Genomic DNA, 72089 nt, shown 5'->3' with positions numbered 1-72089 from the left:
TGTCTAATTAATGAAAATATGTATCATCTCCATTCATGGATGAGTTTGGGTAGAAGGAAATCAAACAGGCTAGCTCGGTCAGGTTCACTCGATGAGCGTCGGGCGCACTCTTCGGGTTTGGGGAGTGAAAAACTTGGTATCACAGCCTAAGATTTTAAAGAGTCCTAGGATGTATCGGAGTCGTGTCTAGTAGAGTCCTTATTATCGGTGTGTTGTTGACCACATCTATAATTAGTATGCTACATGGGCATCTAAGAATAATACCCTTCTTTCATGTTCTTGATCGTGCGATAAAGTTGGTTGTAAGATTTTCCTTCTTTAACTCCTGAGGTGCTCTAATTTTCAGTACATGGCACCTAAGAAGAAGGAAATAATTGGCCAAAGAGTCAATGTCACCCCAGGAGTGACAGTTGATCCTATAATTGATGATGTGGGTGAGCACCCGAGGAGTGAGAATATTCCTCTTGTTGCTACAATGCCTGACTCTACTACAACTGATCAGACCGCACTTATCCCTACACCTACTGAGGGTGCAACTGTCCCTCCAACTAATATACCAGTTCCACCTCCAGTTCCAGTTTCCAATTCTGGTGTTTCTGATGTTAATCTTAGGGGAGCTATACAGATGTAGGATCAGATAGTGGCATCCTAGGCTCAGAGATCAAATGTTGTACCCACTTCTTCCAGTCAACCAGGGGATTCTACTAGTTCCAGGGTGAACAGGTTTCTCCAGTTGGATCCTCTAGTGTTCACGGGTACTAACCCAGAAAAAGATCCCCAGGACGCCATTGATGAGATGCATAAGACTCTCCGAGTTATGCGTGCAACTGAGACAGAGGCAGTGGAATTGGCCTCCTACCGCCTGAAAGAGGTGGCATATTCTTAGTTTGAATTATGGGAGGAGTCCCGTGAAGAAGGGAACCCTCCGGCGAGCTGGGGTGAGTTTGTCGATGCCTACATTGATCATTTATTGCTTGCTGAGACTAAAGAAACTTGTGCTTATGAGTTTGAGAACTTGAGGCAAGGTAGACTGAGTATGTGGGATTGCCATATGAGATTCGCGTACTTGTCTAAGTATGCTATTTACATGCAGCCCACTATGGAGGCTAGAGTGCGCCAATTTGTATAGAGCCTTAGTCCCTTGGTAATTAATGAGGCCACTACATCATCCTTGAATTCTGATATGAACTATGGAAATATGGTGGCATTCGCTCAAGCCAAAGAGACTTGCAAATTAAAGAACAGAATGGAGCGAGAGGGTATTAATAAGGCTCGGTCTACGGGCAACTTTGGTGGTTCTTCTGGTGGTAGCAGGTCATCCTTCAGTGGAGGGTCGTCAGGGCTATCACATTCATTTGCTTATTCTTCTTCTAGTGCACCACCATTAGGGCCCAGTCAGCAGCAGCAGTGGAGCCATTTTAGTCCCTGACTCAGGGGCTCACATCAGCAGGGTCTTCATAGTGGTAGATTCCAGCTGTAGAGGAGGCCCCCATGCCCCTAGGTATGGAAAGATACACCTAGGAATATGCTACATGGAATTAACTATATGCTACGGATGCGGATTGAGGGGTCACATTCAGAGGGATTGTCGTTCGTCCCGCCAGGGTGCGGGCAGGGGCATGGCACAACCAGCCAGTTCTACTACTACAACATCCGCAACACCTCTTCCAGCTCGAGGCACTCCAACACCCATAGGGCGTCGTGTAGCTAGGGGTGGAGCATAGAGTTCAGGAGAATGCAACCGTTTCTATGCTATGAGGGGTCTCCAGAATTCAGAGGCTTCTCCAGATGTTATCACAGGTATATTGACTATCCAATCTAATGATGTATATGCTCTTATTGATCCTCGATTCCACTTTGTCCTATGTCACACCTTATATTGCTATGGAATTTGGGATAGAACCAGAACAACTTTATGAGTCGTTCTCTGTATCTACTTCAGTTGGTGAGTTTATTCTGGCCATGCGGGTTTATATGGATTGTGTTCTCACTTAGCATGGTCGGGACACCGTGGTCAGTCTTGTTGAATTGAGAATGGTCGATTTTGATGTGATAATGGGGATGGATTTGCTATATTCTTGTTTTTCCAAGTTAGGTTTGAGTTTCCAAACGAGTCAGTTATTGAGTGGAAGGGTGATGATGTAGTGCCAAAGGGTAGGTTTATTTCTTACCTTAAGGCCATGAAAATGATCAACAAGGGGTGTATTTACCATCTGGTTCGAGTTACGGACACCGATGCTGAGGCACCTACACTTGAGTCCGTGCCTGTTGTGAACGAATTTCGGGGAGTCTTTCCGGATGAACTCCATGGGATCCCACTAGACATGGAGATTGATTTTGTGATTGATGTGATGCCAAACACGCATCCTATATCTATTCTGCCATACAGAATTGCACCGGCAGAATTGAAAGAGCTAAAAGAACAATTAAGAGATTTGTTAGAAAAGGGTTTTATCCGGCCAAGTGTGTCACCTTGGGACGCACCAATCCTTTTTGTAAGAAAGAAAGATGGGTCACTGAGAATGTGTATTGACTATCGGCAGCTTAATAAGGTAACAGTCAAGAATAAGTACCCACTGCCAAGGATAGATGACTTATTTGACCAATTGCAAGGTGCTAGGTACTTCTCCAAGATTGATTTAAGATCCGGGTATCACCAATTGAAGATCCGGGAGCGGAATATTCCGAAAACAGCTTTTGGAACCCGATATAGGCACTTTGAATATTTGGTGATGTCTTTTGGGTTAACAAATGCCCCAGCAGCCTTCATGGATGTTATGAATCGAGTTTTTAAGCCATTGCTCGACTCTTTTGTGATAGTGTTTATTGAAGATATTCTTATATATTCACGAAGTCGAGAAAACCATGTCGATCATCTCAGGGTAGTTCTGCAAACCCTACATCAGTACCAGTTATATGCAAAGACTTCAAAGTGTGAATTTTGGCTTGAATCGGTTATATTCTTGGGTCATGTAGTCTCTAGCTAGGGAATTAAGGTTGATCCTTAGAAAATTGCAGCTGTGACGAATTGGCCGAGGCCTACAGCTCCAACAGAGATTTGCAGTTTCTTAGGCTTAACAGGATATTACAAAAAGTTTGTGGAGGGATTGTTTTACTCTCGCCTCTCCATTGACTAAATTGACGCATAAGGTAATTAAGTTCCACTGGTCAGATTCTTGTGAAAAGAGTTTCCAAGAATTGAAAGCAAGATTGACTACTGCACCGGTGTTGACTCTACCAGAGGGTATAGATGGATTTGTGGTATATTGTAATGCTTCAAGAATTGGGCTTTAATGTGTATTAATGAAACATGGCAAGGTTATAGCTTATGCTTCTAGGCAACTAAAGAATCATGAAAAGAACTATCCAACACATGATTTAGAACTTGCGGCAGTGGTATTTGCATTGAAAATTTGGCATCATTATTTATATGGGGGTCCATATGGATATATTCGCGGACTATAAGAGCTTTCAATATATTTTCAAACAGAAGGAATTGAATCTGAGGCAGAGAAGATGGCTTGAATTACTCAAGGATTATGACATTGATATTTTATACTATCCGAGGAAGGCTAATATTGTGGCGGATGCTCTTAGCCAAAAATATATGGGTAGCTTAGTACACTTGGAGGCATATCAAAGGCCATTAGGCAAAGAAGTTCACCGATTGGCTAAGAAGTCCACCGATTGGCTAGTTTGGGAGTTCGTCTTGAGGACTCTAGTGAAGGAGGGGTAATTGTACAAAATAGGGCTGAATCATCACTTGTTATGGAAGTCAAAGAGAAACAATACAAGCTCACACTTCTAGGTATTATGTACACCCAGGTTCTACAAAAATGTATCATGATCTTAAGGAAGTCTATTGGTGGAATGATATGAAGAGGAATGTGGCAGACTTTGTGGCAAGATGTCCGAATTGTCAGCAATTGAAGGCCGAACACCAAAGGCCCGGTGGGTTGGCACAGAACATAGAAATTCCAATGTGGAAATGCGAAATGACTAATATGGACTTTATGATAGGATTACCGTGCACTATGCGCAAGTTTGACTTAATTTGGGTGATTGTGGATCGACTCATGAAATCAAAACACTTTTTGCCGGTTAAGTCTACCGACACAGCGGAGCAGTATGCTCGGTTGTATATCAAAAACATAGTCAGGTTGCATGGCACCCCAGTTTCCATCATTTCTGATCGAGGAGCACAATTCAGTGCTAATATTTGGAAGAACTTTCAGCAAGGTTTGGGTACTGAGGTAAATCTTAGTACAGCCTTACACCCGCAGACTGACGGGCAGGCAGAGCAGACTATTCAAACGCTTGAGGATATGTTGCGTCCTTGTGTGCTAGACTTCAAAGGTAGCTAGGATGATCATTTACCACTTATAGAATTTACATACAACAATAGCTATCATGCTACCATTCAGATGGCACCGTTCGAGGCTTTATATGGTAGGAGATGTAGATCTCCCATTGAGTGGTTTGAAATTGGGGAAGCAAAGTTGATAGGGCCAGACCTCGTGCATCAGGCTATGAAAAAAATTAAAATCATTAAGGAGCGGTTGAAGACTGCTCAGAGTCATCAGAAATCCTATTTGGATGTTTGTCGTAGGGATTTGGAGTTCAAAGAAGATGATTGGGTATTCTTGAAAGTTGCCCCCATGAAGGGTGTAATGCGATTTGGTAAGAAAGGGAAATTGAGTTCGAGGTATGTCGGACCGTATAAAATCATTCTGAAGATCAGTGAGGTGGCGTACAAGCTTGAGCTACCACTTGAGATGTCATTAGTACACCCGGTGTTTTATGTGTCTATGTTGAAGTTGTATAACCGACGCTCATTGTTCCGGTTGAGACTATTGAGGTAAATGATAAATTGACTTACAAAGAGATTCCGGTTTCTCTTATTCATCGACAAGTCTGAAAATTGAGAAATAAAGAAATTGCCTTCGTGAAAGTGTTGTGGCGAAACCAACAGGTTGAAGAGGCTACTTGGAAGTCCGAGGAAGAAATGAAGAAAAAGTATCCTTATTTGTTTGAATGACCATGTATTTATAAAGTTGTGATCTAGGAAAATTATAAGACTTACGTTTTTTGTGAATTTTGTATCATTTGAACAACTGGCGTTAAGGATGTTCCTTTCTAGAAATATATTGCTTATGACGACACAGTTGGTGTTGTTTTGTATTATGTTACATTGTTGGAATATGTATATGTTGTTAGGATGTGTTTATGGTCTCTCTGACAAGTGGATAGGCCTAATTACAAGGGAAACTATGGCGAAATATTTGGAAATTTAGGGAGTTAGTCAAATTTGGGGCTGCTAGTGTGTTGTATAAAAACAACTGAGTTGCATAAGATGCTAATGACGGATATTTACCCTCATTCGAGGACGAATGATCCTAAGCGGGGGAGAATATAACACCCTGAAAAATTTCAAAGTGCTTAAGTGTAAAGCTCGGTAAAATTTGCAAAGAAAATAATGTTTCATGGTTCCGGGCTAGGCTTACATGTTTGAGGATTGTAGAGGAAAGTAAAGGAATTTCTTTGACGGAAAAGCGCGTTTCTGCAGTCCATCATGCGACCGCAGAAACACTCTGCGGACCGCATAATGGTCGCAGAGTGAGGCAGTTAATTGGGCCAGTTGGAAGCAATTATGCGGTTGACTATGCGACTTCATAACTGTTATGCGATGCACTATGTGACCGCAGAACAGTTATGCGGACCGCATAGTGGCCGCAGACACAGACAGATTATTTGGTCGTTTTGGACACCAACTATGCGATCGATATGCGGTATGAATAACCATTATGAGGTCACATCTGAGACCGCAGAACCTGTTCTGGAGCTTCATTTTTGGGTTTTTAAAACCCGATCCTACTTCATTAAATACATGTTTTGGGTCATTTTTAAGCTATAATCTGATAATTTAGAGTGAAAGAGAGTACCCTAGAGTGAGAAGGTGTTCTTCAATAATTGTTCTTCAATTCTTGCTCAAGTTTTAGAAGATTAAGAAGGATAACTCACTAGGTCTTCATCCTAGAGGTAAGATTCTACACCCTAACCCTCAAATTCGAATTTTATCTAGTGATGGATAATTAACAAGATAAATTTTGGGTATGAGAGTTGTTTATTTTACATGCATGTGTTATCAAAGGGTGTAGGAAGATTGTTGAGCTAGGAATGGTAAAGATTAGGTTGTGGGATGATGGAATCCTCCATAAAAGGACGTTGAAACCTTAATGCACACCTAGTATTTGATAAAATGCTCAAATGAGCTAGAACCATAATGATCTTCCTAATTTCGATTCAATTTGTTATATTTCTACAATAGATTGAAGTAGCTAAATATTTGGGAACATTTAGAGAGTAAGGTAGCTCAGGTGAGGTATGTTGGCTAAACTCTTCTCTTAAAATTGGATCCCATGATATTCATGTGAATTATGTAAGTCCCGAGTGGTTCATATAAAATTGGCTATTCCGAGTAAGATTGGGATGAAAGATATATGTTCAACAAGTATCCCAAATGCTTTATTCATGCCATGTTATCGATTGAGGATGTGTTAAAATTTGGGTTGTGTTTTATTAATGTTTCGACTTCAAGTCAAGTTCAAATGAAGGCTATTATGTCACATTTTGTGAAGAATCTCTATGTGCCTTAGACTCTTAATTGCTAACATGTGTGCTATATGCCTTGATTTGAATTGTTTTTTTTGTTGATGATGTTTATGTTAGAAAGTAAAAAGTTGAGCATGAAATATTTAATATGGCCAGCGTGCCAATAATGATCTTATAAATTATGGTCATTAGTGCCAATGAAGTGAAAAGATGTGAACGTAATATGAAATGTGATGATTGATACAAAAAGGTTGATGTCTCGAATAAGACAACCTAGCCGGTCGGGTCGCGATCGAACACCATATCGCACACGTGGTGGTGATTGTGCTAGAAATTGTAATTGAAATTGTGATTGGGGTCGATGGACCTAAAGGATAGCCTAGCCTATCGGGTCATGATCGGACTCCGTGTTAAAAATGGTGGTAATGATACTGAAAGCAATTGTGGTTGATGTCTCTAATGAGATAGCCTAGATGATTTGGTCTTGATCGGACTCCGTGCTGAGAGTACGGTGGTGATGATTTTGTGAATAATGGTATTATGGACAATGGTATATCGATACTAAAAATCTCCCAATGTGAGATATGGAAATTAATTGAAACATTATCTTGATCCTAAATTGAGGTTTGATGTTGATTAAAGCTTCCATTAACATTATGATAATGTTGTTTGTATTATTTGTCATTCTATTGAGAGAGTGTTTAGTTATATATACTAGTGCTATTCGATAGTACTATGGGCCCTTTTGCCAGGGGTGCTGCATCTTTAAATGGATGCAGGTTGTTCTACAACAGGAGATATTGATCAGAGATAGCAATACACCTTCTTCCCAGCTGACTTGGTGAGCTCCACTTCATCCCGGGGTCATGTATCTTTTGTACTTTGTGTATTCTGTTTGAGGTATAGCCGGGGCCTTGTTGCCGGTATTATCATTGTACTCTTCTTTAACTATATAGGTTCCTTAGACATAGTGTGGGTTGCGTATTGGTTCTGAGAAAGTCAAAATATATATTATGTTGTGGTTGTATTACTTGTCCATTTGAGACTTTAAAAATGATGAACTATTGGAAATGAATTGGTGTTGTAGATGGGAATACCTTTTTGTCTAATTAATGAAAATATATATTATCTCCATTCATGGATGAGTTTAGGTAGAAGGAAATCAAACAGGCTTGCTCAATCGGGTTCACTCGGTTGAGTGCCGGTCGCCCTCCTCGGTTTTGGGGCGTGACAACGCAGTTCACCTCGCACTTATGGAGGGTTGTACAACATGAGTTAGGCACGCGATTTGAGTTGAGTACCGCATTTCATCCACAGACAGGCAAACAGTCATAGCGCACTATTCAGATATTGGAAGATATGTTTTGCGCTTGTGTTATAGACTTTGGAGGTTCTTGGAATCAGTTCTTGCCACTTGCGGAGTTTGCCTATAATCACAGCTACTAGTCAAGCGTTCTGATGGCTCCATATAAAGCATTATACGGGAGACAGTGTCATTCACCAGGTTTGAACCGGGAGAGGCTCAGTTATTGGGTACCAATTTGGTACAGGATGCCTTGGATAAGGTCAAGATTATTCATGATAGACATCGCACAGCTCAGTCTAGGCAAAAGTGTTTTGCCGACCGTAAAGTTTGTGACGTTGCATTCATGGCAGGAGAAAGAGTATTGCTATGGGTTTCACCTATGAAAGGTGTAATGAGATTCGGAAAGAATGGAAAGTTGAGCCCTAGGTATATTGGACCCTTTGAAATTTTTGAAAGGGTGGGTGAAGTAGCCTATAGACTTACACTACCACCTAGTTTATCAGTAGTTCATTGGGTGTTACATGTGTCTATGCTTCGGAAATATCATGGTGATCCGTCCCATGTATTAGATTTTAGCTCAGTCTAGTTGGACAAGGATTTGACTTTTGCGTAGGAATCGGTAGCTATTCTTGCCCAGCATGTCTGACAGTTGAGGTCTAAGAGTTATCCATCAGTTCGAGTACAATGGAGAGGTCAGCCGGTAGAAGCATCAACCTGGGAGTCTAAGTTAGACATGCGGAATAGATATCCACACCTTTTCACCAGCCCAGGAGGATCAACGTTTGTCTTAGAGGTGGAGAATGTGATGACCTGAAAGGTCATCTTTAAATTTAACATTCATTTCTATGATATGAGACCTCGAATAGCACCATTCAGCTTTCTTTGACTTACGTGCGGTAGTCCCTAAATTGTTCGTGAAAGTTTTTATGTGATCAATGGATTAAAATGTGAAATAGAACTTTAAAACTCAACTGAGATGACTTTGGTCAAACATTTGAGCAAACGGACTCGGATCCGTGTTTTGACAGTCCTGGTAGGTCCGTATAGTTATTTGGGACTTGGGCGTATGCCCAGAATAGGATTCGGAAGTCCCTGGCTCAAATTATTTCCATTTAACATAAACTAGAAATCTAAAGGCTAAAAAATTTCAAAGTTTGACCGCGGATTTGACCTTTTCAATTTTGGACTCGGGTTAAGATTTCGAGAGTTAGAATAGCTCCGTTATATCATTTATGACTTTTTGTGCCATATTTGAAATCATTCCGGATTCGTTTAATACGTTTCGGCACGAGTTTTGTAATGTGAAAAGTTTGAAACTCATAGTCTAAATCGAGGAGTGAATTATAATTTCGACATTATTTGACGTAATTTGAGACCCTGAGTAAGTCCATATTATGTTACGGTACTTGTTGGAATATTTGGTTGAGGTCCCGAGGGCCTCGAGTGGATTTCGGATGGTTAACAGAGTTTAATTTGGATATTCTAGAATGTTTTGACGTCGTTTCTTCAAGAATAAGTGTTATCACATTAATAAAATGAGCTCCAAATTCAGTTTTGATTGAATCATTAGATTCGTATCGAAATTTCGGAGCCATAGCAAAATGAATCGTCAAATTTGAACATCGTATGAAAGAGTTATGTCCAATTCTGTGTCGAGATATATTTTTAGTCGTCGTCAGCGTCCAGGGTAGCATGGGGCGCTAGCCCTGGTGCTGGGACAATCTGAGGTACTGGAAAAGGCGCCACACGCAGCGCCCCACACTGCATGTGGCGCCCCGGACATAAAAACCGCATAAAACAGGAAGTTTAGCCATTTTTATTCATTTTTGAGTTTGGGGAGCTCGGTTTAGGTGATATTTGAGCGATTTTCACGGAAAGTTATTGGTTCAAGTGTTCCTTATTCTATATTGATTATATTTCATGATTTCATACTCATTTACATCATGAATCCGTGAATTTATAGAAGAAAAATCAGATTTTTACAAAAATTTCAAAAAATGTAAAATGAAGATTTGAAGGTCAATCCGATGTTGGAATTTGATAATTTCTATATGGTTGAACTCGTATCGGAACTGGTGTTCAGATTTTGAGAGTTTTCCCGAAATTTGAGACGTGGGCCCACTGTCGAATTTAACATGAATTTCGTATTTTTATCCGGAAATTTTTAAAATTCATATGGAATTAATTCCTACGATTCGTGTTGAGTATATTGAATTGTTTGTCACTAGATTTGAAGCTTTCAGAAAAGAATTCACAAGGCAATGGTTTATTGGATTCTTGAAATTGGTTGCGAAGCGAGATAAGTTTCGTGGTTAACCTTGTCTTGAGGGAATGGAACCCTTGAATTATTTGTTATGTGAAATTCATGTGAACGAAGTATAGGCGAGGTGACAGGTGTCTATACATCGTCAAATTAATTGTTTGTATAATTATTTGAAAATCATAAATTATTTTAAGTCATGAATTAATTATTGTATTAATTGTTTTTCTCATATTCCTTGCTCGATATTATGCCTTGAATCCATGCTATAATTGCTATATGCTTATTTGATTTATGTGACTTAATTTCTGCCTGACATTTAGCATACTAATTATTAAATTGCCTATTTCCTCATTAATTTCCCAAATTAATTGCTACTTGTCATCACTTATTTTTAAATAAATCATAATTATTGTATGTTTGTTGTCTTCAAATTTCATATTAATTGTTGCATTTATTGAAGTAATTTCTTTTACAAGAATTGGTAAATCATATTATTTGATGAACGGGTTGCATGCCGCAACAGAAATGAAAGTAAAAATATTGGTGGAACAGGTTGCACGCCGCAATAGAATTGATTGAAATGAGTATATTGGGGGAGCGGGATGCATGTCGCAACAGAATTGATAGAAAATATATATAGGGATCGGGTTGCACGCCGCAACATAATTGATTATGAATATATAATGGGATCGGGTTGCATGCCGCAACGGAAACTGATTGAAATAATAATTTGTTATGATTGCCGAGTTGGCTTCAACTGTTGAAATGAGATATCTGTTTTATTTCCATTATTGTTGTTATTATTATTATTGCGTACAGGTTAATATAAGTGACCTACCTAAGCCTCGTCACTACTTCATCGAGGTTAGGCTCGATACTTACTGGGTACATGGGATCGATTGTACTCATTATACACTCTGCACTCCTTGTGCAGATACCGGAGTTGGTCCCAGCGGCGTATGATAGATTTTCTTGGATTCGGCTATTCGCAGAAGACATTAGGTATAACTGCATGGCGTTCGCCGTTCCGAAGTCCCCTTCCACTTTATCGTAGTTGTGTATTTCTTTCAGATAGCTTTATATTTATTCAAACCCTTGCTTGTATTATTCAAGAAGCTCGTGCACTTGTGACACCAGTTCTGGGATGGTTTTTAGACATCGATATTATTATGGATTATTCATTTTATTTCAGACTTTGTTTCTGCATTTGTACCTTTCTTCATCGATATTATTCTAACATTGGCTTGCCTAGCAAGTAAAATGTTAGGCACCATCACGGTCACGAAGGTGGGAATTTTGGGTCGTGACACAACCTGAACCCCTGAAGTGCCGTTGAGGGTCATGATATGCATACTAACTATACTTATATATTGAACTCCTCTCTTTGGGACTATTATCCATATCGTAACATGACTGCCCGTCTGATCAGTGGTAACTGCCTGATCGGCCGCAGCACGGCGATAAATGCATGACTGGACGACCGTCCATAGCACGATGGTATATTAAGATGCATGACTACCCAACCGGCCGTAGCATGGTGGTAAAAGTATTACTGCCCAAACGGTCATAGCCGGATGGTAAATAAAAATGCATGACTACCCATCCCGGCCGAAGCACGGTGGTAAATGAAGAGGCAAGACTGCCCAACCAGCCATAGCACAGTGGTAAATGCATGACTGCCTGACCGGACGTAGCATGGTGGTAAATGAAGATGCATGACTGTCTAACCGGCCATTTCACGATGGTAAATACATGACTGCCCGACCAGCCGTAGCAGGGTGGTAAATGAAGATGCATGACTGCCCAACCATCACTGCCCAATCCGGTTGTAGCATAGTTGTAAATGAAGATGCATGACCTCCGCTTATTCCTTTCCTTTCCTCAAACCAAACAAAAAGACCAACATGTCCAGAATATCAAGAAACATATTAATCCAACCTTATATCCATAACAATACATCACAAACCAGTCCACACAATCTCACATAACAACCAAGTGCTACTTTGCACTTTTCCATCCCTATGACTTAGTTAGAACTTGAATAAACTTCAATAATGACAACCATACTACTCAGGTTATATATACTGATTTTGTAGCCACAACACAACATAAAAACGAACTCATAACAGTCCACAAATTACAGCAACTCAAGACTAATTTTAAGATTATTATTTCATCAATTATTACTCCCACAACTTAGTTAAGGCACCAATAAGATTAAACACAATATGTACAGGCCAATAATTTCATGTCACAACCATATAATAATATGAAACTACTCCAAGCAGTCCATAACACCACTACAACTTCAACACAATTTCCAGCCCCTATTTCACAAGTCTTTCACCAAACAACCTAGCTAGAAATAAGATAAACTCAAATATATGAAGGAGGGAGGATTTTCATACCTAGATCAGATCTTGTAGGTATTATAAAAAGGTATTATATTTCCCTTGATGACCATTAACTTGCTTCACTTCAGATCCTTCAAGATTGGAGATTACTATTTAACTTGAATTGAAAGAAGAAGAAGATTATCGACAACTTCTTGAGGGTTTGGAGTAGGAAACTTTAGGTGAGAATTTAGTGGCTCCCTTTATGTTTCCACTAATTTGATATTATGAGGACATGTGTCTTGATACATCCCCAAAAAGGTCCCTCTTGGCTATCCTACACATGTCCATTTAAGTGGACTAAAAAGGTCCCTTTTGGCAAGTAGGTGACATACCTACTTGTCATCTGGTTGGTTAATTAATCGGTATCACACGCTGCCCTTATTCACTTAGACATGTATCTTGCCCTCATTTAATAACTACTACATGTGTTAAGTAGGTCGGGTAAGCAAGTAGCTCAAGCAAGTATCCCGGTAAGCAAGCAACCCAATTTTATGTATTCATTATCGCATTTGTTTTTCCAAGTCTCATTCAACTTAACTTACTTAACACTTTGATAAACATTCTTTAGCCTTATAGAGGTGTTTCATTACTTCTAAGCTTACATCAACCGACTTACAACATACTTTTACGTATGAAAACATAAGTGTAATATCATTCCCCACTTTGGAACATTCGTCCTAGAATCTTTGTTGATGCGCTTATTAGTCACACAACCCACGGTTCTTAAGAATACTTTAATACTATCCTTTCCATCAAGGCAACTATTCTATGAATAAATCTAAAGGCAAGGGCGTTCCTCCCTTTAGATGTCTTTCTCACACCATGGCCTGTGTTCGAAATTCTTCTAATCTCATAATTGTTGCAACCTTCTGCCATACAGCCTGTATGAATATGTCCTTGTACGCACGCCTACGCGACTCTTCTCTATTTTTCCTCCAACCTTTAGCCAATCTTTAGGCCTCACTTTGCGAACATATAAAGAACTATGACAAATTGTTCCTATGGGCATCTACAGGTGTACTAATGTTCTTCGTTTGGTACTTTATCGAACTTACAACAATTTCTATATTATGTTTCATAGCCTTAGAACTTTTTTTCATCTATTGTTGATTAACCATAATGTTGATCTATAACCCACCAGTAATAACTTGAAACTTCTTACATAATACATTGTCACTATGGCTCACGTCTTATCGGCGAACATTTGAAGTTATTTTCCTGATCCACCTTTGCGATGATACTATACTTCAATAAACGTATTTCATAGCACCATAGATTTTCAGAGATTCTATCCCTTTATATAACGTCTAGACTATTCAGAATCTATGTACTTGAGTATCTCATACCTTCTTCACCTTTACCTTACTTACTTTTAAATCTTGCATCATATCTTCTGTCGCTTTCATAACTTCCCTTCAGCATAGTTAGAATTCACATCCATACCTTAAAGCTCTACTCTAATACTTGCACCTCTAGTGCTTACACAAACGATATTAGCTTCGTACTAACTTCTTATGAATCATCTCTATGGCCCTATCTGTAAATGAAATAAGGGTAACATTTCCTAAATACCATATAGTCTCTCAATTATAAGTGTGGCATGCAACGCACACATACGTGAGACTCTACTAGAAACGGCTTCGTAGACTCCCTAGGACACGGCCTTCTCCTATACCACTTTGTCACACCCCAAACCTAGGGGACATAGTGGGCACCAGGTTCCATACTGGCTAAACTCATTCTTTATGTAACTATCATGGGCCAACATGGCCATAACTCATAATGTATAACTATAGATGGGCAAATATTGTATCAGCGATCCATCATACATAAAACATGAATACACATGGGTCATCAAGGCCTCTAACATATTGTAGATAATGAGCATGTGTCTAAAAAGCATCTAAGAGTATTTGACATCGAAATGAGACATGGCCCCAGCCTACCCATACGTCTATATAAAAACTCTGATATGATGACTTATAGACTCGGCTGCACTCCGAATGAAGTAGAGTCTTATCGATCCTTCACTTAATGCTAACTTCATCTTCTATGAGGGCTCGTCAAACTGATTACCTACACCTTCAGGCATGAATGCAACGTACAGAAAAAAATGAGGTCAGTATGAATAATGTATCGAGTATGTAAATCAGAACTAATAAGTTAACATCAACGAGCAGTAAAACGGTGGTAAATGCATGACTGCCCGACCGGCGGTAGCACGATGCTAAATGAAGATGCATTACTGCTCAACCAGCCGTAGCACGACGGTAAATGTATCACTCCCCAATCCTTCTATAGCACGGTGGTAAATGAAGATGAATGACAGCCCAAGCAGTCATAACACGGTGGAAAATGAAGATGCATGACTGCCCAACTGGCTGTAGGATGGTGGTAAATACATGACTGCCTAACCGAATGTAACACGGTGGTAAATGAAGATGCTTGACTTCCCAACCAGCTGTAACACGGTGGTAAGTGCATGACTGCCCGACCGGCCATAGCACGATGGTAAATGAAGATTCACAATTGCACAACCTGGCCATAGCACGATGGCAAATGAAGATGCATGACTGGACAACCGGCCATAGCAAGGTGGTAAATGCATGACCGTCTAACCGGTCGTAACACAGTGGTAAATGAAGATGCATGACTACCCAACCGGCCGAAGCACGGTGGTAAATGCATGACTACACAACCGGTCATAGAACGATGGTAATTGAAGATGCATGACTGCCCAATCGACCGTAGCACGGTGGTAAATGCATGACTCCAGACTGCCCAACCGGTCGTAGCACGGTGGTAAATGCATGACTGACTGACTATCTATAGCGCAATGGTGGATGAAGATGCTTGACTGCCCATCCCGACCGTAGCATGATGGTGAATGAAGATGCATGACTGCCCAACCATCCGTATCATGGTGATGAATGAAGATGCATGACTTCCCAACCGGCCGTAGTATGGTGGTAAATGCATTAGTGCCTGACAGGTCGTAACAAGGTGGTAAATGAAGATGCATGACAACCTAACCGTCCGTAGTACGGTGGTAAATGCATGACTGCCCGACCTACTTTAGCACGGTGGTAAATGAAGATGTATTACTGCCTAACCAGCCGTAGCACGGTGGTAAATGCATCACTCCCTAATCCGGCTGTAGCACGGTGGTAAATGAAGATGCATGACTACCCAAGCAGTCGTAGCATGGTGGAAAATGAAGATGCATGACTGCCAAATCGGCCATAGCATAGTGGTAAATGCATGAATGCCTGACTGACCGTAGAACGGTGGTAATTGAAGATGCATGACTACCCAACCGGTCGTAGCACGGTGGTAAATGCATGACTCATGACTACCCAACTGGCCGAGCACGGTGGTAAATGTATGACTTCCCAACCCACTGTAGCACGATGGAAATGAAGATGCATGACTGCCCAACTGGTCGTAGTACGATGGTAAATGAATATTCATATAACACTACATTATGAACATTAACATCTTTATCATATGCCTCAATAGAGACTTAGGAACATACTTAGACATACTTGAATATCATTTTACATAAGTGAATAGCGTAGACATCCTTAATTACTAAGAGTAGAAGTACTTATGGAATAACATTACGTTTACGTTTCGTTACGTCGATCATGCCAAAAGAAGGAAGGATTAGCTTTAACATAGATTTGTCGTTTACTTAAACCTCACGTCATTGGTTCAACCCGTTAGTACTTCAATCTTCAACAAATTATAAGGGAGCATTGTTAAGCTTACAAAAGCTAGAATTCAACACAAATGAGCAACTAGCTCATTTACATGTTTTTGGACAGAACCTCCCCTTATTCTTTTCCTTTCCTCAAATCAAACAAAAAAAAACAACATGTCCAAAATATCAATAAACATGTTACATCAATATGCAACCTTATATCCATCACAATATATCACCAAAATAGTCCACACAATCTCACACAACAACTAAGTGCTACTTTGCACTTTTCTATCCCTATAACTTAGCTAGAACTTGAATTAAATTCAATAATGATAACCACAATATACTCAGGTTATACATACTGAATTTTTAGCCACAACACAACATTAAAACGAACTCATAATAGTCCACAAATTACACCAACCCAAAACTGATTTTCAGATTATAACTTCATCAATTCTTAGTCCCACAACTTAGTTAAGGCACCAATAAGATTAAGCACAACATTTCCAAGACAATACTCTCATATGACAGACATATAATAATATGAAACTACTCCAAACAGTCCATAACACCACAACAACTTCAACTCAATTTCCAGCCCCTATTTCACAAGTCCTTCACCAAGCAACCAAGATAGAAATTAGATAAACCCAAATATATGAAGGAGGGAGGATTTTTTTACCTAGATAATATCTTGTAAGGATGAAAAAATGGTATTATATTTCCCTTGATAGCCATTAACTTGCTTCACTTCGGATCCTTCAAGATTGGAGATTACCCACTAACTTGAATTGAAAGAAGAAGAAGATTATCGACAACTTCTTGAGGATTTGGAGTAGGCCAATTTGGGAGAGAATTTCATGCCTCTCTTTATGTTTCTACTACTTGGATATTATTAGGATTTGTGTCTTGATTCAGCCCCTAAAAGGGCCCTCTTGTCTAACCAACACCTGTCCATTTAGGTAGACTAATTTGGGTCTTCCCTTTTGGCAAGTAGGTGCACACATATTTGTCACCTGCTTGGTTAATTAATAGGTGTCACATGCTTCCCTTGTTCAATTAGACATGTATCTTTCCCTCATTAAATAATCACGACATGCACGAAGTAGCTCAAGCTAGTAGGATGCGTAAGCAAGTAGCTCAAGCAAGTATCCCGGTAAGCAAGCAGTCCAATTTTATATATCCATTATATCATTTGTTTTTCCAAGTCTCATTTGTCTTAGCTTACTTAAGACTTCGATAAACCTTCCTTAGCGTTGAAAAGTTATTTTTTTCCTACTGAACTTACATCAACCGACTTACGATGTACTTTTACGTATGAAAAAATAGGGTGTAACATCATTCTCGCTTTGGAACATTTGTCCTCGAATGTTGGCCGATGCGTTTATCAGTCTCATAACCCACAGTTATTAAGAATACTTTAATACTATACTTGCTATCAAGGCAACTGTTCTGTAAATAAATCCAAAGGTAGGGGCATTCCCCCATTTAGGCGTCTTTCTCATACCATGACCTGTGGTCGGAATTCTTCTAATCTCATAATTGTTGCTACCTTCTGTCATGCAGCTTGTACGAATGTGTCCTTCTACGCGTTCCTACGTGACTCTTCTCTCTTTTTCCTCCAACTTTTAGCCAATCTCTAGGGCTCACTCTGCGAACACATAAAGAACTATGACAAATTATTCCTCTGGGCATCTACAGGTGTACTAATGTTCTTCGTTTGGCATTTTATTTAACTTAAGACGATTTCTATATTCTGTTTCATAGCCTCAGAACTTCTTTTAGTATATTGTTGATTAACATTAATTTTGATCACCCACCAGTAATATCTTAAAACTTCTTACGTAATACATTTTCACTATGGCTCCCATCTCATCGGCAAACATTCGAAGTTATTTGCCTGATCCACCTTAACGATGATACTGTACTTCAATAACCGTATTTCATAGCACAATATATTTTCTTATGTTATTCTGGAATCTCAAACGAGATATCACGCCACCTCTAACTCTTCTTTGCTCTCATTACTAGACCTCTCGGTACCTGGAAATCATAAGTTGGAATATGTGCTACTGACGACACCACTATCATTTCTGGACACTAAATCACGGAGCTTCTAGCCCTCTATATAACATCTAGACTATTCACAACCTATGTACTTGAGTATCTCGTACCTTCTTCACCATTACCTTACTTACCTTTTAATCTCGCATCGTATCTTCTGTCGCTTTCATAACATCCCTTCCACATAGGTGGCATTCACATCCATACCTTAAATCTCTACTCTAATACATGCACATCTGGTGCATACACAAATGACAGAAGCTTCGTACTAACTTCTTATGACTCATCTCTATGGCACGATCTGCAAACAAAAGAAGGGTAACATTTCCTAAATTTCCTATAGCCTATCAATTATAAGTATGGCGTGCAACACACCCATCAGTGAGACTCTACTAGGCACGGCTTCGTAGACTCCCTAGGACATGACCTACTCCGGTACCACATTGTCACACCCCAAATCCGGGGGGCATGTCTACCACCCAGTACCACACTAGAGCTAACCACTTTGTAACTCATGATCGTTTGACGAAAACTAGAACATACATAGGTCGAGCTGGCTAAACTCATTCTTTCTATAACTATCATGGGCCAACATGGCCACAACTTGTAATGTATAACTATAGGTGGGAAAACACTGTATCAGTGATCCATCGTACATAAAACATAAATACACACTGGCCATCAAGGCCTCTGACATACTGTACATAATGAACATGTGTCTATAAAGCCTCTAAGAGTATTTGACATCAAAACGTAATAGGGCCCCAGCTTACCCTTAAGTCTGTAGCAAAACTCGGGCATGATGACTTATAGACTCAAATTCACTCCGAATGAGGTGGAATCCTACCGATCCTTCACAGAATGCTAACCTTGTCTACTATGAGGGCTTGTCAAAACACCTGCAGGCATGAATGCAGAGTCTACCATAAAAAGGACGTCAATACGAATAATGTACCGAGTATGTAAGGCATAACTAAAACATAACAATAAGTTAACATCAATGAGAGATATATATAAATCAACTTGAACCTCTAAAGTGCCGATGAGGGTCATGATACGCATACTAATTATACTTATATATTTAATGCCTCTCTTTAGGACTATTATCCATATCATAACATGACTGCCCAACTGATCAGTGGTAACTGCCCGACCGGCCGTAGCACGATGATAAATGCATGATTGCCCGACCGGCCGTAGCACGATGGTAAATGCATGACTACCCGACCGTCCGTAGCATGGTGGTAAATAAAGATGCATGACTGCCCAACCCGGCCATAGTATAGTGGTAAATTAAGATGCAAGACTGCCCAACCGACCATAGCACAGTGGTAAATGCATGACTGCTCGGCCGGCCGTAGTACGGTAGTAAATGAAAATGCATGACTGCCCGGCCGGCCGTAGCACGGTAGTAAATAAAAATGCATGACTGCCCAACTAGCCGTAGCACGGTGGTAAATGCATGACTGTCCGACCTGCTATAGCATAGTGGTAAATGAAGATGCATGACTGCCCTACCAGCTGTAGCATGGGAGTAAATGCATGGCTGCCCAACAGGCCATAGCATGGTAGCAAATAAATATGCATGACTGTCGAACCAGCCGTAGTATGGTGGTAAATGCATGACTGCCCAACCAGCCATAGCACGGTGGTAAATAAAAATGTATGACTGCCCAACCGGTTGTAGCACGATGGTAAATAAAGATGCATATACCACTACATTAAGAACATTAACATATTTATCATATTCCTCAATAAAGACTTAGGAACATACGATAAGGTAGCATTGTTAAGCTTAAGGACGCTAGAAATCAACACAAATGAGTGACTAGCTCGTATACGATTATTTGGACAGCACCTCCCAGTATTCTTTTCCTTTCCTAAAATCAAACAACGAGACCAACATATCCAAAATATCAAGAAATATATTACATCAATATCCAACCTTATATCCATCACAATACATTACCAAAATAGTCCACACAATCTCACACAACAACCAAGTGCTACTTTGCACTTTTCTATCCCTATTACTTAGCTAGAACTTGAATAAACTTCAATAATGACAACCACAATATACTCAGGTTATAAATACTATTTTTTTTAGCCACAACACAACATAAAAGCGAATTCATAACAGTCCACAAAATACAGAAACTCAAAACTGATTTTCAGGTTATTACTTCATTAGTTCATACTCCCACAACTTAGTTAAGATACCAATAAGATTAAACCCAACATGTACAAGCCAATACTATCATGTGACATCCATATAATAATATGAAACAACTCCAAGCAGTCCATAACACCACAACAACCTCAACTCAATTTCCATCCCCTATTTCACAAGTCATTCACGAAACAACCTAGCTAGAACTTAGATAAACTCAAATATATGAAGGTGGGAGGATTTTCTTACCTATATCAGATCTTGTAGGGATGAAACAATGGTATTATATTTTCCTTTATAACCATTAACTTGCTTCACTTAGATGCTTCAAGATTGGAGATTACCCTTAACTTGAATTGAAAGAAGAAGCAATTATCAACAACTTCTTGAGGGTTTTGAGTAGGCCAATTTGGGAGAGAATTTTGTGGCTCTCTTTATATTTCTACTACTTATATATTATGAGGATATGTATCTTGATTCATCTCCTAAAATGGCCCTTTTGGCTAACCTACACATGTCCATTTAGGTGGACTAATTTGGGCCTCCCCTTTTGACAAGTAGGTGACACACCTACCTGTCACCTGCTTGGTTAATTAATAGGTGTCCTACCTTCCGTTATTCACTTAGACATATGTCTTTCCCTCATTTAATAATTACGACATGTGTTAAGTAGATCAAGCTAGTAGGACGGGTAAGTAAGTAGCTCAAGAAAGTATCCCGTTAAGCAAGCAACTCGATTTTATGTATCCATTATCTCATTTGTGTTTCCAAGTGTCATTCAACTTAACTTACTTAAGACTTAGATAAACCTTCCTTGGCCGTGTAGAGGTATTCCATTCCTTCTGAGCTTACATCAACCGACTTAGGATGTACGTTTACGTACAAAAACATAGGGTGTAACATAGGGATTCAAATACTTCATATCTGGATGACATGCCTATAAGGTTAAATCAATCTCTAATATGTTTACTTGTTTAGAAATCATGCTCATAGGATTTCAAACACACTATGTCACCCCTCATTCACTTAGAAATCATGTCTATATGATTGTAATTTATAACTCATATCACTTGACTATTTTATCACTTAACTAATATGAGACAAATCTATCTAGTCGTCTCATGCTTTACGTGTTCTCACTAATTTTGCAATCACATAAAAATCATTCCTATAGGTTTAATAATAAAACTTGATTCTTGTATGCTATAAACCGTCTTTGTGATCTAGAATTTCGATATCGCTACAGCATGCTCACATAGAGACCATATCTATAAGGTTAACATTTCATTTAAGCAGCTCATGTTACCCACTATCACAAACCTGGCCCTTACAAATATCACCTAAAGAACATATTTATAGGAATCTGTATACGGTAAAAATCGGGGCTACCCGATTTCACTATTTGATCGAAACAAAGACGTTGCATCGAAGAGCTAAGGCATTGAGTTTGAGATCAAATTCTCTTTCTAGATCAAGGTCGGTATCAATCAAAGCCAGGGGAGATAGACTTCGAGTAACATCGGGCATAGCTTAGTAACGGAAAGAGCGAGATATCCGTGATTGGTCGAGGATCGTGGCGTGAATCTCGGAACGAACTAAATCAGAAGCGGTTAACTAGCTGTTTATACGATTTCCTTCTGTAATTAGAGACATACCATAATTAGGTTTCCTCTACTATATAAAGAGGAGTTCCAATCATTTGTAGGCATCAATTTATTCAATCTTTACTGTTCTTATACTGTTATCACCTCGGGGGTACCTTAATTCGAGGCTGGATATCTGTTTGCATACTGGCCTGGATTATTTACAGTTCAATTCTACCTTTAATTTTCTTACTTATCAATTGGTATTGGGTGAAATCACATATCCTTAAAACCACATTATAAATTTAATTGTTATTTAAATTTTAGGGTAAACGAAATAAGCAACTAATGTGATTGTCGTCACCTACTTAGCTTAAGAGAAATCAGTCCAGCATGCCATTTATATGAGTTCCTTACAAATCACACCTATAGGGATACAACCTATCATGCTAACCTGACATATCATTAAAATTAGGCCTGCCTTGCCTATTCTCTGTGCAATGTCGTTAAAATCAGACATAATTAGTAACAGCCCGCTTGTTTATACTTCATTTGCCTGTCTATATGTGACGAGTCTATGCGGGAGATAAACTTGAGCCCCTACATGTTATTTGCCTTCTTTGAAATCCTGATGCTTATTTTTAATTTTTGAGCAACCTTAGGCCTTTTGAATCTAAAACTGCCCCTATAGTTGTCCAACGCCTCCTTGACTATAGGTAATGGATGGGTAGGCACCCATAAGGTACAAATTAGAATTATATTAGTGCGTTTTAGGTAATAACTTAAAGATAGTAATCGGATAGCTGGAGATGATAGTCTGTGCTCGCTGGACAATATGAATCATCATTGCACTCGGGTTGCGAAATATTATTTATGTTGCACGGGGTAATCCTTAGGCTTAAGAACTTAGGAACCCCTTCTTGTGTAATTAATCATGTTTACATGGTATTTTATCTGGCCTATGTAACTTGTATTATTTGAAGAAGTTTAGGATTCACTTAGATTGAACTATTTCTTCTTCAATTGAATTGCCTTTAAGATTTGCATATCTTTGGTTTTGTAATAAAAGATTTATTTATGTAACACTGGTTAGTTAATGAATTCTCTATTATTCCATCTCTAGTTGTATCTTTGTCTTTCTTACTTTCCTTCAAATATAATTTCTATTTTAGCCGGTTAATAGTAGTCTGATCGTGTTTAACCATTTTAATCCACTTACAATAATTAGTAATTTATTTGTATGTTCAGCCACTAATTTCCTTCCATAGAATTAATTTTGCATGTTCACTTAGTATAATAATTAGATCATTCATATAACCACCTAGAATAACTTAGTTTAATAATATAATAACCCCACATAGTATAAAATTCGGTCGGGAACCAAAGTTGTAGTCCTCGAAGAGTGCCTAATACCTTCTCTTCGAGGTAATTTGAGCCCTTACCCGATCTTTTGTGACATAGACTAGTCAAACTAGAGTTATTTGCAAATAGGTTACTTAACGCACCTTAAAAACCTTTAGGTGGCGCCTCTTCTCTTTTAGTAACCTTTAAAAGAGTTGTCAAATGTCAAAATCCATTTTCACGAGAAAATGGGGCGCGAAACGTACTGAGTACATATCATATTATTTACTCATACTATACTTCTCCATATTTTTTGCAGATACCGTTATTGTTCCCGGGGATTTCGAGGAGGGTGCTTAGTAATTTAATTATTCGAGACATTGTGGTGAGCTTCTATAGTGGACTCACAGCTTATGTTGTCCCCTTTTATTCTTTCATACTATTTATTTTATTTAAAAGAGTATGCTTGTATTTTGAGACTCAATTATATTCCATCTTAATAGTTTATAACTCTATACTACCGGATTTTGGAGAGATTTATGTGGTATTTGTTTTATTGATGATGTTATATTTATTACATTTTATTTATATTATGATAGCTGATTATATGTTGTTATTTCTTGCCTTGTCTTTCTACCTATGTTGGTTTGCCCAATAGGTTTAGCCAGGAGCCATCGCGACTTTAGAGAATTTTGGAGCGTGACAAGTTTAAATTAGAGCTCTAGGTTCAAGGGTTCTACGCTCCATGAGCATGTCTAGTAGAGTCTTGCGGATCAGTGTGGAAACGCCTATACATATCTTCAAGAGGCTATGGGACAATTAGGAAACTTCCGTTCTTTCTTTCCTTATCATGCGTCTTTCGTTTTGTCTTGAAGTTTGAATCCTTACTATTCTATTCTCTCATTGATGGCCAGAACACGTGCATTATAGCAGCTGAGCTGGAGCTAGTACCTCGGGCTGGAGCGGAGAGAGGCAGGCTTCGGGGTAGAGCTGGAGCTCAAGCATGAGCATGTATGGTAGCACCCGTGAGAGTTGTATCACGTGCAACTACTCATGTTATTACTAGAGCCACTTTGTGAGGAGCTAGTAATAAATTCGGTGATGGATCATGTTCCAAATGAGGTTTCTCTTAGTCAATCTCAGGTGTCGAGGGTTTTAATGTTACTCTAGTGCTTTAGGATACCATGGTTTGAATTATGAGGTACTTCGAGGGTTTGGCACATGTCGGGATGATTCATGTGGTCCCAAAGGCTTCTAAAGCTAGAGAGGGAGCCCAAAACCTAGCTACTCGAACTCCAGAGTAGGCCACTGCTATGTTCCAAACCCTAGGAGTTTCAGTTATTCCACTAGTTGGGTTAATTGAGCCTATTGTTATAGATAGGCATGAGCTTAGGTCTGCTATGTTTGTTGATGAGTAGAAGAGGATGGACTGGTTCCAGAAGTTAGATCCTCCACATTTTAATGGTGATCGCACAGTTGATGCCCAAAACTTCTTGGATAGGTGTCGAGAGATATTGCACAATTTCGGTTTTGTGGAGTCCAATTGAGTTGATTTGACTACTTTTTAGTTGAGAGGGCCAGCCAAGAGGTGGTGGCAGAATTATGAGCAGAGTAGGCCCAAGGTCATTTCCTCTCACTTGAGCGTAGTTTTCTAATCTCTTCCTGGAGAAGCTCATTCCACTCACAAGAAGAGTTGAGTTGCGTAGTCTGTTTGAGCACCTGCATCAGGATGGTATAACGGTTACTCGGTATGAGATGAGGCTTTTCGAGTTATCCAACTTTCTTGATTCCAATCGAGACTGAGAATGTGCGAAGGTTTATTGAGGGTCTTAATTTTAGAATTAAGCTCGGTATAGCTAGAGAGACAAAGAGTGGGACTATATTTTAGCCAGAAAATGAGATAGCACGGAGGATTTAGTGCATCTATGGTGAAGGGAGAAAGGCGACAAAGGATTAGAGGCACATCATTCTGGAGGATTCAATGGTGTCTCATATGCAGGCATGGGACATTTTGGTAGTCTATTATAGTAGGCTAGTTCATTCAGCACTTTTGACTTCTCATATTGCTCCAGTTAGTTATGATTGGTACGATAGTTATTCTAGTCGTCAAGGACAGACTTAGTCCCAAAATCCACTCCAACAGAGATGTTGCTTTAAGTATGGAGATTCGAGACATATGAGGTCGAATTGCCCAAGACTTTGAAATTGTATATCTTAGTAGGATACTCAGGCTATGATTCCAGTGCCAGTTGCCATACCACTTGCCCAGCTAGCTAGGGGTGGAGGCCAGCCAGCTAGAGGTGGAGGTCAGCTAGTTAAAGCTCGTCCGAGAGGAGGAGGATAGATAACGTGGAGGTTAGGCTTGTTGTTAAGCTTTCCCTGGTAGACCCGAGGCAGTGGCATCTAATGAAGCCATTACGTATATTCTCTTAGTCTATCACAGAGATTCTTAGATATTATCTAATTCAGTTTCTATGTATTAGTACATGTCATCTTACTTGCATCCTATTTGAGTATGTCGATATAATGACCCGACGGTAATTTTGTGTATTTGAGCCTTGTTTCCCATTTTGAAGCTTCCTATATGTGTATTTGTGATTTTATAACTTATGGGTATGGTTGGTTTCGTTTTGGGGAGGTTTTGGATTGTTTTGGATCAGTTGGTTCTTAGTTTGGAAGCTTATGTTGGAAATATTGACAGAGATTTGATTTTTGTGAAAATAGTCCCGAAAATGGTACTTTGATGGTTCCAATAGGTTTGTATGATGATTTTGGAGTTATGTATATGCTTGGAAGTGGATTCAGAGGTTGCTAGGTTGAGTTGGCTCTTTTTGCTGAAAGTTGAAAATTTGAAGGTTTAGAAAATTCTAAGTTTGACCATAGATTGACTTTATAGCTATCGGGTTTGGATAGAGTCCGGGACTTGGAATAAGGTCATTTTGTTATTTTGAACTTGTGCATAAAGTTTGGTGTCATTCGGAGTTAGTTTGATACGAATCAGACGGTTAATTTCTATTCTAGCGATTCTTGAGTTTCATTGTAGTTTTCATGTATGTTGGTATCCGATTCATGGTTGTGGAGGTTATTTTTGCGCTCTGAGTTCTTGAGCGAGTTCATATGATGTTATTAGACTTGTGTGGATATTTGGTATGGAGTCCCGGGGGATCGGGTGAGTTTCGGACGTGTTTTAGACCATGAGGAATTGAGTTCTAGGGTGTTGGTGTGTCGGTGCTACGGTTATCACAATTGTGAGCACCAGCTCGCAATTATGAAATTGGCAGGTGGTCTGAGGCATCAATATTGTGACACCTTGAATGCAATTGTAATGGTGGGTCTGGGTCTGGGTTGGTCTCTTTTGCGACTTGGGCAGACTGTGCAAATGCGATGTCTGATTAACATTTGCAACATTCTCTGGGCGTGTCAGGCAGTGCAATTGCGATCCATTGGTCGCATTCGCGAGGGTTCTCATTTGGAATTTCTGGAGCTGAACAAAAGTGTCACGCCCCGAAATTGAGGAGCGCGACCGGTGCTCAACCGAGTGAACCTGGACGAGCAAGCTTGTTAGATTTCCTTCTACCCAAACTCATCCATGAATAAAAAAAGAGATGTACTCCATTAATCAAACATTGAAAAGATTTCATTAGTAACTCCCATTTCATTTCCATTAGTAGCTTCATTTAAAATTTCAAAATTATTACAAATTTATAGATATAATGAAAAACACGTTTGCCAAATACCAGCATTTCTAGTTCTATTTCCCACATCAAACACCACCCACAGCCTCTCTACGGAGCCTCTAAATACAACAGAAGTGAAGAATGGAAGTGCTGGAAACAAGGCTCTGGCTATACCTCAAAACACAATGTACAACTCAAATGACATCAGGCCCGAAATATAGTAGGGGTCACCAAAACCTGCTGAATAGAGAGTGATTGCTAACGAGGACCAAAGTTGCCTGTTGATGAACCACCTGTATCCATTGAAAATGCAGCGCCCCCGACAAAAGGGACGTTAGTACATATGGAATAGTACTAGTATGTACAGCTAACTGTCCTCTTTCAAAATAGAATGCCAATATAAGAAAGGGAAAGCCATAAAGGCAGAAAGTCACAATCTACAATCAATGATATTCAAACGGCAAAGTTAAAACATAATAATTTCCAAAATATGAAGATAACACTGGGAAGTGATAATCAAAATATGATGATAATATTATTTTTGGTTAGGAGATATTTAGCACCGATATACCATTATTCGCAATGCTAATGTTCACAATACCAATACCACCATATTTTTAGCATGGAGTCCGATCACGACCCGATCGGCTGGGCTGTCTCAACTGAGACATCAACCACAATCACAATTTCAATTACAATTTCCAGCACAATCACCACCATGTGTACGGCATAGTGTCAGATCACGACCCGATCGGCTAGGCCATCTCACCACAATGTCGTGTGGGTCAACATCATCCTTTTCTATCAATCATCTCATCCCAATTAAGGGGAATAATTTTATCACATCAATCTCATCCCAAATGAGGGGAATAATTACAATCCACTCCTACACCAGCACGTATAGTTTCGGAGTTAGGTTATTTCAACCTACCCTTCCTCGGTAACAATCGATACTCCCAAAAATATTTTTGATTTTCTTACAAAGGAAACAACAATACAAACGCATTTACCTCATAACCTTTCATAACGTATATAGCCTCATTGACACTTTCAACAACTTTCAACTTCATTATTTCATTGGCTCTCTTGGCCATATATATGATTCTTCATTCATGGAATAATGGTCGTATTTCATATTCCACACTTTCATTTATTTCCTTTCATGGATCATCATCTTAACTATCAACAAATAGAATATTCCATAAATCATAACTTTAGGTTCATTAGTAATGAAGGCTTTAAACACAATGGATTTCTTTCCAAGAAATTGAGTAAAATGATTGGCAATCGAAGCACAAGTTAAAATCATATCCGAGTAACACATCATTTATTCTTAAAACACTTTTTCCACAAAAAAGGCAATACATAATTTCAACTCACGAATATGTAAGAACGCAAAACACATCGAAACTACTTACAAAGCATAGCATTAGTTAAAATAGCCACATATTGGCATCACTTGAGTTCATAAGCTTTTAGGCAATTCTATTTTTGAAGTCAATTTTGGAATAGTTGAATTAAAACTCATTTCATAATCTTTCTCACATCATCTCATTTCATTGGCGCCATTGGCCACAAGTATAACTTTCACTCTTGGCACATTGGCCACACTTTATATCCCCAATTCACTTATTTCACTTCCAACCATCTTTATAGATTATCAACAATACGAAATTTTCAATCAAGACTTTAGGTACACATATGAGCAATTAAGTGTCTTAAGCATATTGAGATTTTCTCACATAATTTGGCATCATAACCTTCATTTGAAATACGACTCAAGGACATAGCATTTTAATACACATATCATTCTTGAACACATTTCCAAAGGATAACATAATGTGATAGGAACATTCAGAACACGTTTTGAATACATAATTTTTGACACTTTGCTTATTCTGGATAATCGAATTTATTGGGAACAACTCGGAACATAGAATAAGGAACTTGAGACAACCATACTTGAAACTTACAGGCACATCATGGAATTCAATTCTAAGAGAGTAGTTTAGCCAACATACCTCACTTTGAGCATTCCTTAAATTACTACAATGCTCCGGAAATTCTAACAACCTTAATCTATTTTGAGACATAACAAAATTGAACACAAATTAGGAAGGTATTCCTGGTTTCAACTCATTTGAGCATTTTATCAAACACTAGGTGTGCAAATTTGGCTACAAGGTTCTTCTACCATATTTCCTTCATTCCACAACCCAATCTTTACTTATTTGAGCTCAACAATCTTCCCACAAACCTTATTGCTACAAGCATATATACATAATACTCCTACATCCTAGAATCATACTCCTAATCACCCATCTTTTACCCCAAACTCGAAATTGAAGACTAGGGATTTGAATCTTACCTCTTAGATGAAGATCTTGTGAGATTTCCTTGTTGGAGTTCAAAGCTTGGACAAGATCTTGATGAACAAAGCACTTGAGCTTCTTCCTCCATCTAAAACACTCTCACTTCTCTCTAAAACACCTCAGATAATTGCCCTAAAATAAGCCCCAAAGCCTATTTATCAAAATGGGGTCGGGTTATGAAAATAGGACAATTAACCCTCCGAACTCAGGTGTGTAGTCACATAATGGACTGCACAATCGGTATGCAATGGACCTCAAAACTGGTGCCCAAAACTAGGCTGCACTGGTTGATTCTGCGACCATTTTGCGGTCGCAGAAGAAGTTTTGCGATCGCATAATGATTATGTGGTCGCACATCTGACCGCAGAATCACATTCTTCCAGTCTTTGGTATTTTGGTCATAACTTCTTGTAGGAGTGTCCAAATGATGAGCGGTTTGAAGAGTTAGAAACTAGAATCAAAGATCTTTCATTTGATAGTTTTATCATCACATAAATCCTTACATATATGTAGATATGCGCATCCAATGTTTGATCTTGTGCGTACCCATTTGAAACTTTAGTCTATCATGAAATTTCAAACTTGACTTGGACTTAGGGCTCTCCTTAGACCCCACATCACTTATAATATGCCTCGTACACTTATTATCATATCCAATTAATATTCATCATATTAATATCCCTCTTCTGCACAAAACATAATATAATTAGCACACATCAACTTTCTTAATAACGCTTAAGTACTTCGAAACTATTCGTGGTGTTTCATTCTCCTCCACTTAAGAACATTCATCCTCGAATGTTTTACAAGTCACTTCTAAGAATAGAGTTACCATCCTTTTACCTCCAACCACTATACATAGGCACTTATGACTACCTCAGTCTCATACTTCCTTTCCAAAATTTAAACTTACTTATGGCCCTTAAAATTCGGCTATCTTTCCAAATTCTTAAAATATTCGACAGAGTTTTCCCTATAACTGGGCCTATCCACCTACCAGAGAATCACCAAAATCACGCTATCAACACATCCACAACTCAATAAAACATCACAATGTATATCAACAACACTAATTTCAACATTACAGGCATTATATTATCAAGAGTGATATCTGGACATGACCTGCACATTTTTAAATCATAACACCTATAAAGTATATTTCAAATCAACACTTTCGACCTTCAAGGTGACCTTCTTGACCTACAGACTTTGCCATAATACATTAATGTATGTACCTCTCATAAGCTAACTATCCATCACTGGAACAATAGACAAAGGATTTCCAATTTCCTCCGTAGACATAAATACATGAAACACCGGGGACACGGAGGACAATAATAGGGAAACATCATACTCATAGTTTGGCCTATTTTCTTCAAGATTTCATAAGGCCTATTGTGATTACACATACTTTACCTTCCTTAACAATTCACCCAATATATTCATAGAGAAAATCTTAAGAATAACCCGTTCACTTTCTTCAACTCTAAATCCCTAGGCCGAACACCAAAAAGTTTTCTATCCAATATATTCGATCACGGGATGATGCTTCTTCTTTGACATATTTTAACCTTTAACCCTCATAGGTTTACTATAAATAGGAACAACGAGGTTCGAGATTGGACTGGAATTATTCAAGAATCCATCAACGTGCCGAGAAGGGTATTTCAAGAAGTTATATCCTAAGAGACATAAAGGTTACTACCAATAGCTGACATGGTTAATCATTGTGATGACATAATTGATTCAACAAATGGGGAATAGAGTTGCATAGTAGGCATTGATAATGTAGGGACCATGTTCATGATTCTAAGATTTAAAAGAAATGAGTCATGAAAAGGACAACAACAATTGTTTCATTCCATTTGTGTCTTGTTCGACAATAGTAGGCCATAAAGAGAGATAGCCTAGTATTTGACACTAGTCGCCTCTTGGAATGTAAGGAAAATCAGTTTAACTCGAAATGAGAATATTCTAACACCGTGAATGTGATATGGGTTTCAAGATACACGAAGTTGCATTACACTCTTAACTGTATTTGACACAAGTAATATATGCCACAAACCCATGAGGTTGAAAAAGAGAAGTTGAACACTTGTGAGATTATTTTCATTTTGACAACTTGACCCTTCCTGATAGTTAATCCTGTATAAGAGGACTAGAGATATGACAAACTTGTCTTTTAAATCAATATGCTCATTATAAGTTGCTTAACTTTCAACCACACACAAGTGGAATCATGTACCTAGGACATCTTAATGTTGGGATGAAATAATGTATTGGTTAGAGAGAATGAACACTTTGTTGTGATCTAGACATGTTTTTGCCATAACAACTCTCAAGATGCAATACTAGGCCACTACATGGGCAACTACAATACTAGCAACAATATGTGTTACTAAGGCATGATCTAGGTGGACATGAAAGTCATACTGAGATGGGCGAACAGAAAGATCTTCTTGTGATAAATTCACGAAAACCTCAAATTCCCGAGAAACTTTATAAAGACAAGTGACCAATTCAATTTACACATACACATATAATAGGTGTTGAGATATGCCCTCGTGTTACTAAATAGTGAAAAGGATTCATGATACTATTCATAAAGGAGTAAAGTGATTGTTCCAACCATAGTTGCCACATACACCGGAGAGAAAAAGAGCGGTTCAAGAATGATCTCAACACCAGACCTATATACATTGGATGGTAAACTTTACGACGGTGCATGCATAGGCACAAGTGAGCAGATGTTATTCTTTCGAATCAAAAGATTCTGTAAAAATTCCATCAGGTATAGTCCCTTGATAAGAATTTAGGAAAGAAAGTGGGAAGTATTAATCCTAGAGTTATAACTCGTTCCAAGGACATAATTATAGAGCTCAAGAATCATACTCCCAATCACCCATATTTTACCCATACTCAAAATTGTAGACTAAGGGTTTGAATCTTACCTCTTAGATGAAGATCTTGTGAGATTTCCTTATTGGCTTTCAAAGCTTGGACAAGATCTTGATGAACAAAGCACTTGAGCTTCTTCCTCTCTCTAGAACACTCTCACTTCTCTCTAAAAACATTAGATAATTGCCCCAAAATAAGACCCAAAGCCTATTTATCAAAATGAGGTCGGGTTATGAAAATAAAAAAATTAACCCTTCAAACTCAGGTGTGCGGTCGATTCTGCAAAACTGATGCCCAGAAGTGGGCTGCACTGGTCGATTCTGCGACCATTTTATGGTCGCAGAAGTAGTTTTGCGATCGCATAATGATTCTGTGGTCGCACATTTGACCGCAGAATCACAGTCTTCCAAGCCTTTGGTAATTTGGTTTTCACTTTGTGATATACGAGGAGTAGTTAATATGCCGTGTTATTTCATGCTTTATTCTTTGTTTATATTTACTCTGCTATGATTTCTATTGTCAGTTTTATATTGATATTTTACGCTTTGTTTTTGTTTAGTAAGTGTCTTGACCTGAACCTCATCAGTACTCTACCCATGTTAGTCTTGATACTTTCTGGGTACCGATTGTGGTGTACTCATAATATGCTTCTGTATTTTTTTGTGCAGATTCAGGTACCTCAGATCGTGCTGGTCACTAAAGAGTCGAGCAAGAGTTGTGGAGACTTCATGGTTTAACACTTGTTCCCGCTCGCAGGGCTCAGAGTTACCTTCTATTATTTCTTTATTACTATTTATATATTCCAAACAGTTATGTATACTTTAAGATTTATTATGTACTTGTTGTAGAGCTTATGACTCCGTAGTACCAGTTTTTTGGAATGTATGGCTGTTGAATTCACTTTACGGCTATGTTATGGCAATTTCCAGTCTTTATTTAATAGTTAAGTTTTGTTATTTTGTTGATCTATTCATATGATAGGCTTACCTAGCCATAGTGACTAGGTTCTATCACGATCCTTAAGGTGGGATTTTGGGTTGTTACAAGTTGGTATCAGACCACTAGGTTCATAGGCTTTACGAATCATAAGAAAGTTTAGTAGTGTCTTGTTGATCGATATGGAGACGTCTTTACTTATCTTTGAGAGGGTACGGAACTATAGGAAATTCCACTTCTTTCATTCCTTATCATGCAGATTTATTGATTTTGGAATTTAAGCCTTTTCTTTCTATTCTATGAAAGATGGTGAGGACACGAGCTTTAGTTACTGATGATGATGCCCCTGGTGCAGGTGTTGCTAGAGGCCGGGACAAAGGAAGAGGTAGAGGCGGAGCACCTGCTGCAGCGAGGGGTCATTCTAGGGTCGCGACTGAGGAGTCAACAGTAGCTCTGGTTGGGTAGTAGGCACCTGAGGTGCCTATTGCATCCCCTAGACTTGAGGAGATTGTAGCACACTTGCTAATCATGTTTGGTACCTTGGCTCAGGCGGGATTAACCCTAGTTATACCAGCTACTTCTCAGGTTGGGGGAGGATCTTAGACTCCCGTTGTCCGTACTCCAGAGTAGCATGATCATGTTGAAGAGGCTCTGAGTGTTATGCCGGTGAAGCCCGCGATTTTGGTTCAGCACAAGGTCAGACCAGTGGCATCAGAGGAAGTGCGAAAGAGGTTAGACAGGTTCAAGAAGTATCATCCTCCTACTTTCACTGGCGCAACTTCTGAGGATGCATAGGGTTGTCTACACCAGTGTCACCGTATTCTACGGACTATGTCATAGTGGAGTTGAGCGGGGTCGACATACTTCTTTCCAGCTGACAGAGCCAACATATTGACGGTTGAAAATTCATGAGAATAGTAGGCTAGCTAGCGCCAATTCCACTTACTTGGGCTCAGTTCACAAATCTATTTTGGAGGGAATTCATTCCATAGACCCTCACGAATTCATTGCGCACCAAGTTTGAGCAGTTGTGCCAAGGGTCTATGACTGTGTCTGGGTCTGTTATGAGGTTTAGTGAGTTATCTTGTCATGCACCTTCTTTGATTTCCACTGTTAGAGAGAGTCAGCAGATTCATTGAGGGACTTTGTTATGATCTTAGATTTGGGTTGACACGGGAGTTGGAGACTGATACTTCATTCTAGCAGGTTGTGGAGATCGCTCTGAGGGTTGGAGCGTATATGAGGCCAAAAGGCCTCGAGATTTATGAGTATTTAGTGGTTCCCACTCTACAGTTTCAGCTCGTCATGGTAGAGGTTATATCAGTCGATTAGTTCAGTACGCACTTCAGGTTACTTACAGTCCTCCAGCTATTCAGGGACATTAGAGTACTCATTTTGGACAGCCATCTACAAGTGCACCTCATGCATGGGGTTCGTACAATGGTTATTTTAGCCGTCTTGGTCACACTCAATACAAGAATCTATTTCCACTTAGAGGTTATTTGATAGGCTTACCTAGCCACGATCCTTAAGGTGGGATTTTGGGTTGTTACAAGTTGGTATCAGACCACTAGGTTCATAGGCTTTACGAATCATAAGAAAGTTTAGTAGTGTCTTGTTGATCGATATGGAGACGTCTTTACTTATCTTTGAGAGGGTACGGAACTATAGGAAATTCCACTTCTTTCATTCCTTATCATGCAGATTTATTGATTTTGGAATTTAAGCCTTTTCTTTCTATTCTATGAAAGATGGTGAGGACACGAGCTTTAGTTACTGATGATGATGCCCCTGGTGCAGGTGTTGCTAGAGGCCGGGACAAAGGAAGAGGTAGAGGCGGAGCACCTGCTGCAGCGAGGGGTCATTCTAGGGTCGCGACTGAGGAGTCAACAGTAGCTCTGGTTGGGTAGTAGGCACCTGAGGTGCCTATTGCATCCCCTAGACTTGAGGAGATTGTAGCACACTTGCTAATCATGTTTGGTACCTTGGCTCAGGCGGGATTAACCCTAGTTATACCAGCTACTTCTCAGGTTGGGGGAGGATCTTAGACTCCCGTTGTCCGTACTCCAGAGTAGCATGATCATGTTGAAGAGGCTCTGAGTGTTATGCCAGTGAAGCCCGCGATTTTGGTTCAGCACAAGGTCAGACCAGTGGCATCAGAGGAAGTGCGAAAGAGGTTAGACAGGTTCAAGAAGTATCATCCTCCTACTTTCACTGGCGCAACTTCTGAGGATGCATAGGGTTGTCTACACCAGTGTCACCGTATTCTACGGACTATGTCATAGTGGAGTTGAGCGGGGTCGACATACTTCTTTCCAGCTGACAGAGCCAACATATTGACGGTTGAAAATTCATGAGAAGAGTAGGCTAGCTAGCGCCAATTCCACTTACTTGGGCTCAGTTCACAAATCTATTTTGGAGGGAATTCATTCCATAGACCCTCACGAATTCATTGCGCACCAAGTTTGAGCAGTTGTGCCAAGGGTCTATGACTGTGTCTGGGTCTGTTATGAGGTTTAGTGAGTTATCTTGTCATGCACCTTCTTTGATTTCCACTGTTAGAGAGAGTCAGCAGATTCATTGAGGGACTTTGTTATGATCTTAGATTTGGGTTGACACGGGAGTTGGAGACTGATACTCCATTCTAGCAGGTTGTGGAGATCGCTCTGAGGGTTGGAGCGTATATGAGGCCAAAAGGCCTCGAGATTTATGAGTATTTAGTGGTTCCCACTCTACAGTTTCAGCTCGTCATGGTAGAGGTTATATCAGTCGATTAGTTCAGTACGCACTTCAGGTTACTTACAGTCCTCCAGCTATTCAGGGACATTAGAGTACTCATTTTGGACAGCCATCTACAAGTGCACCTCATGCATGGGGTTCGTACAATGGTTATTTTAGCCGTCTTGGTCACACTCAATACAAGAATCTATTTCCACTTAGAGGTTATTTTGAGTGTGGTGATACTAGGCACATGTCGAGGGATTGTCCCGGGATTTAGAGGGGTGGACCTATGCATGGTACTCAGGATATGGTTTATTCTTTAGTTGCTACTCCACTTGTACAGCAAGCTAGGGGAAGAGGATATGCGGGTAGAGAACTTCCTAGAGGGGAAGGCCATGCCCGTTGTTATGCTTTTCGTGGTAGAAGTGAGGACTTTTCATCAGATGTTGTCATTATTAATATTTGTCTGGTATGTCATTGGGATGCATCAGTTTTATTTGAGCCGGTTTTCACTTATTCATATGTGTCATCCTATTTTTCTTCATATTTGGATGTATCTTGAGTATTTGGGTACTTATGTTTATGTGTCTACGCTTGTTGGGGAATCTATTATGATAGACCGTGTCTATCAATCTTGTTTGGTAACTATCGAGGGTTATCAGACTAGGTTTGACCTTCTGTTACTCAATATAATGGATTTTTATGTCACAATATCACGCTATTCTTCATTGTCACACTAAGACCATGACGTTTGCTATGCTGGGACTGTCGCGATTGGACTAGAGAGGTTCATTGGGTCACGATCCTAGTAGGGTGGTTTCTTTCTTGAAGGCACAACAGATGGTTGAGAAGGGGTGCTTGGCATACTTAACCTTTTTGAGGGATCTTAGTGCTGATACGCATACTGTTGAGTCAGTTCTGATAGTGATAGAGTTTCAAGATATGTTCCTAGTAGACCTACCAGGTATGCCACCTGATAGGACTTTTATTTTGGTATTGACTTGGTGTCGGGCACTCAGCCCATCTCTATTTCACAATATCGCATGACACCAGTAGAGTTGAAGAAATTAAAGGATCAACTTCAGCAGTAACTGTCACGCCCCAAAATCGAGGAGCGCGACTGGCACTCAACCGAGTGAACCCGACCAAGCAAGCCTGTTAGATTCCTTCTACCCAAACTCATTCATGAATAAAGAGAATATATGTTTTCCTTAATTAAACAATAAAGTGGTCATGTCTGCAATTACCAATTTCTTACCATAAGTTTCACCATTTTTTTTAAAGTCTCAAATGGACATGTAATACAACCACAACATAGCATAGTTTGTCTTTCCCAACACCAATCCACAACCCACACTATGTCTACGGAGCCTTTATAGATAAAGAAGAGTACAATGATAATGCCGGCAACAAGGCCCCAACTATACCTCAAAAAGAATACACAAAGTACAAAAGATTCATGACCCCGGAATGAAGTGGGGCTCAGCAAGTCAGCTGGAAAGAAGGTGCACTGCTATCACTGACCAATATCTCCTGCTGTGGAACCACCTGCATCCATTGAAAGATGCAGCGCCCCCGGACAAAAGGGATGTTAGTACTATCGAATAGCACTAGTATGTATAACTAAACACCCTCTCAATAGAATGAAAAATAATACAAATAAGATTATCATAATATCAATGAAAATCCTTAATTAACATCAAACCTCAATTTAGGATCAAGACAATGTTCAAATTAAGTTCCATATCTCACATTGGGAGATTTTTAATATCGATATACCATTGTCCACAATACCAGTACCATTATTCACCATACCAATACCACTATTCACAATACCATTATTCACAAAACCAGTACCATTATTCGCCATACCAATACCACTATTCACCCGATCGGCTAGGCTATCTCAGTAGAGACATCAACCATAATTTCTCTCAATATCAATACCACCGTCTTTAACATCGAGTCTGATCACGACCCGGTCGGCTAGGCTATCCATTAGGGACATCGACCACAATCACAATTTCAATTACAATTTCCAGCACAATCACCACCATGTGTGCGGCATGGGGTCCGATCACGACCTGACCGGCTAGGCTGTCTTATTTGAGACATCAACCACTTTATATCAATCATCACATTTCATAACACTTTCACATCGTTTCATTTCATTGGCACTAGTGGCCATAATTATAAGATCATTCTTGGCACGTTGGGCATATTTAGTATTTCATGCTAACATTATCAATTTCAAATATCATTCTCATCATCAACAACAAACACAATTCAAATCAAAGTGTGTAGTACACATGTGAGCAATTTAGAGTCTAATGCACATAGACATATTTCACAAAATTTGGCATAATAGCCTTCATTTGAACTTGACTTAAAGTCGAAACATTATTAATGCACATCCCATATTTTAACACATCCTCAATTGGTAACATAACATGAATAGATCATGTGGGATGCTTGTTGAACATATATCTTTTGACCCAATCTTACTCGGAATAGCCTATTTCATAATGAACTACTCGGGACTTACATAATTTACATGAATATCGTGGGATTCAATTCTAAGAAAAGAGTTTAGCCAACATACCTCACTTGAGCTTCCATACACTCTAAATGTTCTGGAATTCTTAGCAACTTCTATCTACTGTAGAAATATAACAAATTGAATCAAAATTAGGAAGTTGATCATGGTTCGAGATCATTTGAGTATTTTATCAAACACTAAGTGTGTATTAAGGTTCCAAGGTCCCTTTTATGGAGAATTCCATCATCCCACAACCCAATCTTTACCATTTTTAGCTCAACAATCTTCCTACACCCTTTGATAACACATGTATGTAAACTAAACAACTCTCATGCCCAAATATTATCTTGCTAGTTACCTATTTTCAGACAATTTCGAAATTAGGGTTTAGGGTGTAGAATCTTACCTCTAGGATAAAGACCTAGTGAGCTTCCCTTCTTAATCTTCCAAAACTTGAGAAAGAATTGAAGAAACATTATTAAAGAACACCTTCTCACTCTAGGGCACTCTCTCTCACTCTAAAATATCAGATTCTGTCTCAAAAATGGCCCAAAGAGTGTATTTAACCAAATAGGGTCAGGTTTTAAAAACCCAAAAATGGAGCTCCAGAACAAGGTATGCGATCTTATTTGAGATTGCATAACTGATATGCGGACCACATATCGGTCGCATAATTGGTTACAAAACAGCCAAAAGAATTGTCTGTGTATGCGGTCACTATGCGGTCCGCAAAACTGTTATGCGGTCGCATAATGCACCGCATAACAGTTATGCGGTCACATAGTCGACCGCATAGTTGCTTCCAACTGACCCAATTAACTGCCTCACTCTGCGGCCATTATCCAGTCCACATAGTGGTTCTACGGTCGCATAATGGACCGCATAAATGCACTTTTCCGCCAACACGTAAGCCTAGTCCGGCACCATGAAACATTATTTTCTTTGCAAACTTTACCAGGCTTTACACTTAAGTACTTTAAAACATTTTGGGGTGTTACATTCTCCCTCGCTTAGGATCATTCGTCCTCGAATGAGGGTAAAACTCTGTCATTAGCATCTTATACAACTCAGTTTGTTTCATACCACATTCGAGCAGCCCCAAATTTGACTAACTCCCAAAATCTCTAAAAGGTTCACCAGAGTTTCCCTTGTAACTAGGCCTATCCACCTGTTAGAGAGCCCTAGAGACACATCCTAACAACATATGCGTATTCCAATGACGTAACATAATACAAAACAACACCAAATATGGTATCATAAGCAATATATATCCAAAAAGGAACACCCTTAATGCCAATTGTTCAAATGATATAAAATTCATAAAAAGTAAGTCTAATAAAAAAAAATTCTAGATCACAATTTTAAATACATGGTCATTCAAATAAATAAGGATACTTTTTCTTCATTTCTTCCTCGGCCTCCCAAGTAGCCTCTTCAACCTGTTGGTTTTGCCACAACACTTTCACGGCGGTAATTTCTTTATTTCTCAATTTTCGGACTTGCCGATCAATAATAGAAACTGGAATCTCTTCGTAAGCCAATTTCTCATTTACCTCAATGGTCTCAACCGGAACAATGAGTGTCGGATCTCCAACTACTTTCTTCAACATAGACACATGAAAACACCAGGTGTACTAATGACATCTCAGGTGGTAGCTCAACCTTGTACACCACCTCACCGATCCTTTGAATGATTTTGTACGGTCCGACATACCTCGGACTCAATTTCCCTTTCTTAACAAATCACATTACCCCTTTCATGGGGGAAACTTTTAAGAATACCTAATCATCTTCTTTGAACTCCAAATCCCTACGACGAACATCCGAATAGGATTTCTGATGACTCTGAGCAATCTTCAACCTCTCCTTAATGATTTTAACTTTTTCCATGGACTGATGCACGAGGTCTGGCCCTATAAACTCTGCTTCCCCAATTTCAAACCACCCAATAGGAGATCTACATCTCCTTCCATATAAAGCCTCGAACGGGGCCATTTGAATCCTAGCGTCATAGCTATTGTTGTAGGCAAACTCTATGAGTGGTAAATGATCATCCAAACTACCTTTGAAGTCTAGAACGCAAGCACACAACATATCCTCAAGCATCTGAATAGTCCGCTCTGCCTGCCCGTTAGTATGCGGGTGAAAGGTTGTACTAAGATTCACCGGAGTATCCAAACCTTGCTGAAATTTCTTCCAAACATTAGCAGTGAATTGTGCCCCCCGATCAGAAATGATGGAAACTATGGTGCCATGCAACCTGACTATTTCTTTGATATACAGCTGAGCATACTGCTCCGCTGTGTCAGTAGACTTAACCGGCAAAAAGTGTGATGACTTCGTTAGCCGATCCAATATTACCCAAATTGAGTCAAACTTACGCGAAGTGAGCGGTAATCCTACCACAAAGTCCATATTAATCATTTCTCACTTCCACATTGGAATTTCTATGTTTTGTGCCAACCCACCAGGCCTTTGGTGTTTGGCCTTCACTTGCTGACAATTCGGGCATCTTGCCATAAAGTCTGCCATATTCCTCTTCATATCATTCCACCAACAGACTTCCTTAAGATCATGATACATTTTTGTAGAACTTGGATGGACGGAATACCTAGAAGTGTGAGCTCCAGTCATAATTCTTCCCCGGAGACCATCCACATTTGGAACACAGAGTCGCCCTTCGTACCTTTAGTGTACCATCATTCATGCTAAGAGAAAAGGCCATGGTCTTATGTTTATGAATCCCCTCTTTTAATTTCACCAACAATGGATCTTTATATTGCTTCTCTTTTACTTCCACAACAAGTGATGATTCAGCCCTATTTTGCACAATTACCCCTCCTTCACTAGAGTCCGCAAGACGAACTCCCAAACTAGCAAATCGGTGAACTTCTTTGGCCAATGGCCTTTGATATGCCTCCAAGGTTGCTAATATACCCATAGATTTTTGGCTAAGAGCATCTGCCACAACATTATCCTTCCCCGAATGGTATAAAATATCAATGTCATAATCCTTGAGTAACTCAAGCCATCTTCTCTGCCTCAGATTGAATTTCTTCTGCTTGAAAATGTATTGAAGGCTCTTGTGGTCCGTGAATATATCCACATGGACCCCATATAAATAATGACGCCAAATTTTCAATGCAAATACCACTGCCGCAAGTTCTAAATCATGTGTTGGATAGTTCTTTTCATGATTCTTTAGTTGCCTAGAAGCATAAGCTATCACCTTCCCATGTTGCATTAATACACATCCATGCCTGATTCTTGAAGCATCACAATATACCACAAATCCATCTATACCCTCTGGTAGATTCAACACCGGTGCCATAGTCAATCTTGCTTTCAGTTTTGGGAAACTCTTTTCACAAGCATCTGACCATTGGAACTTAATTGCCTTATGCATCAATTTAGTCAATGAGAGGCAAGAGTAGAAAACCCCTCCACAAACTTTCTGTAATATCCAGCTAAGCCTAAGAAACTGCGAATCTCTGTTGGAGTTGTAGGCCTCGGACAATTCTTCACCGCTGAAATTTTCTGAGGATCAACCTTAATTCCCTCACTAGAAACTACATGACCGAAGAATATGATTGATTCAAGCCAAAATTCACACTTTGAAAACTTTGCATATAACTAGTCCTGATGTAGGGTTTGCAGAACTACCCTGAGATGGTCAGCATGGTCCTCCTGACTTCGTGAATATACAAGAATATCGTTAATGAATACTATCACAAAGGAGTCTAGGAATGGCTTAAAAACGCGATTCATAAGATCCATGAAGGCTGCTGGAGCATTTGTTAGCCCAAAATACATTACTAGAAACTCAAAATGCCCATACCGGGTTCTAAAAGCTATTTTCGGAATATCCCGCTCCTTGATCTTCAATTGGTGATACCCTAATCGTAAATTGATTTTGGAGAAGTACCTGGAACCTTGCAATTGGTCAAACAAGTCATCTATCCTTGGCAGTGGGTACTTATTTTTGATTGTTACCTTATTAAGCTGCCAATAGTCAATATACATTCTAAGTGACCCATCTTTCTTTCTCACAAAAAGGACTGGTGCGCCCTAAGGTGACACACTTGGCCGGATAAAACCCTTTTCTAACAAATCTCTCAATTATTCCTTTAGCTCCTTCGGTTCTGCCGGTGCCATTCTGTAGGGTGGAATAGATATAGGATGCGTGTCTGGCATCACATCAATCCCAAAATCAATCTCCCTATCTGGTGGGATCCCAGGGAGTTCATCCGGAAAGTCTCCCGGAAATTCATTCACAACAGGCACAGACTCAAGTGTAGGTGCCTCAGCATCGGTGTCTGTAACCCGGACCAAATGGTAAATACATCCCTTATTGATCATTTTCGTGGCCTTTAGGTAAGACATAAACCTACCCTTCGGTACCACATCATCACCCTTCCACTCAATAACTGGCTCATTTGGAAATTTGAACCTAACAGTTATGGTTCGGCAATCAAGCTTGGCAAAAAAGGAATAAAGCCAATCCATCCCCATTATCACATCAAAATTGACCATTATCAATTCAATAAGGTCGTCCATGGTGTCCCGACCATGCAAAGTAACAACACAATCCCTATAAACCCGCGTGGCTAAAATAGACTCACCAACCAGAGTAGATACAGGGAATGGCTCATAAATTTGTTCTGGTTCTATCCCAAATTCCATAGCAACATAAGGTGTGACATATGACAAAGTAGAACCGGGATCAATAAGAGCATATACTTCATGAGATTGGACAGTCAATATACCTGTGACAACATCTGGAGAAGCCTCTAAATTCTGGCGACTCCTCATAGCATAGAAATGGCTGGATCCTCCCAAACTCTGAGCTCAGCCCCTAGCTGCACCACGCCTTGTGAGTGTTGGAGTGCCTCGAGCTAGAGGAGGTGTTATGGATGTAGTAGCTACAAAACTGGCTGGTTGTGCCATGCCCTTGACCGCACCCTGCCGGGACGAACGACAATCCCTATGAATATGACCCCTCAATCCGCATTTGTAGCATATGGGTAAGTCCATGTAGCATATTCCTAGGTGCATCTTTCCACACCTAGGGCATGGGGCTTCCTCTGTTGCTGGAATCTACCACCATGACGACCCTACTGATTGGATCCCATGTTGCCTTGACAGGGCCTGAAACGGCTCCACTGCTGCTGCTGACTAGGGCCTAATGGAGGCGCACTAGCCGAAGACTGAGCAAAGGACTGTGATGACCCTAACGACCCTCTCTGAATGTTGACTTGCCACCACCTGAAGAACCACCAAAGCTGCCCATAGACCGGGCCTTATTAAAACCCTCTCGCTCCATTATGTTCCTTAATTAGCAGGTCTCTGTGGCTTGAGTGAATGCCACCATCTTTCCATAGTTCATATCAGAATTTAAGGCTGTTGTAGCGGCCTCATTAATTACCAAGGGACTAAGGCCCTACACAAATCGGCGAACTCTAGCCTCTATCGTGGGAAGCATGTAAATAACATATTTAGATAGTTACGCGAATCTCATATGGTAATCCCACACACTCAGGCTACCTTGCCTCAAGTTCTCAAATTCAGCAGCACGGGCTGCCTTAGTCTCGGCAGGCATGAAATGATCAATGAATACATCAGCAAACTCACCCAACCTCACCGGAGGGCTCCATTCTTCACGGGACACCTCCCATAGTTCAAACCAAGAATATTCCACATCTTTCAGGCGGTAGGAGGCCAATTCCACTGCCTCTGTTTCAGTAGCACGCATAACTCTGAGAGTCTTGTTCATCTCATCAATAAAATCCTGGGGATCTTCCTCTGGGTTAGTACCCGTGAACACTGGTGGATCTAACTGGAGAAACCTGCTCACCCTGGAACCAGTAGAATACCTTGGCTGACTGGAAGAAGTGGGTGTCACATTTGACCTCTGGGTATGGGAAGCCACTATTTGAGCCAATATATGTATGGCTCCCCTAAGATCAACATCAGAAACACTAGAATTGGAAGCTGGAACTGGAGGTAGAACTGGTATATTAGTTGGAGGGACTATTGCACCTTAAGTAAGTGTAAGGACATGTGTGTTCTGATCAGTTGTAGTAGAGTCAGGCAGTGTAGTAACTGGAGGAATATTCTCACCCCTCGGGTGCTCACCCGCATCATCAATTATACGATCAATTGTCACTCCTGGGGGGCCACTGGCGCTTTGGCCAGTTCTTTCCTTCTTCTTAGGCACCAAGTACAAGTCAGCTAGGAAGAAGGTTCATTGCTATCACTGACCAATATCTCCTGTTGTGGAACCACCTGTATCCATAGAAAAATGCAGCGCCCCCGGCAAAAGGGACGTTAGTACTATCGAATAGCACTAGTATGTATAATTAAACACCCTCTCAATAGAATGAAAAATAATACAAATAAGATTATTATAATATCAATGAAAGCCTTAATTAACATCAAACCTCAATTTAGGATCAAGACAGTGTTCAAATTAAGTTCCATATCTCACATTGGGAGATTTTTAGTACCGATATACCATTGTCCACAATACCAGTGCCATTATTCACCATACCAATACAACTATTCACATTACCTTTATTCACAAAACCAGTACCATTATTCGCCATGCCAATACCACTATTCATAAAACAATTACCACCGCACTCTTAGCACGGAGTTCGATCACGACCTGATCGGCAACAATCACAATTTCAATTATAATTTCCAGCACAATAACCACCATGTGTGCGGCATGGTGTCCGATCACGACCCGGCCGGCTAGGCTGTCTTATTTGAGACATCAACCTTTTTATATCAATCATCTCATTTCATAATACTTTCACATCTTTTCATTTCATTGGCACTAGTAGACATAATTATAAGATCATTCTTGGCACGTTGGCCATATTCAGTATTGCATGCTCCCATTATCAATTTCTAATATCATCCTCATCATCAATAACAATCACAATTCAAATCAAAGTGTGTAGTACACATGTGAGCAATTTAGAGTCTAATGCACATAGAGATATTTAACAAAATTTGGCATAATAGACTTTATTTGAACTTGAGTTAAAGTCGAAACATTATTATTGCACAACCCATATTTTAACACATCCTCAATTGGTAACATAACATGAATAGAGCATTTGGGATGCTTGGTGAACATATATCTTTCGACCCAATCTTACTCGAAATAGCCAATTTCATAATGAACTACTCGGGACTTACATAATTTACATGACTATCGTGGGATTCAATTCTAAGAGAAGAGTTCAGCCAATATACCTCACTTCAGCTTCCTTACACTCTAAATGTTTCGGAATTCTTAGCAACTTCAATCTATTGTAGAAATATAACAAATTGAATCAAAATTAGGAAGGTGATCATGGTTCAAGCTCATTTGAGCATTTTATCAAACATAAGTGTGCAATAAGGTTCCAAGGTCCCTTTTATGGAGAATTCCATCATCCCACAACCCAATCTTTACCATTTTTAGCTCAATAATCTTCCTACACCCTTTGATAATACATGTATGTAAAATAAACAACTCTCATGCCCAAAAGTTATCTTGCTAGTTACCCAATTTCAGAAAATTTTGAAATTAGGGTTTAGGGTGTAGAATCTTACCTCTAGGATGAAGACCTAGTGAGCTTGCCTTCTTAATCTTTCAAAACTTGAGCAAGAATTGAAGAAAAATTATTGAAGAACACCTTGTCACTCTAGGGCACTCTCCCTCACTCTAAAATATCAGATTTTGTCTCAAATATGGCCCAAAGAGTGTATTTAACGAAATAGGGTCGGGTTTTAAAAACCCAAAAATAGAGCTCCGGAACAAGGTATACGATCGCATATGCGATCGCATAACCGATATGCAGACCGCATATCAGTCGCATAATTGGTTACAAAATAGTCAAAAGACTTGTCTGTGTATGCGGTCACTATGCGGTCTGCATAACTGCTATGCGGTCGCATAATGCACCGCATAACAGTTATGTCGTCGCATAGTAGACCGCATAGTTTCTTCCAACTGACCCAATTAACTACCTCACTCTGCAGCTATTATGCGGTCCGTAGAGTGGTTCTGCGGTCGCATAATGAACCGCAGAAATGCACTTTTCCACCAACACGTAAGCCTTGTCCCGCACCATGAAACATTATTTTCTTTGCAAACTTTATCGTGCTTTACACTTAAGTACTTAGAAATTTTTCGGGGTGTTACAGCTGCTTTATAAAGGTTTCATCGTACCGAGTGTCTCACCTTGGGGTGCTCCAATTCTATTTGTGAAGAAGTAGATGGCTCTATAAGGATGTGCATTGACTACAGGCAGTTGAACAAGCACCCACTACCGCGTATTCAAGATTTGATTGATCATCTTTAGGGTGCTAGGGTATTCTAGAAGATTGACTTGAGATCGGGGTACCATCAGTTGGAGATTCGAGCTTCAGATATTTTGAAGACGACTTTCAGGACCCACCCTGACCACTATAAGTTGTTTGTGATGTCCTTTGGGCTAACCAATGCCCCAGCAACCTTTATGCACTAATTGAACACCGTGTTACAACCATATATTGATTCATTTATCATCGTTTTCATTGATGATATACTGGTGTATTCTCGTAGCCGAAAGGATCATGAGCAGCACTTGAGGATCGTGCTCCAGACATTGAGGGAGAAGAATCAATATGCTATATTCTTTAAGTGCAAGTTTTTGCTTGATTCAGTGGAATTCTTGGGCCACGTTGTGTCCAGTGATGGTATTAAGGTGGGTCCGAAGAAGATTGAGGCAGTTAAGAGTTCGCCCAGGTCTTCTACCACTATTGAGATCCAAAGTTTTCTTGGCTGAACTACGTATTATTGCCATTTTGTGTAGGATTTTCATCCATCGCATCTACTTTGACTAGATTGACTTAGAAGGGTTCTCCATTCAGTTGTCAGACGAGTGTGAGGAGAGCTTTCAGAAGCTCAAGACTGCCTTGACTATAACTCCAATTCTACCTTTGCCTTCAGTTTATTGTGATGCTTCACGGATTGGCATTGGGTGTGTGTTAATGCAGTGATTGCTTATGCTTTGCTTCAGTCGTAGCCCCATGAGATGAACTACCCAGTACACAATTTAGAGTTGGCATCCATTGTTCACGCGCTCAAGATTTGGAGGTACAATCTCTACGGTGTGACTTGTGAGGTGTTCGCGGACCACAATAGTCTACAACACTAATTCAAACAAAAGGATCTGAACTTTGAGGCAACGTAGGTGCTTAGAGATACTAAAGGACTATGTGGTGGCCGATGCTTTGAGCAGGAAGGCTGGGAGCATGAGAAATTTTACTTTTATTCTAGTTAGGGAGAGATTGTTTGTTTTGTATGTTCATGATTTGGTTAATATGTTTGTAAGGTTGGATGTTTCAGAGCCTAGTCATATTCTTGATTGCATGGTTTCATGGTCTTCTTTTTTTGAGTGAATCAGGGTTCGTCAGTATGATGATCCCCATCTACTTGTCCTTAAGGTCACTGTACCATACGATGATTCCAAGGAGGTGAATATGGGTTATGATGGGGTGTTGATGTTTTAGGGCCGAATTTATGTGCCCAATGTGGATGGGTTGCGGGAGCTGATTCTTGAGGAGGGTCATAGCTCGCAGTATTCCATTAATCCTACCGTCGTGAATATATACCATGATTGGAAGTTACACTACCGGTTGAGAAGAATGTAGAAAGATATTGTGGAGTATGTGGCTCGGGGTTTGAACTGTTGGCAGGTCAAGTACGAGCATCAAAGACCAGGTGGGTTGCTTCAGAGGCTTGATATTATTGAGTGAAAGTGGGAGTGTATCACTATGAATTTTCTAGTTGGACTTTCGTAGTTCTTGAAGAGATTTCATGCAGAGTGGGTCATTGTGGATAGACTGACCAAGTCTGCACACTTCGTTCCAGACATGACTACCTACTCTTTAGAGCAACTAGATCAAATTTATGTTCGTGAGATTGTTCGCCTTCATGGTACGCCGGTGTCTATATCCCGAATCAAGGCACTCATTTCACATCACATTTTTTGAGAGCCGTATAATGTGAATTGTGCACATAGGTCGATCTGAATACAACATTTCATCCACAGACTGACCGGCAGTTCAAGCACACTATTCATATCTTGGAGGGCATGTTGCGTGCATGCGTTATTGATTTCGGGGCTCATGGGATCAATTTCTATCGCTAGTGGAGTTCTTCTATAACAAAAACTATAAATCAAGCATCCAGATACCTCCGTATGAGGCCTTATATGGGAGGCGATGTCATTCTCCGGTTGGTTGGTTTGAGCCTAGGGAGGCTAGGTTATTAGGCACCGATTTGGTCCATGATGCTTTGGAGAAGGTGAAGTTGACTCAGGCCCGGCTTTGTTCAGTGCAGTCCAGGCATAAGAGTTATGCTGATCGGAGGGCTAGTGATGTGTCATTTATGGTAGGTGAGAGGGTCCTACTTAAAGTTTCGCCCATGAAGGATGTGATGTGGTCGGGAAGAAGGACAAGTTGAGCCCTCGATATATTGGTCATTTTGAGATTCTTGAGAGAGTGGGTGATGTGTCCTACAGACTTACATTACCACCCAGCTTATCAACAGTTCACCCAGTGTTCCATATTTCCATGCTCCAGCAGTACTAGGGTGATCCATCACATGTGTTTATATTTTATCTTGGTTCAATTGGACAAGGATTTGACCTATGTTAGAGTTGGCTCTTTTCCCAAAAGTTGGCAAATTGAAGGTTTATAAATTTCCTAGTTTGACCATAGGTTGACTTTATGGCTACTGGGTTTAGATTGTGGTTTCGGGACTTGGAATAGGTCCATTTTGTTATTTGGAACTTGTATGTAAAGTTTGGTGTCATTCCAAATTTTTTTGGTAGGAATCAGACGCTTGGTTGTGATTCCAGTGATTATTGAATTTCATTGTAGTTTGCACATGATTTGGTATCCGACTGGTGGTTCCGGATGTTATTTTGGCGTTTTAATTTCGTGAGCAAATTCCTATGATATTTTTAGACCTTTGTGGATGTTCGGTGTGGAGCCTCGGTGTCACCACCCAAAGACCTAACATGTCGTGATGGGGCCTATCGATGGTACTAGGCAAACCGATTTTACCAAAAATACTCCAGTAATTCAATAGAAAAGGTAGTTTAAAACTTTTTCATATCAGAAATTTTAATAAAAAACTAAAGTTGAACTCAATATAGAATCAAAATGCGGAAACCAGCCCTAAACATCAGGGTGTCACTAAATCATGAGCATCTAGATAACCAAACTAATACAACCACTGTCTATGTATCAATACAAGACAGAAAGAAATATAAAAGGAGAGACAAGGTCCTGCGTGCGCAGGCAGCTACCTCGTAGTCTCCAGTACCCGATTGCGCCCGAACTTAATCACTTCCGTGATCAAACACACCTGGATTTGTACATGAAGTGCAGGGTGTAGTATGAGTACAACCAACTCAACAAGTAACAGAATTAAATACGGAACTAAAAAGCAGTTACGAGCTATACAGTACAGTTCATTTTCAATAATTCCAGCAAAGAATAAACATACTATCAAATACGAAACTTTAAGTCAAATCAGCTTTATACAGTTAAAGTGCATGTACTCCGGATATAGAATCCTTCGGGAATATCACAACAATGACAGATAGAACTAAGTGTATCAACAAATGAAAAACAAGTACAACCTCTCATGCCAACAGTCACTCCAACTATCAATAACTTGACACTCAACTCTCAGCCCTCAATGCGCGCGCTCAATAAGTATCTGCACTCACTGTGGGTGTTCACACTCATGAGGGGCTCCTACAGCCCAAGCGCTATAATCTGCACGGACAACTCGCGTGCTGCACGGACAACTCGCATGCTATAATATCATATCTGGATCCTCACAGACAACTCTCATGCTGCATGGACAACTCATGTTCCATAGTATAAACTATAAGGATCCGCACAGACAACTCACGTGCCATAAAACGATACCTCACAACCAGGCCCTCGGGCATACTCAGTCATGAACCTCTCTAGCCTCACAACTCTCAAATAAAAGAAAGGGAAAACAGCCCAAATGAAAGTGCTACAGTATATCATCAGGGAAAAATAATAGAGACTGAGGTAAACATGTACAAGAATCACTATAACTGAATATAACTATCATGAGCGGGAATATAGCCTAAGCATGATTTCTAACATGAAAAGTAGTCAAGTTATAGTAGAGAGGAATGCATATAAACACAATTAAAGGCTATTAGACTTCACAGTCTCCCGGGATGGACCAAGTCTCAATCCCTCACGGCATACACCCACACACCCATCACCTAGCATGCGTGCCACCTCCAAACAGTCACATTACACCAAACTCCGGCTTTCATTCCTTCAAGACCAGATTTAAAGTTGTTACTTACCTCAACATCGTAGAACTCCTACTCTGAAATGCCCTTTCCTCTCGAACCGGCCTCCAAATGACCCCGAATCTAGCCACAAGCAATAAAATACAATCAATATGAGCTAAATAATGAATCCCGGAAGGAAAATACCAAATTATAGGCCAAATCCCAAAATTCACTCAAACCCGGCCTACCAGGCCCACATCTCAAAATCTGACAAAAGTCACAAAAACCGAAAGCCCATTTACTCCCGAGTCTACCCTTGCATAGTTCATCAAATGTCGACCTCATTTGGTCCCTCAAATCCTCAAATTACTCTCTCCAAAATCCCAAGCCCTAACCCCTTATTTTGCTTCACAAATCCTACTAATTAGGTGAGAAAACAACAGAAAAACACCATAGCTAGGAGTATTAGAGCTAAATAAATTACCTCAGTGAATATCCTTGAATCCCCTTCAAAAAACACTCCAAAAGCTCCAAGGTCCGACTTGAAAATGGTGGAAATGAACAAAAATTCGCGAAGTCTTCCATCTATAGGTTCTGCCCAGGTTTTCGCACCTGCGGCTCAAAATGCGCACCTGCGGAGCCTCTTTTGCGCACAAATCTCTGCACCTACAAAAAATCACTTAAGTTCCCATCTCCACACATGCGCTCCATATCCTCTTCTAGGAGCTCACACCTATGGCCACTGCTAGCCCTCCTCATTTCCGCATCTGCGACTCAGCATCGCATATACGGGCTCGCAGATGCGGCCATATCTACGCACATGTAGTTCCATCCTAGGTCCTCCATGTCCGCATTTGCGGCTAACCAAGCGCACCAGCGACCTCACACTAATGGCTCCCCCTCTGCAAGTGCGGAAATACCAGTAGTAGCAGCTTCAGCTGCATTTTTCCTACTTCAAACAATCCGTTAATCACCCGAAATTACCTCTAACTCCTCGAGACCTCAACCTCAACCAACCATACCAACAAGTCATATAACAACATACAAACATAGTCGAGCCTTCGAATCACAAAAAACAACATCAAAACACCAAATTACCCTCAGATTCAAGCCTAAGAACTTCTAAACTTTCGAATTCCACAAATAACGCCGAGACCTACCAAACCATGTCCGAATGACCTCAATTTTACACACACATCACAAATGACACCACGAACCTACTCCAATTTCCGAAAATCCATTCCGACCCCGATATCAAATTTTCCACTGTTGGCCGAAATCTCCAAATTTTCAACTTTTTCCAATTCAAGCTTAATTCTACTACGGACCTCCAAATCACATTCTGGACGATCTATTAAGTCCAAAATAACCTAACAACGCTAATGGAACCATCATAATTCAATTCCGAGACTGTTTACATATAAGTCAACATCCGGTTGACTTTTCTAACTTAAGTTTCTAAATAAGAGACTAAGTGTCTCAATCCACTCTGAAACCACTCCAGCCCCGAACCAACTCATCATGTATATCATAACATAGCTGAAAAGCACAAAAGGAAGCAGAAATGGGGAAAACGGGGCTATAACTCTAAAATGACCGGCCGGGTCGTTACATCCTCCCCCTCTTAAACAACCGTTTGTCCTCAAACGGGTCTATAAACATACCCGGAGTCTCGAATAGCTATGGATATCTGCTCCGCATCTCCCGCTCGGTCTCCTAGGTGGCCTCCTCCACAGGCTTACCTCTCCACTACACCTTCACCGAAGATATTTCCTTTGACCTCAACTTCTGCACTTGCCGATCCAAAATGGCCACCGGTTCCACATCATAAGTCATATCACCCTCCAACTGAACCGTGCTGAAGTCTAAAACATTGGATGGATCGCCAACATACTTTCGGAGCATGGAAACATGAAACACCGGATGCACACTCGACAAGTTGGGTGGCAAGGCAAGCTTCTAAGCCATCTCCCCTATCCTCTGAAGCACCTCAAAAGGCCCAATGAACTGGGGGCTCAACTTGCCCCTCTTACCAAACCTCATAACACCCTTAGTAGGTGATACCTTCAGCAAAACCTTCTCCCCAACCATAAACGACACATCACGGACCTTCCTGTCCGCGTAGCTCTTCTGCCTAGACTGCGTCGTGCGAATTTGCTCCTGAATCAATTTCGCCTTATCTAATGCATCCTGGACCAAGTCTGTACCCAAAAGCCTAGCCTCACTCGGATCAAACCATCTTACCAGAGATCTATACCTCCTCTCATATAAAGCCTTCTACGGAGCCATCTAAATACACAACTGGTAACTATTGTTATATGCAAACTCTGCGAGCGGAAAAAACTGGTCCCATGAACCCCCAAAATCAATGACACAAGCGCGCAACATGTCCTCCAATATCTGAATTTTGCGCTCGGACTGCCCGTCCGTCTGAGGGTGAAACGTTGTGCTCAACTCAACCTGAGTACCCAACTCTCGCTACACGGCCCTCCAAAACTACGATGTAAACTGAGTACCTCTATCTGAAATGATGGAAACTGGAACACCATGTAGGCGAACAACCTCTCGGATATAAATCTCGGCCAACTGCTCTGAAGTGTATGTAGTACCAACTGAAATGAAGTGCACGGACTTGGTCAGTCGATCCACAATCACCCAAATAGCATCGAACTTTCTCAAAGTCCATGGGACCCCAACTACCAAGTCCATGGTGATCCGCTCCCACTTACACTTTGGGATCTCTATCCTCTGAAGCAAGCCACTCGATCTCTAATGCTCATATTTAAGTTGCTGACAGTTGAGACACCGAGCCACAAACCCAACTATATCATTCTTCATCCGCCTCCACCAATAGTGCTGCCTAAAATCCTGGTACATCTTAGCGGCACCCGGATGGATGGAATACCGCGAGTTGTGGGCCTCCTCAAGGATCAACTCTCTGAGCCCATCTACATTAGGCACACATATCTAGCCATGCATCCTCAACACGCTGTCATCATCAATGGTCACATCCCTAGCATCACCTCATTGAATCATATCCTGAAGAAAAAGCAGGTGGGGGTCATCATATTGACGCTCCCTGATACGGTCATAAAGAGAAGACCCGGAGACCACATAAGCCAATACCCAACTCGGCTCCAAAATATCCAATCTGAAAAGCTGGCCTGCTAAGGCCTGAACATCCAATGCCAAGGATCTCTTTGCTACTGGGAGATATGCTAAACTCTTCACCCGGCGACTCAAAGCATCGGCCACCACATTGGCCTTCCCCGGATGGTATAAAATAATGATATTGTAGTCCTTACGAAGCTCCAAACATCTCCGCTAACGCAAGTTAATATCCTTCTGCTTCAACAGATACTGCAAACTCCGGTGATCAGTATAGACGCCAAATCTTCAAGGCATGAACGATGGCTACTAACTCAAGATCATGGATAGGATAGTTCTTCTCATGGGTCTTCAACTGGCGTGAGGTATAGGTAATCACCATACCCTCTTGCATCAGAACACATCCAGTACCTACCCTCGAGGCATCACAATACATGGTGTAAGAACCTGAAGCTGATGGTAGAACAAACACGAAAGATGTGGTCAAAGCAGTCTTGAGCCTATAAAAGATCTCCTCACACTCATCTGACCACCTGAATGGAGCACCCTTTTGGGTCAATTTTGTCAAGGGCGATGCAATAGACGAGAAACCCTGAACGAACCAACGGTAATAACCAGCCAAACCAAGAAAGCTCTGAATCTCTGTAGCTGAGGACTGTCTGGGCCAACTCTGAACCGCCTCTATCTTCATCGGATCCACCTGAATACCCTTAATGTACACCACGTACCCCAAGAATGCTACAGAACCGAGGCAGAACTCACACTTGGAGAACTTTGCATAAAGTTTCTCCTCCTTCAATCTCTGTAATACAATCCTCAAGTGTTAGACATACTCCTTCTGGCTATGAGAGTACACCAGGATGTCATCAATGAATACAATAATGAATGAGTCCAAATAGGGCTACAATACACTGTACATCAAATGCATGAATGTTGTTGGGGCATTGGTTAGCCCAAAAGACATCACTACGAACTCATAATGGCCATATCGGATCCTGAAAGTTGTCTTAAGCGTGTCTGAATCCTGAATCTTCAACCGGTGATAACCGGACCTCAAATTAATCTTGGAGAACACCCTCGCTCTCTGAAGTTGGTCAAATAAATCATCAATACGAGGCAAAGGATACTTGTTCTTGACTGTGACCTTGTTCAATTGCCTGTAATCAATACACATCATCATGGAACCATCTTTCTTCTTTACAAATAGATTCGGTGCACCCCAAGGTGACACACTAGGCCGAATAAACCCCTTATCAAGGAGTTCCTGAAGTTGTTCCTTCAACTCCTTCGACTTTGACGGTGCCCTACAATACTATGGAATAGAAATGGGTTGAGTGCCCGACACCAAATCAATACCCGAAGTCAATATCCCTGTCAAGCTGCATGCCTGGCAGGTCTGCAGGAAACACATCCGAGAAATCTCGCACCATCGGAACAGAATCAATAGCAGGAGTCTCTGCACTAATATCCCTCACAAAATCCAAATAGGATAGACAACCTTTCTCAACCATACGCTGAGCCTTCAAGTATTAAATCACCCTACTAGGTACATAGTCTATAGAACTGCTCCATTCAACCCTTGGAAATCCCGGCATCGCCAACATCACAGTCTTAGCGTGACAATCTAGAACAGCATGACATGGAGATAACCAATCCATACCCAATATCACATCAAAATTAACCATACTGAACAGCAAAAGGTTCACTTGGGTCTCCAGACCCCCAATAGTCACCACACATGACCGATATATGCGGTGCACAATAATAGTATCGCCCACAGAAGTAGATACATAAATAGATGAAACTAAAGGCACACGGGGCATATCTAGAAAATGGGCGAAATATGAGGAAACATATGAATACGTGGAACTAGGGTCAAATAATACAGAGGCATCTCTATGACAAATTGAGACAATACCTGTAATCACAGCATCTGAACAATTAGTAAATGGTCTGGCAGGGAGGGACAAAAACGGGTATGGCCACCCCCTGATCTGCCTCCCCCTCTCGCCCGAACCCTAGCTGACTGGGCTCCACCCCTAGCTGGCTGAGCTCCACCCTGGTTGGCTGGGCGGGTGGTGGAGGAACTGGTTCTAGTGCTATCGGCCGAGTACTCCGCTGTGGAGTCCCACCCAATAGCCTAGGGCAATCTCTCATAATGTGACCAAAATCTTTGCACTCGAAACAACCCCTCCTCTGACGAAACTGCTGCCCCAAGGAACTACTTGAGGATACCTCAGCGGGCGGGGCATGATGAGAACTCTGTGCTGGAAATGCGGATGGAAATAAAATTAAAAAAAATTAAAAATTTTCGGATGGAAATAAAATAATAGGAAAATTAAAAGTATGGAATAAAAAATTAAAAGTAAAAGTAGGTGAAAATTATTTTTTTAAAAAAGTAAAAGAAAGTGGAAAATTTAAAAAAATAAAAGTAAAAGAATGTGAAAATTTAAAAAAATGAAAATTAAAAGAAAGATGAAATTAAAAATTAAATGTAAAGGTAGCTGAATTTTTTTTTTTAAAAAAGTAAAAGAAAGTGAAAATTTAAAAAAGAAAAGTAAAATAAGTGGAAATTAAAAAAAAGAAAAGTAAAATAAGTGGAAAATAAAAAAAAAGTAAAGTAAAAAAGGTGTGAAATTAAAAAATAAAAGTAAAGAAAAGTGGGGAATTATTTTTTAAAAAAAGAAGAAAAATGGGAAGTGGGAATTCTTTTTAATTAAAAAATAATAAAATAATTAAACAAATCTGAAAAAATTCCGAATTATTTTTCTATAAATAGAAGAGAAATATGAAGAAAAAGAGGGGATAAAAAAGAAGGGAGGAGGGAATTGAGAGAAATTATTTTTTCTTCTTCTACGCTAAGGGAATTTCTACTCGTGTCATTCTTTCTTCGTCTTTATTTCAAATAATCCAGCAAGTCATCACCCAAAACCCAACAAAAATATTTCATAACATCCTTTTTTACACGCCAAAAAGTGAAGTCAATAGTCGAGGTCGATGATTCCGTTGAAGATACGTTCACTAGGTTTGATGTTATTCGTCGCTTATGCTTTTTCGACGTTCGTCTGAGTTATTGTACCTGTTTTGGAGACTTATTTAATTGAAAATTTTGCATTAAAGGCTTATTCTTCCCTTTGTTCTTTTTATCTCATTTCATGTGATCTAAAATCATACACTTCTTTCACAAGTAATTCCATAATTCATGGCCTTCACAATAATCTCAAACATAGGAAAGAAACAAATCATGAATGCGCTAGAATGCTTTAGGCGTACTCATAATTAATTGAATCATCGTGATTATGTATACGTTCGCGTGACATAATTACGATTCCCAAAAATAAAATCAAGGTATGTGTTCGCAACTTTGGGCGAAACAACCTTAAATATAATATAAAAAACTATTAATTGCGTGCACGTCACCTGACATGATTTTGGCACAATAAACAAAATGGATTCACACACGTGATTCGTTTCAAAGATAATTCCATATTTTAATATAAAAGCGGACAGATAAAACATGGAAACCAATAAATCACAGTTTATCTAAAATTAATTCAAGCGAAGTTGTAGTCAATAAAGCGACCGTGCTAGAACCACGGGACTCGAGGAATGCCTTTCACCTTCTCCCCGGTCAACAAAATTTCTTACCCGGACTTTATTTTTGCAGACCAATAATAATAGATTCAAACCTTCCTTTGACTAGTGATTCAAATAAAAGGTGACTTGGAACACCCAAAAAATCAATTCCAAGTGGCGACTCTGTAAATAAAATAATCCATATTCAAATTTGTCACTTTAATTGGAAAAACTCTTTAACCCACAACAATCCATAACACATATATATATATTGGGGCAAAAAGAGGTGTGACACTCGCAAGTGCGGAATAGACCTCGCACCTGCGGCCACTGCCAGCCCTCCTCATTTCCGCATCTGTGATTCAGTCTCGCAGATGCGACCACTTCTACGCAACTGCGGTTCCAGCCCAGGTCCAGTAGCAGCACCTTCAGCTGCATTTTTCTAACTTCAAACAACCTGTTAACCACACGGAATCACCCTGAACCCCTCGGGACCTCAACCAACCATACCAACAAGTCACATAACAACATACAAACTTAGTCGAGCCTTCGAATCACTAAAAATAACATCAAAACACCAAATTACCCTCGGATTCAAGCCTAAGAACTTCTAAACTTTTGAATTCCACAAACGATGCTGATACCTACCAAACCACGTCCGAATGACCTCAAAATTTACACACACGTCAGAAATGACACCACGAACCTACTCCAATATCCTAAAATCCATTCCGACCCCGATATCAAATTTTTCACTACCGACCGAAATTGCCAAATTTCTAACTTTTGCCAATTAAAGCCTAATTCCACTACGGACCTCCAAATAACATTCTGGATGCGCTCTTAAATCCAAAATCACCTAACGAAGCTAATGTAACCATCCGAATTAAATTCTGAGATCGTTTACACATAAGTCAATATCTAGTTGACTTTTCTAATTTAAGTTTCTAAATAAGAGACTAAGTGTCTCAATCCACTCTGAAACCACTCCGGACCCGAACCAACTCATCTGGTATATCATAACATATCTGAAAAGCACAAAAGGAAGCAGAAATGGGGAAAACGGGTCTACAACTCTCGAAACGACCTGCTGGGTCGTTACACTTGGGGGTTCGGATGAGTTTCAGATGTATTTCAGACTATTTGTAATTGAGTTCTACGTTGATGGTGTGCTAGTGCTATGGTTATCGCAATTGTTAGCACTAGTCGCAATTGCAAAGTTTGTAGGGGGTTTCAGGCATCACAGTTGCGACACCTTGAACACAATTATGAAGGTAGGTCTGGGTCTGGGCTAGTCGTTTTTGCGAACTGGGTCGTTACACTTGGGGGCTCGAATAGTTTCAAATGTATTTCAGACTATTTGTAATTGAGTTCTATGTTGATGGTGTTCTAGTGCTACGGTTATCACAATTGTTAGCACTAGTCGCAATTGTGAAGTTTGTAGGGTACTCCAGGCATCACAGTTGCGACACCTTGAACGCAATTACGAAGGTAGGTCTAGGTCTGGGCTAGTAGCTCTTGCGACCTGGGCAGACTTTGCAAGTGCGATGTCTGAGTCGCATTTGCGACATTTCATGGGCATGTAAGGCAGCGCAATTGCAATCCATTGGTCGCATTTGCGACTTATGTAGATGAACAAAGGGATGGGCTTTCGGGACATAGTCTTATTTATCACTTTTGGAGCCCTAGACTCGGTGGGAGGCGATTTTAGGAGGAGATTTTAATACAAAGCTATTGGGTAAGTAGTTTTGACTCAATTTTGATTATATAACACGATTGTTTAAGAATTTTAACATCTAAATCATATATTTGAAAAGAAATTTTTAGGATTTTTGACTATGTTTTAAAAAAATTGAAATTTTGATATTTGAATGTCAAATTGGACTCAGATTTGAATACCAAACACATATATCGACTCGTGGGGTTATGGGTAGTCGAGATCTACCCCTTGACCTGGATTTTGACTGGGCAAGCCTGTGACTGATTTTTATTGACTTTTTTTATATTGTGTAATGATCTTTACTTTAATAGTCGAAATTGATTTCTCTTACATTGTTTGATATTATTAAGTCATTTTTGTCTAGATTTGAGTCGAACGGAGGTGAATTCTAAGGGAAAATCAGTTTAGAGTATTGAATTGGCCTTATTGAGGTAAGTATGTTGCCTAACTTTATGTGGGGGAATTACTCCTTAGGATTTGGTCCAATTTGTATTGTTTGTACTATATGAAGTGACGTGTACATAAAGTGACGAGTATATACATGAGCGCATGTGGGGTAATTTACCGGATTAGACCCTAGGCTATTATTATGCCTTGAATTGGAGTTGTTTGTTATATGAAGCACATTTTATCGTTGATTCACCCGTACCCTTGTGTTATTTTTGGGATTCTTCTCCACAATATTGTTGAGTCCTGGGCTATATATTGTTGTGGCTTTGGTGTTATTGTTTGGGCGATGGGGTGCATATGTGCATATTTTGTGCAGGTTGATTGTTGTGTAGTGAATAAGATGTGCATGGGAGACATAAGGGTGGTGTTTATTGATGCGCATGCGGCGAGATAAATGGGCTTATGCTCATATTGCAAGTAAGGGGAAATACTTAATTGTGATGCACATGCAGCGAGATAAGGAGGCTTATGCGCGTGTAGCTATATAAGGGGAAATATTTCAATGTGAATCTCGCACGGCTTCATAAAGGTGACTTATGATTATGTTATGTGGTACTTCGGGGTGATTCTTGATGTTATTCTTGTATTGGAACGAGTTGATGATTTTAACATATCATTATCTTCCTTAAATGATTTCACTTTATTATTTACAAGTTATTGGTTAATCTGCCGTGTTATTTCATGCCCAATTCTTTGTTGATAATTACTCTGATATACCTTCCGTTGTCAGTTATATATTGATATTCCACAAAGGTTATTTGTCTAGTGAGTGTCTCGACTTGAACCTTGTCACTACTCCATCGAGGTAAGTTAATACTTACTGGGTACTAATTGTGGTTTACTAATAATATGCTTATGCACATTTTTGTGCAGATCCAGGTACCTCGAATCGTGCTGGTTGCTATAGAGTTGAGCTTGAGTTGTGGAGACTTTAAGGTATACCTGTTGTTTCCGCAAGTACGCCTCGGAGTCACCCTCTATTGTTTCCTTATTAGTGTTTATGTATTCCAAATAGTGATATATACTTTGAGACTTATATACTTTTTGTAGAGTTGATGGCTCCGTAATACAGGGTTTTAGGGATGTATGACTATTGAATTCACTTTACGGTTATGTTATGGCATTTTTCAGTTTTTTTTAATAGTTAAGTTGTTTTATTCTGTTGATCTCTTCATCTGATAGGCTTACCTAGTCATAGAGACTAGGTGCCATCATGTTCCTTAAGTTGAGATTTTAGTTTGTGACAGTCGCGTATATATTAGTCATATACTTACCAAAAACCACATATATAACATGCACATGAAGTATACAATAGCCTGCTTTCCCTATAAATTCCATAAACTTGTAAATCACCACAAAAATGAGCATGACACCATGCTAATACCATTGGAAAGTAAGGTAACAATATACAAACATATAGCTAATTGAAGATCATCGCAAAAGCATCCAGCATGAAGCAATGCATTGTCATTAATCATGTGATCTTTTATTTGTAACATTGTCATTAATCATGTGATTAGGGATTTGAGCCATGTCTATGTTCAACAACCTCCTCATTGCACTAGGTATTTCAGGAAAATAGTTAAAAGTAATTATATCGTCAAAAGAAAACACAACTAAAACATATGTCACTAAATTGCCTTCCCTTATCACATATTGAAAGATCACATTGCAATTAACCTTCATATCCTTAATCTACCTCTGTACCAAAGCACCATGATTGATCTCATTAACCCTCAACTATCTTCTTCATCACCAATGAATTTGTCTGCAGAATAAGAGAAAAAAGCCCTTTTTCAAGTCAGTATGTCAACCATTCTGGAATTCCTTCTGTGTCAGCTACTATATTTGTTGTTTCCTCCAACTCCATTATCCGTTCATACACTAGGTCCCCTTCACTATTGCTGACACAAAAACCATAAGAACTAGGACCTCGATTGCCCCTTTAAGCACCATCTGTTTTACAATTATACCAGCCTTCATAAGAAAATTTCCAACTTACTCTCTTAGTTACAATCAATGGTCTATACCCCTCAGAGAATGCTACCATATTCATCCAAAGAAAAATAATATTAGGAAGCTATTTGTATATCACGTTAGCCAAGTAATGAAGTGTGTTGTTGATCTCATGAACAACCTTATTAAATCGCGCAGTACCTCCATGCATAATATTGTTCTTCTCTTGCATAGTTACCTAGTGATGATGGTCAAAATTGCCTGAAACAATGGTTTAAGTTTAGGACAACATTCAGCACTCCACCATGCCCTTATTACTTGGTGGAGTTGCACCAAAGGCACTTGTATTCCTGCAACGACAAGGAAGGTCTTCCAAACTCTAGTACCAAAAGAACCACATACGAACAAATATGGTATAGCTTCATCTTGAGAATACACATAATAGTAACATTTAGAAGGTCTTAACTATCTTCCTCCAATTATCATCAATAGGTAGCTTATATTACCAAAGTCTCCAAAGGAAGAAGAAAATCTTAAAAGGAAGACCCTTAGTCCACCTGCATTTATAATGATCATTCTGGTTTGATCTATGCCTTAAAATATGCAAAGAACTATCTAATGAAACTTCCCTGAGGTTGTTGGGATCCACCATGGTGTGTCTCAAAATCCATCACTACCTTCATATTGAATCTTCCCCTTGATTTGATCAGCAATGTCATCAGGAAAAGCCTGCTCAATAGATCCACATTCCAACCTTCATCCGCTCTTAACTGTGATACTTCATGCAGATTTTCATCAATGGGAAAAAAAGGTTGCAATACATCATATAATGCACATAATCCGACCCAATTCCCATTCCATACACTAGTAGTACCTCCTTCCATTTCTCACTAAATTTCATGATCAACCTCTTGTCTAGCGAGTAGCATTTTTCTCAATCATGTGACGCATTCCTAAATTTTACAATTGTTGGTATCTTCTTTTTGCAATAATTATTCCATATTAAGTTGGACCAGAAAGTCTTTGTAGTCCTATTCTTCCACCACAGCCTTGCAAATAAGGCTCTTGAAATTTCAACCAAAGATCTAAACTATAAGTTACTCTCATCAGTAGGTAGACAAATATTATGCCAGGAAGACCAACGCCTGCTTCTTCCCTCTTAATTTGTTCCCCAAAAGAATCTAGAAAACATCTTATGTAGGTGATCACAGATATTTTTTGGAGGATCAAGGACTTATAGCAAATGAATTGGCATACTTTGCAGTACATTAGAAATAAGTATAACCTTTCCTCTATATGACAATAGCTTTCCTTTCCAAGAATACAGTTTGGAATATACGTTTTTAGTGAGATCTTGATAGTAAACTTTCCTCCTTCTTGTATAGAATATAGGGCAACAAAGGCAGGTAAATGGGAACTCTCCTCTAGCAAAGCTTGTGACGTCCCCTATTGACTGAAATAAGTTTCCAACCACCTTAGCATGCTTGTAGAAAGAGATTTTCAACTTCTTAATTAATTGAATTGATATCTGCTCAGATTATTTGAACACCTTTCAGAAACTTGTGATCAGAAGAGACAAAGAGTATTGTATCATCTGGATACGCTAAATGAATTAAGTTGATCAGTCCAATTTGGCATGCGATAGCCAATTTACCATTCCACTTTAAACATATTATTCAAAGACCTAGATAATACCATAACTATCAGAATGAACAATGCATGAGAGAGTGGATCACCTTGCTTTACACCTCTTGTATAATGAATGAAACCTAAAGGTTGTCCATTTATCAATATAGAATACCAAATTCTTCTACCCTTCACAAAACCAAATTCATTAGGTGAGTTAAAAAAGGGCAAGATCTTCTCCAAGTTGTCATGAACCACTCTAGAAATCACCTTGTTGATGAAACTGGCCAAACTTATGCATTTCAAATCTAAAAATGTTTGCACTTGTTATTTTTACAATAAGACCAGATTGGTTTGTGTGATGGACTTTAGAAATAATACACCCCAAAATATTTCAATAAGTATGTCATACACATCCTCTCCAACTATGTCCCAACATCCTTAGTAGAATAAACCAGTAAATCCATCAGGACAACTAGCAGTAGAATCACTTAGTGCAAAAATAGCACCCTTTACTTCCTCCGTGATTGATAACCTATATATATCCACATTCAGATCATTAGATAACATAGAATGGACTTGTTTTAGCATTTCAAATCACTAAGATCCCTTTCCTGTGTGAGCTGGTTCTGGAAAATATTAATAGCAGGAATTGCCATTAACTCTTGAGTTTCAAACTAGTTAAAGCCATCTTGTATCCTTTTCAATTGCAACTTCTTTCTCTAACTATTCATTTGGTTTTGGAAGAAATTAGTATTTCTTTCTCCTTGGCAAATCATGTAATGCCTGTATTTTGCCTCCAATGCTCCTCTTCTAGGTTAATATTTGATGAGCTCAGCTTGAGCTCTTTTAAGTATTATTCCATTCTCAACTGTAGGCTCTTCTTCAAATAATATTTTCTTCACCCTAACAATGTCCTTCTTTATAGTAATTTACTTGAAGATGTCCCCATATGTTTCTTTGCTCCATTTAGATAATGCATGTTTCACCCTCTTTAGTTTGAGCTTGAACATAATAAAGGTATCCCCTATAGAATTAGCCACCCAATTTTGTCTCACCACTTATTTAAATGTCTTATGTTGAGCCGAAAAATTAATGAACTTGAAAGGTTTGATAAAATGAGAAGCTTCTTCGCCACAAATCATCAATAAGGGGGCATGTTCGGAACGAGTTCTACTAAGATACTCGAAATCAACGGTTGGAAATAAGTTCTAAAAGGGCAAATTAACAAGTACTCTATCCAATCTCTTAAAGATGCATTCTGTATTTAGTCTACCATTCCACCATGTGAAAGGACACCCTTTTGTAATTAAAATCAATCCGCCCACAAGAGTTGATACAAAGAGTAAAGTCATCATACTCACGTGGAAAAACTGGTAAACCTCCAAGTTTTTCCTCTTCGTGTAGTATCACATTGAAGTACCCTCCTACCATCTAAGGAAAATCCATGTCACTAGCTAGATAATACAAATTGTCTCATAATTCCAACCTTTCAACTGAAGAGCACTTAGCATACACGAAAATAGTAACAATGTGTTGGACATTGTCTTGATTAAGAAGCTTCAAGGTAATTTATTGTTCAGCGTCTATCATAATTTCCCACTGAACTTTAACATCAGCAAACACCCAAATCGTCCCATTAACATTAGCCAAAATAGATTCCATCCCAAGTCTTCTTCTGTATATTTGAATGCGCCTACAATCTTGAAAGGATTCCATAAGTGCAACTACATAGAAACCATCCCTATTTTTTTGAACCACTCTTTTAAAAGCCTATTGTGTGAAAACATAACTTATATTACATATAGTGATTTCATCATCATTTATTCTTTGATACCGCCCTCTTGGGTTGTTGTCTTATAGTTTGAAGTGTCTCATGATTCTTCTTATTCTTTCCCTTCTTTTCACTCTTGTCACTTACTCTTGGTGACAAATCACATTCTTTGGCCACCTTGTGAAAATTGCCTGTAGTAGAACCATCCTCTTATATATCTTTAACCTCGTGCAACTTATTTAAAGGGATTTGACTCTCTACTGGTGCAAAATTGTGCGTGACAAGCTCATATAGTAGTTGATTAGAGGACTTCAATTGTACATTAATCCATAGTTGAATATTTTCCACAGCTACCATGAGAACACATTCCAAAGCCCTAGAACTATTAGGGACAATTGCCAATTCAAGTTGATGTTGTTGGCCAACATCATTCCCCCGTGTAAGCTTCTTATTCAACACAATCATGCCTCTTGATCCACCAACATCATTCATAGATGTCAAGCTAGGGTTTGTAGTACGTGAATAAATAACTTTTGTTTCATTGGTTTCAACTGGTAAGTCTTTATCTGAAACCTTATCCACCCCATTTGCAGCAATATCACATCCTTCTTGATCATCACTAATGTCTCTAATACTGTCACGACACAAACCGATGGACCACGACGGGCACCCGGTGCCTTACTCAACCGAGTACTAACGTTACATATCCTTCATATCGTACTATCATTGGCAAATGGGCCAAACGGGCCGTCATGGGCTAACCAGAATAAACATAAAGGAATACTCAATATAAGATGACCCAATCTGATATAAAAACTTATACATGTGACATACGGGACTATAAGGTCAAAATGAGCACTCTTACACTGAACATAGGCCGACAAGGCCATACAATCTTTCATATACATGACATATATCTACAAGCCTCTAAGAATACATAATTGTCCACATAATTAAGAATTATCTCAAATTACTTAAAATACTACTCACTTTTAACACACTTTATACACCTTACTATCATAGTCACGTGGTACCTTGTATGGCACTTGTCCATAAATACGGGGTATTATATCTTGGACCGTATTTTTATCTCAAAATGTCAAACTTCGCCGAAACTCATTTTCTTTGATTCGCTTACCCTTTCACCTTTACGAATTTACTTATCACTTGCTTGAAATCTCATGACACTAAAAATCACAAAATTATCTTATCTCCGAACTTACGTCGATTAACTTAATACGAAACTTTAACGTACGAAAATGTAGGATGAAACATCTCATTTTCGAGATTATATCAATTTACTTACGGCGTACTTCCACATATGCAAACATGGGGTGTAACATCATTCCCCCATTTGGAACATTCGTCCTCGAATGTTGACCGATGCACTTATCATTTTTATAACCTATGTCTTCTAAATACTTTAGTACTCTTCTTGCCATCTAGGCGATTGTTCTGTGAATAAATCCAAAGGCCAGGGAATTCCCCCCTTTAGGACTCTTTCTCACATCACGTCTTGTAGTCGAAATCCTTCTAATTTCGTAATTGCTGCTACCTTCTATCATACAGCCTGTACGACTCTAACTTTGTATGTGCGCCTATGCGACTCTTCTCTTCTCTTTCCTCTATCTTTTAGCCAATCTCTAGGCTTCACTTTGTGTTCATATATAAAATTATGTCAAGTTGTCCCTCTGGGCTCATTAGCTTTACTTCATCTAAGTAGGCCATACTATACCATAATTCTTACTTTAATTTATCATTACTGAGGTTTGATACCAAACTCCAAGTTACTCTCGTTGCTTATCCTATATGCATAAAGCTATGTCTTTTAATGTTTCTTCATTACTGTTCATCTTAAGACTGATGACCTAATCTCATCTCGTACTTTGCAGCTTTTACCCATCCATTGTTGATTTACCTCAATGTTTATCTATAATATTCCATTAATAACTTGAAACTCCTTACGTAATATATTGTCACTAGGGCTTACGCTGCATCGTGGAACATTTGAAGTGATTTTCCTGATCCACTTGGGGGCGATACTATACTTTCATAACCATAATTCATAGCATCCCAATGTGATTTTCCTCACGTGAGTATTTTAATCCTGTACAATTTATGAAATCATTACTCAATCAAAGGCCTAAACGTCATCCTTCATTTATCACAATTACACCCTCATTCTACTATCAGGGCAGCATTCCATCTCTTCTAAATGCTACTAGTCTTAGACTCCTTTGAGTTCACTCAGGCTATACTGATCTTTCTATAACTTAGAGAGACCATTAGCTCCCTTTTTCATGGGCTTAATCCTGAGGACTAATCCATTCTCGTCACCTTCTCACTCGCCCTTTCTTATCCTTACTCTTTCCTTCCTAAAACCTTTCCGCTTTACCATACTTTAGCTTGCGACCTACACATATCTATTTATACTACTTGCAACCTTCCTTCAACTTGCTTGCACCATAGATTTTCTCGTATTATTCTGGAACATCAAGCGAGATATCACATCGTCTCTAACTCTTCTTTACTTTTTTAACTAGACCTCTCGATACATAGAAACCATAGACCGGAAAATATTCCACTGACGATGCCGTTATCATTCCTGGATACTGAGTCTCAACGCTTTTGGCCTTCTATATGAAGTATAGACTATTCACAACCTTCTGCATTTGAGTATCTCGTACGTTGTTCACATTTACCTTACTTATCTTAAAGTCTCACATCATATCTTCTATCTCTTTCATAACCCACCTTCCCCCCCCCACCCCTTTCCACATAGGTATAATTCACATCCACAACTTGAAGCTCTCTTATAATACTTGCACCTCCGGCGCATACACAATCTGATTGTAGCTCCATACTGACTTTTTATGAGGCTGGTACTCTTCTAACTAGCTTTCTTCTAGAGTAGTTATAGAATATGGTTGTGTACTATCTCTCTTGCACCTCTCATATTAAGAGTGATTCTTCTATGTTCTCAATCATAATTTCTATAATTTTGTCGGTCCAATAATCAGACTCCTGAATTACTTCGTTGATGTAACTCTTTAGGTTCCTCTTCCTTCTGATCAGTCTTTATGTAAGCTCTTAAGCTATCTTCCGATATCTGGCTCTTGATATTATTTATTACTTTAGCCTTTCATGGACGCTATGGAATATCCATGATACAATCTTCTAATACTTTAATCCTTTGTCTATGACCTGGGCTCAATTCGTTCTTTTAACTTATACTGGAGTCTTCTATGGCTGTATTATTATCAACATATATGTTGCATGGATAACACTCTAAAATCTTGAGTGCATTCATAACGTAACTAAATCTGTATCATTAATCGAATAATTCCTTTCGTTCCTTCTCATCTTTCTTTAAACGTAAGCTATTACTTTTCCTAGTCGTTCTGCCACTTGTTGCATGAATACATGGCCTATTTTAGTGCCCACGCATATTGGAATTCCATATAACCCATATGATCTTGAATATTACCTTTAGATTTTTCTTCCCATTCCTTAGCCACGCTAAGTGCCACTTTCTTATGGAATGCATACAATGTTGTTATGAGACTATTGTTACAAGACTATTTTCATTTTAGGTCATTGTGCTTAGGTTGAAGCCTTCTTCCTTATTTCCTCAGCTAGTCTTTCATTGTAGTACTTAAGGAAGACCCTCTGACTCTTGTACAATTGCGAGCTTATTACATCGTATACTTCGAAGCATGAGATTTGCGATTCTAAGGGAATACAGTGCAATCTTTCTCAAGAATATCATACGAATATTTCCCTATTTTGATCCGCCGTTATGTGTTTCGTTGCAAAAGACATGTGTTAGAGGAATTATCAAGAGAACCGGTCCAGGTATGTTAAGGCTAATCCTTCTTTCTTTTGGCATAATCCAAGAAACGATATGTAAACGTAATGATATTCCATAAGTAGTTCTACTCTTAGCAGTTAAGGATGTCTATGTTATTCATTCCCATAAAGTGATATTCAAGCATGTCTAAGTATGTATCTAGTTCCCTATTGAGGTATTTGATAAAGATATTAATGTTTATAATATAGTGATACATACATCTTCATGCATTTACCATCGTGCTACGGCCGGTTGGGCAGACATGCATATTCATTTACCACCGTGCTACGGCCAATTGGGCAGTCATGCATTATAAGATACGAGCAATAGTCTCAACCGGGCATAATCGAATATATACGGGCAATATATATATATATATAAGTATAATAAGTATGCATATACGGTGGCACTTTAGAGATTCAGGTTGATTCTTATATGTCTTTAATTAATGTTGACTTATTGTTATATTTCAGTTCCGCCTTACATACTCGATACATTATTCGTACTGACGTCCTTTTGTTAGGGACATTGCATTCATGCCTGCAGGTATAGATAATCAGTTTGGCAAGCCCTCATAGTAGACGAGGTCAGCATTCAGCAAAGGATCGGTAAGACTCCACTTCATTCGCAATGCAGCCGAGTCTATAATTCATCATGTCAGATTTTTGCTACAAACTTATGGGTAGGCCGATACCTTGTCCCATTTGATGTCAAATAATCTTAGAGGATTTGTAGACAAAGGTTCATTTTGTATAGTATGTCAGAGGCCTTGACGGACCATATGTATATATGTTTTAAGAATGATGGTTCATTAATATAACGCCTGCCACTTATAGTTATACATTATCAGTTGTGGCCATGTTGGCCCATGATAGTTACAAAAAAATGAGTTTCTTTTGTCACGACCCAAACCGATGGGCCGCGATGAGTACCCGGTACCTTACTCAACCGAGTACCAACATAACGTATCTTTCTTATCGTACTATCATTGATAAATGGGCCAAAAGATTGTCATGAAATAACTAGAATGAAACATGAAGGAACACTCGTCGTAGGACGACCCAACATGTAATACCAACTTATGCATATGACATATGGTATAAGACCAAAATGATCACCCCTATACTAAACATAGACCAACAAGGACATACAATCTTTCACGTACATGACATATGTCTACAAGCCTCTAAGAGTACACAAATGTCATAAGGCTGGGGCAGGGCCCCGACATACCAACCAATACGTATCCAATGCATACTGACCAAATAGGCAACTCCGGAGCAAATGGAGCGCACCAACATCCTCCGCTGAGCTGATCGCCTACTTGGAGGACTCTTGACCTATCTATCAAGACCTGCGGGCATGAAACATAGTGTCCCCAGGCAAAAGGGACGTCAGTACAAATAATGTACTGAGTATGTAAGGAATGAAAATCAGTAAATAATAGACATGAGAGAAACATGGAGTAAAAGACTCGACATGTAAGTCTGAATAGCTCCATGAATCATTCAATACTTATAATGTCATGTATATGCGTATAAATGTCATACCATGCATGGGTATATGCGTTCATAACATCATTAAGCCTCTGAGGGCATCCCATCATATCATTTCGGCCACTGTGGGCAAATCATCAACGTATACTAGCTGATCAGGTGGTGGTGTGTATATAACATTGTAACCTTTTCCCATATCCCATATACATATATACGCGTATATAATGTCATCTGGTCATGGGTCAATGTACATGTATAAATGAATTCAATGCATCAGAAGTACGTCAATAAAACTTTTCGGAACGTCATAAGACTATTATGCCTCTGATTAATATCATAAAATAAACTTTATCAACTTACGTATTTTCTAAGACCCGTGAACAGATGATAGAATAATAATACTATAGGAAATCAAGAATATAGACACCCCTAGTATTTCTATGAATAGAGTCATTTATGAAAGTTGCGTATTTTGCTCGTTTTATTTATATCATTTGGATCATACCACAAGGAAAGAAGGGATAGACTTAACATACCTAAGCCAATTCACTTGACAATACCTCTAACATACGTCGATTGCGACACCACGTAACGGCGGATCGAAGTAGGGGAAAATTAGTATGATATTCTTGAGAGAGATTGCATCGTACTTCCTTAGAATCACAAAATCCCGTTGCCATAACATTACGTAGTCTCGTACGGTTTTTGTAGCAAAATTCACGTTGCTAATATTTTTGAATGAGTTTTTATAGTATTAAATAGTATTTGTATGAAATACTTGAAGCAATAACGTTGCCATTGCAAAATTTATCCTTGCTGAAGTTTTTTCTTAAGAGATGAATAATTGATAACGTTGCTATTGTAAAGTTTATCCTTGCACGATCTGTTGATTTTTCTGTAACCTCTTGTCTAGCCATAACTAGACTCTTCTTGAATCAACTACTAACTGCTCGTTGGTCCATTCCCATATTAATATTCCGCGCAATATTTCTTGGGTTATTTCCTTTGTCTTAACTTATGTCTCGCACTAGCTCTTTATCTAATAATAACATCTCGGGCAGGAATCGATACTTCCTCTCCTTGACTTCGTGTTTGCATAATGTCCTGGAATCATTGCATATCTGTAGGATTTGAATGAGTGCAATCTCATCCCTTTCTCATTTTTTTATTGCATTCTCCCTTTACCATTCTGTAGTTACTAAAGCCACTTCATTCTGACTTAATGCCACATCACTCCATATTCCTCCCTTTTAGGGAAGTACTTATATTCAAATGAAATCGATGACTTCCTTCTACCTGGTCTTCCCATATGCTTGGGCTTCCACCCACTTAGAAATATAGTCAGTCATAAATAATATAAATTGAGCCTTATCGGTGCCAATGAAAGGGAGGCGACGATGTCCATTTCCCACTTCATGAACGGCCAGGTGACAAAACCGAATGCAACAGCTCCCCGGGTTGATGAATCATCGGAGCTTGTCTTTGGAACCCATCACATTTTCGCACAAACTCCTTTGCATCTTTTTCCATGTTGATCCAGTAGTAGCCGGCTCTGATTACCTTTCAAACTAATGATTCGGCGCCTAAATGATTTCTGTAGGTGCCCTC

The 72089-nt window shown here is 39.5% G+C and overlaps 2 protein-coding genes across 2 annotated transcripts; one reads left to right on the top strand and one right to left on the bottom strand.

The window, feature by feature from the left end:
* The first annotated feature begins 33633 nt into the window (after positions 1-33633).
* LOC138910749 (uncharacterized) lies at positions 33634-48139 on the top strand. Its single transcript, XM_070201896.1, has 7 exons — positions 33634-33783; positions 35079-35228; positions 36392-36517; positions 36832-37012; positions 47291-47331; positions 47471-47607; positions 48034-48139. Exons 1-7 carry the CDS (start codon positions 33634-33636, stop codon positions 48137-48139), a joined length of 891 nt encoding a protein of 296 aa, XP_070057997.1.
* Positions 48140-54301: 6162 nt separating this feature from the next.
* LOC138910748 (uncharacterized mitochondrial protein AtMg00860-like) lies at positions 54302-62619 on the bottom strand. Its single transcript, XM_070201895.1, has 2 exons — positions 62413-62619; positions 54302-54835 (listed from the first exon to the last, which is right to left on the bottom strand). The coding sequence occupies exons 1-2, from the start codon at positions 62617-62619 to the stop codon at positions 54302-54304; spliced, it is 741 nt and encodes a 246-aa protein (XP_070057996.1).
* Between the last annotated feature and the right edge of the window lie 9470 nt (positions 62620-72089).

Source organism: Nicotiana tomentosiformis, chromosome 1 (assembly GCF_000390325.3).
Source record: "Nicotiana tomentosiformis chromosome 1, ASM39032v3, whole genome shotgun sequence".
NCBI classification, from domain to species: domain Eukaryota; kingdom Viridiplantae; phylum Streptophyta; class Magnoliopsida; order Solanales; family Solanaceae; genus Nicotiana; species Nicotiana tomentosiformis.
This window is presented reverse-complemented; position numbering and strand designations above follow the sequence as displayed.

Coding starts and splice junctions, on each gene's coding strand:
- LOC138910749 (XM_070201896.1), top strand. CDS start 33,634: ATGGTGAGGACACGAGCTTTAGTTACTGATGATGATGCCCCTGGTGCA. Junction 36,518..36,831: donor TCATTATTAATATTTGTCTG/GTATGTCATTGG, acceptor CGATTGGACTAG/AGAGGTTCATTGGGTCACGA. Junction 47,608..48,033: donor GCTTCACGGATTGGCATTGG/GTGTGTGTTAAT, acceptor TGAGTGAATCAG/GGTTCGTCAGTATGATGATC.
- LOC138910748 (XM_070201895.1), bottom strand. CDS start 62,619: ATGGAAGGAGGTACTACTAGTGTATGGAATGGGAATTGGGTCGGATTA. Junction 54,836..62,412: donor GGGGAAGATTCAATATGAAG/GTAGTGATGGAT, acceptor ATTGTATTACAG/AGATTGAAGGAGGAGAAACT.